At 31.4% G+C, this 72,089-nt stretch overlaps 4 protein-coding genes, 1 long non-coding RNA gene and 1 pseudogene across 6 annotated transcripts; 4 read left to right on the top strand and 2 right to left on the bottom strand.

Moving 5' to 3' along the window:
* Window positions 1-12,698: 12,698 nt before the first annotated feature.
* On the top strand, window positions 12,699-19,708 carry LOC132284114 (mediator of RNA polymerase II transcription subunit 6). Its single transcript, XM_059786183.1, has 5 exons — window positions 12,699-13,134; window positions 14,126-14,300; window positions 16,545-16,614; window positions 18,128-18,234; window positions 19,232-19,708. Exons 1-5 carry the CDS (start codon window positions 12,875-12,877, stop codon window positions 19,394-19,396), a joined length of 777 nt encoding a protein of 258 aa, XP_059642166.1. The 5' UTR covers window positions 12,699-12,874; the 3' UTR covers window positions 19,397-19,708.
* Window positions 19,709-19,884: 176 nt separating this feature from the next.
* LOC132286747 (inositol oxygenase 1-like) lies at window positions 19,885-23,749 on the top strand. The gene is made up of 11 exons (XM_059789133.1): window positions 19,885-20,093; window positions 20,816-20,921; window positions 21,226-21,307; window positions 21,394-21,598; window positions 21,683-21,742; window positions 21,840-21,892; window positions 22,035-22,157; window positions 22,664-22,733; window positions 22,843-22,921; window positions 23,072-23,153; window positions 23,471-23,749. Exons 1-11 carry the CDS (start codon window positions 19,931-19,933, stop codon window positions 23,498-23,500), a joined length of 1,053 nt encoding a protein of 350 aa, XP_059645116.1. The 5' UTR covers window positions 19,885-19,930; the 3' UTR covers window positions 23,501-23,749.
* A 2,547-nt stretch (window positions 23,750-26,296) lies between these two features.
* LOC132286312 (inositol oxygenase 1-like) lies at window positions 26,297-30,000 on the top strand. The gene is made up of 11 exons (XM_059788631.1): window positions 26,297-26,565; window positions 26,955-27,057; window positions 27,843-27,924; window positions 28,082-28,286; window positions 28,399-28,458; window positions 28,576-28,628; window positions 28,737-28,859; window positions 28,965-29,034; window positions 29,161-29,239; window positions 29,365-29,446; window positions 29,782-30,000. The coding sequence occupies exons 1-11, from the start codon at window positions 26,535-26,537 to the stop codon at window positions 29,806-29,808; spliced, it is 915 nt and encodes a 304-aa protein (XP_059644614.1). The 5' UTR covers window positions 26,297-26,534; the 3' UTR covers window positions 29,809-30,000.
* A 52-nt stretch (window positions 30,001-30,052) lies between these two features.
* LOC132286311 (beta-fructofuranosidase, insoluble isoenzyme CWINV1-like) lies at window positions 30,053-34,196 on the bottom strand. Of its 2 annotated transcripts, XM_059788630.1 has the most exons (7): window positions 34,016-34,196; window positions 33,828-33,836; window positions 32,745-33,607; window positions 32,474-32,632; window positions 32,000-32,238; window positions 31,785-31,875; window positions 30,053-30,751 (listed from the first exon to the last, which is right to left on the bottom strand). In XM_059788630.1, the coding sequence occupies exons 1-7, from the start codon at window positions 34,194-34,196 to the stop codon at window positions 30,572-30,574; spliced, it is 1,722 nt and encodes a 573-aa protein (XP_059644613.1). In that variant the 3' UTR covers window positions 30,053-30,571. The 2 variants fall into 2 exon arrangements, with proteins under 2 accessions (XP_059644613.1, XP_059644612.1); XM_059788629.1 differs by lacking the exon at window positions 33,828-33,836.
* A 17,085-nt stretch (window positions 34,197-51,281) lies between these two features.
* On the bottom strand, window positions 51,282-59,894 carry LOC132281656 (beta-fructofuranosidase, insoluble isoenzyme CWINV1-like; annotated as a pseudogene).
* Window positions 59,895-66,480: 6,586 nt separating this feature from the next.
* Window positions 66,481-67,189, top strand: LOC132286438 (uncharacterized). The gene is made up of 2 exons (XR_009472785.1): window positions 66,481-66,622; window positions 66,763-67,189. It is a non-coding gene; the product is annotated as an uncharacterized LOC132286438 (long non-coding RNA).
* The last annotated feature ends 4,900 nt before the right edge of the window (window positions 67,190-72,089 follow it).

The raw sequence follows: 72,089 nt of genomic DNA, 5'->3' as shown, positions 1-72,089 counted from the left end.
AAAGTGATCAAAAAGGATAAGAGGAAGAAGAAAGTGTTGGTTGAAGGCGAAGGAAACTGCTTCCATTGCAGTCAACCGGGTCACTGGAAACCTAACTGTCCAACACTTCGCACGCAAGGCAAAGGAAAAAGTATATTCATTGTTGAGGCAAGTAATGTGGTTGAATCTATAGATTTCTGGTGCATAGATTCTGGAGCCACTAATCATGTTTGCAATTCATTGTAGAGATTCCAGGAGTCCAAAAACCTCAATGAAGGAGAGATATACTTGAATATGGGATCTAATGCCAAGGTGGAAGCTAAAGCAGTGGGAGTGGTTCATATGCAGTTTGATAGTGGGAGGAGTCTTAATTTAGAAGATTGTCATTATGCGCCAAATGTTTGGCGCAATTTAATTTCAGTTTCTTCGTTGGTTTGCAAAAACTATATTTTTACTTTTGAAAAAAATGTTTTAATTAAATTAAATGGTTGTGTTATAACTTTTGGTGCATTGAAAGATAGTTTATATATTTTAACTCCTAGCTCATATCAAATGCAAAATTATGAATTAAATGTAACTTCATCTAGATTAAATGTTAAAAAAAAAAAAACAGTTTTTCCAAACTCATTGTATCATTGGCATTTCCGATTGGGTCACATCAATCAAAATAGGATTCAAAGGTTGGTTAAAGAAGTTTTATTACCTTGTGAGGCAAAGAAGCCTGTGTCAACTTGTGAATCCTGTATTGAAGGAAAGATGACTCGAAGGGCTTACTCAGCCAAAGGATATAGAGCCAAAGAACAATTAGAGTTGGTGCACACAGACGTGTGTGGTCCTAAGAACACCCAAGCGAGAGGAGGGTTTGAGTACTTCATCACTTTCATTGAAAATTATTCACGTTTTGAATATATTTACCTAATGTGGCACAATTCAGAAGCTTATGAAAAATTCCGTGAGTTTCAGGCGGAAGTGGAGCGTAGATTAGGTAAACTTATCAAAACACTTCGATCTGATCGAGGAGTTGAATACCTCTTCGGGGATTCAAGGATCTTATGGTCAATGAGGGTATTATGCACCAGTTATCCGCACCTGACTGCCTTCAACAGAATGGAGTAGCAAAAAGGAGAAATAGAACTTTGCTTAACATGGTTAGATCTATGATGAGTTTTGCTACATTACCTCTATCATTTTGGGGGTTAGCCTTAGAATCAGCGATGTGCATCTTGAACTGTGTTCCATCCAAGTCTGTTTCTGGAACATCATATGAGCTGTGGTTTGGACAGAAACCTAGTTTAAATCATATGCACATATGGGGGTGTCTAGCACATGTGCGTAAGAAACAGGCAGACAAGTTAGAAACAAGATCAGATGCATGCTTATTTGTTGGCTATCCAAAGGGCACTAGAGGTGGATTATTTTATGATCCCAGGGACAATAAGGTTATTGTCAACACTCATTGTGATACACCCTAATTTCGAAACACGGGTTGATCAAGTCCGCGCACAAAATTAAGGGATATCAAAACAATTAAAGTATTAAATCACGTACAGAATACAAAGTGAAATAAAAGAATAAATAATACACTGAAGAAAAACTAATAAATAATAATTTTCATTAATTAATAACTCTCCAACAATTACAACTCGGGAATCCCATAACCCAAGGACCCCTTAAAACATTATCTATAATCCAATACTACTTAAAAGTACACAAGATAAATAGATGAATAACAGTCTCCCAACTGCGGATTCTCAACCTCGAGATTGGAACTTCTAATAACCTGAAAAATAAATCGTGGGTTAAACCCTACGAGCAAGTTCTCTCTACCAGACCTCTGAAAACTAATAAGTAGATCATCTCTGATCAAAATCCAACCTAATAAAGAATTTAACTTTAATATAGCATGATATACATATATATAAATAATTATATATACTACATTAATCACATCCACTAATAGATTTATTAAATTTTCAAACCTATTAAATAATGATTAAAATAATAATCATACCTAGACCAATCCACCATTTCTTTTTTAAAAAAAATAAACTCCTTTAACCTGAATTCCATCCTAATCAGTTGTTTAATCACTTAAACAATAAATTATAATAAAAGAAATACTCTATTTAATCCCAACCCGATAATGATTTTAATTGTTTAAATCACATATCCAAAATCCAAGCTTTGACAAATCATCTATATCTTCCCTAATATTATTTTATTAATATTAAATAATACACTAACCAGTAAGTACTAAACTATTCTCATTTAAGAATATCTAACCCTAATCCAATCCATACATACAACAACCATAGATGATATTTTAATCATCTAACACATAATAACGTAATTATGCTTTGGCAAATCAACCACGCCATTATAAATATTTTTATTTATATATTGGCAATTCAACCATGCCTCCATAAGTATATTTATTTATACATTGGCAATTCAACCATGCCTCCGTGTATGTATATATTTATACATTGGCAATTCAACCATGCCTCCACAGGTATATTTATTCATACATTTAATTAGCAATTCATCCATGCTTTCCATATATGTATTCTGTTCATACAAATATTTAGGTAATATATTTAATTATTTGACAATTCATCCATGCCCACACTTTAACCATGAATTAACTTTAAAATTAACAATACGCTAAATCATACATAGCCATCACATGCATATTATACGCATATCATTAATTTAACAACCAGCCTATCAAGATATGCCAAATAAGAATGATAATATTAATTATCTTAAATGATTTATATATATATATATATATATACCTACACATATATTATTTAATATATATATGTGTTTAACACATTCCTTAATAATCCTTCATTATTTTAAATCAATATACATACATATATATATATATATATATATATATATATATATATATATATTCATCCTTCCATACAACTCATAGACAAATTAAACTATATATACACACATATAAATAATTATATATATATATATATATATATATACACTTCCTTCCATAACAAATTATTAATTTATTATATTTACACAAATTAGTGCAACTAAATATGTCAGAAATAGTTTCCTCTAAATACTCCATATTGGTTTAAATAGTTTTCCGACATTGTCTCACTGAAACATAAATATCTCCTAGTAGGATGGGAATCTGATAATGAAATTGGTACCATTGGAAAGAAGACGAAAAATCCTTGAATTTGAGCTCAAAAATGACCCAATTTCAATTTAAAATGACTAAGTTATGACCGTTTTAATTTATAGTGTCGAATTAGGCCAACATAGTTTCCCACGCGCGCCCACGCGTTTACCATGCACTTGCATGCGCTGGATCCAAGCCTTTGTGTGTGCTGGTATTGGCTGAGCTCATGCGCTACGGTGAGCTCGCCCACACTGAATCAATCCACTGATCTGATCCCCCATTAATGGTGGAGATCCACGCGTATAATAACTCTGGTAGACCGTTCTGTACCGGATTAATCTACCTTTGATCATGGCACATCTATGTCTCACATCCACGGCAAACTATACTTCCATGTACCGCGCCGTACTGAATCGCCAGCCCTTTTTTCACACGCTGATGAACAGAATCCTTCCCCCATTTTAATAATTTATTTAATTACCCAAAAATTATTAAATTAATTCTAAAAATATTTCAGAAATTATAAAACAATTCCAGAAAAATCCCAGAAAATACAGAAAAATCCTATAAATTCTATAAACCCTTAAATAACCCTCTTGGGTCAAAAATCAAGCACAACAATTGATTTAACAATAAATACAACATATACATCTATCAATTTAAAAAAAAAATTTCAACTTACCCAAATTGTTCTTAGGTTTTAAAAATCTTTTCAAATCAATGAAGTAAATGTTTAAATTTTTGTTAGGTTAGTTTTGTAATTTTCAAAGGGACAGTGCATTGAATGCATGTTCCCTTAAACAGAGGAAGTAATTTGTTTTTATTGGCAAGGATGGATGCACCCAACATATGTGTCCTGTTGCCTCAATTGAAACCTGAACCCTCAGCCTCCGATTTGTGTAAAATATTCTGTTGACAGGTAATGTTGAATTTTTTTTTTTTCATTTTCTTTTTTTACTGGTCAAAAAGTTCTTTGGTAGACAGGAGTTTCTTCCAAGGTGATAATCCGTCTGTGGATGGTGGCTCATGGGTAGATCTTTGCTACAAATAATCTGATTACAAGTGGAAAAGTTATCCCCGATTGTTGTTTCATGTCTAAAGAAGCAGGTGTGTCAACGAATCATATATTTATCTGCTGCGATTGACTTGGGAGGTTCTGTCTTTGGTGATAGCCATTTTGTAATATCTTTTCCCTAGTTTAGTGCTTCTGATGGTTCATAGTTGGAGGAGGAAGGGGGTTGTGGGTGGAGTGAATATGAGAGAGAAGAATACTTTTGGTGCAGCTCCTTGTGCATTTGGCACATCGAATCATGAAGATTTTGATGGATTTGAAGAACCAACTCACAAGTTAAAGAGTATTGTTATGGGCCTTTGTTTAGTTGGCGGATGGGTAGGGTGTATCCGTCCCTTGAGATAGAGTTTGTATGAAACTCAATAACTAAATTCCTATAAAATAGGAAGTTTAGTTTGATGAAAGAAGGAAAGCTTTGAAGACATGTATAGAAGGTTGGCAGCATGAAGTGAACAAATCTAATTGTGACAAGTGACCTTGACATGGCGCTAAAAGATGGGCCACTTGGGATAGAACACGGCTGCCAAGTTTATAAAAGGAAGTTGCTAGAACTTAGCAACTTTTCAGCAACATTCTAGCAACTTACATTTGACTAGATCAAAGAGAGTTTCCAGCAAGGATTTTCTAATTGAAACAAGGAGCAAGACGAGATAAGAAGCAAAAGAATACTGGGTTTTGACCTAGTTTGAATAACAAAGTGAAGAAAATCAAGGGAATGAGAGATTTTCTAGCAAGAAGTTAGGAAAATAAGTTGAGAAAGAATTCTATAAATAGGAAAGATGTAATCCTATTCCAATGGTCCAGTACCACCACAAAACATGCATTTCAACTAAAAATGTTTTCAATTGACTCTACGTCATTTTCCTATCAATTTCTTTATTTCAATTTAATGGCAATTGATTAGATCCTCGTCAACTATTTCGATTCAGCCATTTACTTTCTTTCAATTTCAATTATGCCAATTTTAATTACGCAATTTTAGTTAGGCTTTCAATTCAATGGCAATTGATTAAATTCTTGCCATTGAATCGTAGTGACAATTGATTAAATTCTTGTCATTACTTGGCTGATGGCAATTGATTAAATTCTTGCTATTACGTCTCAGTGGCGATCGATTAAATTCTTGCCATTGTGTTTGGCTGGTGGCGATCGATTAAATTCTTGCCATTGTGTTTGGCTGATGGCGATTGATTAAGTTCTCGCCATCACGTTCGGCCGGTGATCGATTAAGTTCTTGCCGCCTGTCTTTACTCGGCCATTTCATTCATTCAAACATTCATCAGCCGTTGCATTTCTTTAGACACTCTAAAAAGTCCTTGCTACAAATAAGGCATAAAAGTATCTTACTGGGAGTTCTTACTAGTCTCTCTCCCACACAATCGCCTGAGAGTCAACCATCGGAAAAAGGGATAGGCTAGTGTTCAATTACATATTTTGGGTATTTTGTACAAATACTCTGGCACGCCCACGAAGAGTCCATCGACCGGCGTAAGGAACAAAAACCGCGTGAACAATATGTTTTGCATGTGTTGGCTTGCAGGTATTGCACATAAAATAGGTTAAATGAAAAAAGTGATATATATATAGCTTTGGAATTGTTCTCATGGAGATTATTACAAGTCAGCCACCAATATTAGAAGGCTATGAGAATATTCACATAATTGATTGGGTTAAATCTAATCTTGCAAATGGTGATATTAAAAGTATTGTTGATCCTAGATTACTGGGAGACTTCGATGTCAATTGCGTTTGGAAAGCAGTAGAATTAGCAATGAATTGTGTAGTATCTGGCAATTCTACTCAAAGACCAAACATGAATTTTGTGGTGACGGAATTAAGAGATTGTTTGGCAACAGAGATAGCTCATCATGGAGCACAATCGATAGATTCAATTGGAGTACCTTTGTACCCGGAGAGTAAAATGAGTGATGCAACAACTCCTTAAATTAAATATATTTTGTGTTTGTTGTTGAACGTTTTCTACTTTAATCCGCGCCCAGCTCGATGCGTCAGAGGAGTCCTCTTTTTCCTTTATTAAATTTGTATATAATGATTGTACTTCTCTTTTTCAAAGTAGTAAATGGATTGCGGTGTTGTTGTGTTCGACCCCTCTCTCTATATTATATAATATAATATAATATATATATATATATATATATATATATATATATATATATATGTTTTTTTTCTTAATATAATAATAGGTTAATTACAATGACACCCCTTGAGATTTGTCATAATGTCAATCATATACAAGTTAAGCATTTTTTGAACAATGAGACCCCCGGTCAGAATTTTAATCCAAACAGCCCTTAAAATGTTTAAAAAGTGAAAAATCAAAACCCATGAAAAGTCGTTTTTGCCCTTCAGTGAACCTTACCCTATAGGATATTCATTCTTTCTTTTCCAAACACGGCGTACGCATCCTTTCTTCTCTTTCTCTAAGTTCTGCAAAAATGAAACGCTAATTCTACCCCTGCATCTCTTTTTCTCACCACCACCATGGTTGATCTGTGCTATGGGTGGTATGAGAAGGAAGTGGATCGCGACGATGGAAGTTGTATTGGACTAGGGTTTGTAGAATTTTGTGAAGGAATTAGATTGATTTATGGCTTCGTGGACTGCGGTAGAGGTGGCGACGAGAGGGTTGCTTCTCTGTTTGTTCTCTTTGCTCCTCTGTTTCTTCAAACTTGGGTCGACGATGCTTTCCTGGTGTTTCAAGATTCTTAATTGATTATTATCAGCCCTTCATTGTGTATGTATATTTGTGTATGCATTATTTATGTATGTGTGTTAGCAATCGGTGTTGTAGAGAAAGAAAAAAGGAATTTATTTAGGAGAAAAAGAATTTATTTAGAAAAGGAAAGTTTAAAAAGGAATTTATTTAGAAAAAAATTTATGTGAGAGATTTTATATTATCTGTATATATAGAAAATAATATAAAATCATGATTATCTCTCTCTCTATATGTACACATCAATACATATATTACACACACACAATTATTCAACTTTCATTTTCTAAATCAATCCTTCAACACCCCAATTACAATCACAACCCGATTTTTCAACTTTCCTTGTCTAAATCAATCCTTTAACACCAGATTGTAATTAGTTCACCTTTACTTTTCTAAACCACCTCTATTGGAATCATAAACCGATGCATACTATCAAAATAATATATACATAAACACGCGCACCCAATTCCCTAATTCAATTACATGATTTTTATTGTTTTAGAATATATATATATATATATATATATATATATATATATATATATATATCCGTGTGTTCATTCCCTCTTAATATGAGCTGTGGAGTGGTGGGTGGTGGTGGCCTGGAATGGTGGGTGTGAAGGTTAAAACTATAATTATATTATTTAAATAGGGTAACTAATAAGTCAAAGGGTAATAAAGTCATTTCACTATGTGTCAGATCTTGCAGCTGACTATTGGGGTGTTTGGGTTAATTTTATCAAATGTGAGGGAGTGTCATTGTTCAAAATAGGCTCAACTTGTATATGATTGTCATTATGACAAACTTCAGGTGGGTGTTATTGTAATTAACCCTATAATATATATATTAATATATATGAGAAAATGAAATTTACAAATATCATCTTGCAATGGCAGTGCAAAACCTAATATAAATGTATATATTAATGTAAACCATCTTGAAAGATGAAGGGATAATTACAGATAAGAAAGTAAAACACTTCGAACGGTAATTCCAGGTTTAAATACCCATAATGATTGAGTTGGTGTGTTAATTTTTTGTCCAAAAAAAAAAAAATGTAAAATATTTAATATTTAATTATAATTCATATACATCTAAAGCAAATCTAAAAATTTCTGCACTCGACTAATCCAAATATTTCCGAAACAATTAGTAAGAGACATTTCAACCATTTTTGGGTCGAAAAATGATACTTTATGCAACTAAATGGACCAAAAAAATTATGTTAAATGACAGGCCCCTTTATGGCCGATATTAGTGTGTAGACCTAATTCACATAGGGCGGGAGTGATTTTTGAGAGCAGGGACGTATTGAGAGCGTTTATATATTAGGTTTAAATAAAATTATATAAGGTCATGACATATATATTTTATATATTTTTATTTATTTAAATTCATAAGCAAATATATTCATGATTATTTATTCCATTATTGATATATGTAATAAATAAGTTAACTTTTAAAATCCATCTATAATCTTTCCTTTTAACACAAAACCACTCTCACCATAAAAGGTAATCACCAAAATAAAAATAGAAACCTTTTTTTTAAAAAAAATAATACTTGTATATTTTACTAAAAAATTGTCTTATTTAGATGTTTTTTGAAAAAAATATGTTTGCGACTCACTTCACCTCTATTTTACACATTTATGTCAAACAAAGAAGAATTACAAGAGAATTGATAGGGATCAAGCTAAGTAAGGTACTATACAATTTTTATGTTTCTTCTTCCTTATTTATTTTGTTTTGAAAAACTAAATTTGTTTTCCCTTTAAATCTTTAAGTTCTGTGTGGCTCCTTATTCTAATTACTATTGTCCAGCCTCCTTTGCCCAATTCTATAAATCACTAATTCAATACATAAAGTCAAAATCTTAGTGCATTAATGTTAATTGAGAGCAAGCCTTTATTTTTCTTTGTTTTGCTTGTACACCTCTTGCATACAAACTCATAAGCAATTCTAGACCCTTTACAAAAATGAAGTTAGTCACCTTAATACTTTTTATCGATAGGCTTGCTTGCTGATTTTTAGGAAAAAATATATATATATATTAGAGGGACCTTTGACAATGATAATTGACATGGTGTACATATTTCGAACATCGGATTGTGTTTGAACTCACAAAGTCACAGATTCAATAATCAAACTCACAAATTCACAGATTCAATAATGAATTTTACCAAATGCCCAACTTAAAATTGAAATAGAAAGAACTTTCATTTAAATTTTAAATGAAATTTTCTTCAATTCCAATTAATTAATTCGATATTTCAAAACGCAACATTACAGTATATTTGTTTGTAAATTTACTTATACTAAAGAAATATATTTGCTTATACTGAGAACAACAAGATATTTCTTAGGAAAAAGTTATAATATCATAATGATGTTGTAAAATTATAATATCATACTATTGTTGCAAAATTGAAAGATACGGGTATTATTTTTCTTCCAAAGAAATATCTAAATAAAAACAAATTTTTAGTAATATATATTGATATTATTATTTTTTTTTCTCAAAAGTTTCTATTTATTTTGATAATTACCTTTTATTGTTACGGTAATGGTAAAATTAAATATAGAAACTAAAAATAGGATGAGAGTAGTTTTGTCTTAAATAGAAAGGTTATAGCTAAATTTGAAAAATGACCGTTAGATTTAATTTAATTGTCTATATAAAAAGTGTGGATTAATTTTCTTGCTTCATGGGAAGCAAGAGATCAATACTCTATATATATATATATATATATATGGTAGTATAGCAACACCATACAGCTGAGGCACACTGAAATTTAAGTAATTAATGTATATATTGAGTAATAATGTAGAAAATAAATGCATATATAGTAATATAGATGTTACATATCACCAAAATGCCTATGAAAAATGAGTTGCTGAACGGCAGAACGGAGTTGCGGACCCTAAAATAGAAGATTTTGAAGTTGGTAAAGACCCGCTCCTTGTTTCAGTAATAATGAGTTCCCCAAAAACGAGAAGTGGCCAAGAGAGAACACACAAGCCTATTCCGACTTCTCAAAATCTATCAATAATTTATTTGAAAATGGCGGAAAATGAGTGGTTTTCCCTGTCGTATGAAAATCGCGAATTAGAAAAACATATTCGCGAATTTTGTACGAATTCGCACCCAAATCGGTAAATAAAAATTTATTGAGGGTCAGGGCAGAAAGAAAGCCCAAGGAAATCAAATAAGGACAAAGCGTTAAAAGCCCATAAAAATTACTAAACAAAAACAAGAGCCCAAAAAACCAAAGAATTTAAATACTCCGTAGCTGTTAGAAAATACGAGTAGGAAACAAATAACTAGCCGTTGGACAAGATCATACTACAATGTCTGGTGTAACGTTACTTTCTTTTTTCTTTTAAGCAATTGAATTTCTTCGCTTCCATAATATATAGTTTCTAATGTCACACGCTGTTTCTCTTTCAGAATTAGTTTCCAAATTTTAAATTTTATTTAATAATGAAAGGAGCCTTGTATTAATTAATTGGGGATGGCAAAATGTCTCTATTATCTTAGTACAGTTCTCTTAATAAAGTTTTCTTAATACATGGGTGGGCATCAGTCCAATTGATGTTGCCAAACACTCTCTTAATTCTATCACCACATTATGCATTTATACATGGTTTGCCTTCCTGTAAAATTGCCACATAAACAAGGTATTGCTAATTCAATTGTTTGAAGAATTGATATGATTCGACTGGTATTATAGTCTTAAATATAATATAATTAAAATAAAAAAAAAATTAATGTAATCAATTTTAAGTAATTGAAAAATGGATTTGATTGTTGTTGTTGTTATTGTAATGATTTCAGAACTGATAACGAGAGAAGAAAATATAGTCATGATCAAACTAGCAGGGCCAACATAAGAAAATATACTAATGATCAAGGTAGCATCTTTGCTTAGCCAACATAATGATTTTGTACTGCCATTAATTTGTTTCGAGAGAGAGAAGCAAATAATGGAAGTGGGTTATCTCCTTGTTGCGTTTCGCCTGACAACAGCAGTGCATTTAGGAATCAAAGTGTGGGGCCATAAACTGCTTGTCTCTCTGGCTCCCGCGGGCGTAGTGCCCATAAACTTATGAAATAATACAAATAAGAAAATGTAGAGAGTGGGAGAGAATAGAGACGGGTTGAAATGTGGAAAATTGATTTTGTTCTCACTCCCTAAATGATCATGTATATATATAATAATTTAGTTATAATGTCAAATGATCAAGTAAAGATAGTAATTTTCTTTTTCTTTTTCTTTTTAGCATGTGGATCCGCTTTATAATACACCTACTATCTAAATTAGAAATTTGGTTTAAAAATAAGACTTCAAAAACTTATTTTTTGAATCTATATACTCTTAAGAATTGTAATGATAATAATTAATATGTACAATAATAATGTAGGTAATAAAATATAATTAACAATAATAAGCATGTGATTTGATGTAATCTCAAAGGATCGTTTTTATAATAGTTATGTTTTTTATTTATTTTTTATTTTTTAGTTAATTAATGATTATTATGTTATAAATTTAAATTATAATTAATTTATTAAAGTTCACAACAAAAATATTTTTTAGATTGTAGGACAATCATTTTTAATATGCAGAACTTAAAATTATACTAAAAAATTAATAAAATATTATAATTTATTTTTACTGAAATAATTTGAATAAAATTTTTCTTTTAAAAAAAAGACTAATTATTTTGAATAAAAATGAAAAAAAATTCTAATTGGTAATAAAAACAAAAAAAATAATTAGGGTAAAGTGCAGTTAACCCCCCTTAACTTTCACTGTTTTGCAATAAACTCCCTTTTACTAGTTTTTTTTTTTGTTTTTTTGGGCAAAAAACCCCCTCAACTAACCGAGGGGGTTGTTTTTTGAATTTTTACCAAAAATACCCCCACCACCAACCAAGTTAATAGGGGTTTAATACAGCTTGCCCAATTGTGTGAATTTAACTAAAATATCTATTTTTTCTCTCTTTAAAATAATAATATTTGAACTTATATTTTATGTTATATGTATCACCATAATTTTAATTAAAGAAAAATATTTAAAAAATAAAATATAATAATAAAATTCATAGTTATGAGTGCAACTACATGCTATTTCTTTAGCATATGTCTAGCATAGTTAAATCTGTAATATTCTTTTTTCCTTTTTCTCCCCTAAAAATAGAGAAAAGCTTATTATTTTATGCCATTCAATTACTTTTTGTAATTAAAATTCTTTTTTGGCGATCTAATTTTTTGATCTAATGTCCATCTCAGATACTTATTATATGTACGCATTATATAAAACATAAAATGTAATGATATAATTGCACTCAAAACTTTAAATTTTATTTTTTAAAATATTTTTATACTTTTTTTTTAATAAAAAGTACATTGACGCATATAACAAATAAATATAAGTTGAAATATTATTATTTGATAAAGGAAGAAAAAAACTTTTAGCTAAATTTGAAAACTCCCCTTAACTTGATTGATGGGGGTATTTTTTACAAAATAAAAAATAAAAAATAACAGCTGGATTAATTGAGGGGTTTATTTTATATAAAAAAAGAATATTTAGGTTCTCGCTAGTATTTTTTATTTATTTATTTTTTAATGTATATTTAAATATTCAAATTGAAAGTCAACGTACTCAAAATTTAATTTTAAGGCAGCAATTCATGTTTCCCAATACCTAGTGTATTGCTACTATTTATTTTTCCTTTACCCATTAGCTTGAGTGTAATTAAACTCGTACAAGCCTAACTTCATTACCCAAACCGAGCCTAGCCTAAACTTAAAAATTGTTATTTGGAGTCCAAGATTGGGTTTTAACTTTTTATCGATAAGGTTGAACCTTGAAGTGGGATCAATTGGAGGGGCATTTGATCGAAGCTGCAAAGAACGGAAACGATGGCGACGACGCCAATGCCCCCGCCCAACCCCGCTGCCGGAAACCCCAACTTCGACGGTAATCAGCTGGCGGCTCCCCCGCCGCCGGGGACGGACATGACCGGAATATGCTTCAGGGATCAACTTTGGCTGAACACTTATCCTCTGGACCGAAACCTAGTCTTCGATTACTTTGCTCTCTCTCCTTTCTATGACTGGACCTGCAATAACGAACAGCTCCGCATGCGCTCCGTTCACCCTCTCGACATCTCCCAGCTCTCGTAAGATCCTCTACCTATTTATGTGTGTGATCTATATGTATTGTGCGTGTTCGAGTTTTTTTGGGTTAATCTATAATGTCTACTTGGGGAGTGTTGGATGAACTACTGTTCTTCTGTTTCAAACTCTTGAAATTCCTAGCCAGATTAAAATTAAGTTTTAATAGAGTGACCAAGTATTTTAAATTTGCAAGAGTCTCGTTTGATATAAATTAATTGCAATTTGTCTCAACCATGAATTAATTCGATTATTCAATTCACACGCTGTGTAATTTTTGCGTTGGTTTTGTTGGTAAATATGAAAGACAATGGTAAAAGAATGTTAACAATTCGCCTCTGGATATGTCTTTTATGAAAACACTCAACTTGATTTATGTGATAAAAGAAAGTATTATCAGCTCAAAATTATCAAATTTTCATATTATTGGCAATTCAAGTGATTCTGGATGCTCCTTACGGCTTATTAACGTGAAACAATGAAAGGGGAAAAAACTAATGCCTTGGATTTAAAGAAAAAATGGGGTTTGGTGAAAAGGTTTAGAGATATGATCTCATGAGACGAAGAGACTGATTCAGTTTTGTCGATTCTGAATTAAATTTTAGAACCAGTGTCAGAACGGTTTAGTGACTCAGCAGCTAAAGGAAGTAAAAGAAAAGGATATTCTTGTTTTCTGATATGTAGAATGAATTTGAGTTAAATGACTGTATCCTTGTTTTATTCTTCTCTTGAAAATAGGATCATTTTGGTGATGCTAATTGCACGTATATAAGTTCTTGTGCCATCTCATATTTGAAACTTGTTTGAAAACAGTTTGATTGCTGATACACTTTTTATGATATTGGCAAGATTGAATTGCATTTTCTACTAAGAAATTGGTCAGGTCTCTTACGAGACAATGTAAATATTGTTTTTTAACTGAAGACTCTCAAATTTGATAGATTTCTGTTGCCAGCTCCCAACAATGGTCAAAGGATGATGATTATTTTGTTTTAGGAAAATGACAGGCACTGAATACATGCTGAGTGAAGTTATGGAGCCCCACCTCTTTGTCTTCCGTAAGCAAAAGAGGGATGGTCCTGAAAAAGTCACACCAATGCTAACTTATTATGTCTTGGATGGTTCAATATACCAAGCACCTCAGCTTGGCAATGTCTTTGCTTCTCGAGTTGTAAGTTCTTTCATGCCCTTCTTCCCGGTTTATTTTTCCTTGAATTGCAAGGGTTTATATCATACATGTGCATCTTGAAATAATTCTTCTCAACATTAAGATACATGGTATATTTGATTTTTTTTTTTTCATAATTCATATATTTGATTTTTGGCGATGACAATAGCACACATTTAGTTGGGTCTACAAGGTTATTGTTAGCACATATTTGATTAAATGGTGGCATTGATAGAAGTGTACTTTAGTTAGTGTAGTTTGATCAAGATTCAATGATAGAAGTTATTGTTAGCACGCATATATTTGATGTCTGTACCTATTTTCTCTCTCTATTCTGCATCTATTCATGTGGCTGCACTTCTACAGAAACTCTCAAAAAACTCCTTAGAAAGGAGGGAGCAGACTTAAGAATTCTTCTTGATAAGTGCGATATGTTTTTTTCTTTTTCCCCCAATGGTGATTAAAATTTCAATATGAACTATTTGATCTTCTTATGAGGCTTGTCTAGAAAATTGGCTCTGGAGATTTCATTCTATGTTGGGGATAAGTGTGTCCAATTGTCATCCTTGAAACCTATGGACTTTCTGATGCGTTGGATAGAGTTTTGATTTTTGATTATTTTTTTTCTTCTTTTTTTCACTCTTTCCTGTGGGATGTGTCCAGTTGTCATCCTTTGAACCTATGGACTTTCTGATGCTTTGGATGGAGTTTTGATTTAATTTTTTTCCCGCTCTTTCTCTCTCTTTCCTGTGGGAGAACTGAGATCATTGCTTGGTACAAAGGTAAATATTTGAGCTGATAAGTGTGAAAAGGTGTGTTCAAGCCTTAGAGCAGCCATCTTGTACCAAACGATTCCAAAGGTTAAGTATGTCTCCAATCTTGCATGGAAGGACATACACTGGCTAATGCATTTCGTAGGGATGACTTAAAGGACTCTTGTCCTACTTGTAGGTTGGTTTTTGTTGCAAAAGGCAGTTTGGTCTGAAGATGGTCAACTCAAGGTTTAAATTTCCTTTTTGTGGGCTAAAACTGTTTGTACAAAGGCATAAGTTGCTGCATGGTCACTCAATAGGACATAACAAAGCACCTGTGATTCTCGGTCTGGATTTAATAAAAACTTCGAGGTTCTATTTGATCTCTCAGATCTATCAACTTTGATCCACATGGAAATGGAGAAGAGGGTCATTGCTGGTAGTTTTCGGTCCAATGGGCTCTTTCATGGTTATATTTATTTTTTTATCAAGTCTGCCCTCATTTCAATGGCTCCTTTTATATTTAGTGTTTGCTATCTCACATGCCTGGAAGTGAAGCAAGTGTTGACCAAGGTTGCTTATTTTTTTTGCTCAGCATACTGCAACAAGCTTACTTCTTCCTCAGTGCTGGCTATTTTGATCTTCTAAAGAACAATACTGGCACCACACATCTTTATTTTGTATTGTGCGTATTCCTGGCATCACTAATATTTTCTTTCATAATTTTTTCCTGCTTTTTTCCCAGGGCAGATTTTGAAACAAAGCAAACCTAGGATATTCTTAGGGAATCATGTCTTGTCTTGTTTGGAGTAGGGTTAAAAAGTTAGTTGTTTGTGTAGGTTGATAAGGAGGGTTACCTGTACTTCTGGTTTGCTCTTTGGTTCGCTTCTATCAGTTTATATGCTCCTTGGTTGTATCTTTTTGTGTTTCTTTTTCTTAGTTGGGTTTTGGGTGTGCCTGGACCCTTTTCCTCCATCCTGTCTCTTCCTCTCAGTAAAACCATACATATATATTTACTAAACACACACACACGCACACGCACATATATATATAATATGTAAATACTTGTATTAGTGGTTACAATAAGCACCACCAGAATGTTCACCACAGGCCATGGTTTCCTTTCTGTTTACCCTATCATTAAAGTCCACATTAAGATTGTTTTATGAAAACGGACATTTTGTCTCTTTTTAGAGCAATTGCCTATCATTTGATCCCTATGGTGTTAACATCTTTGGGAAGTGTCTTAATGCACATTTTGCCTTGGACCAGTTCATGCCTTTGTTACACTGTATCAAAGCTTTAGTATGATTGTTATCTTTTTAGTTCATCTTAGAACAGCATTTGTAATTGTAGAAGCTGGGTGCTGCAAAAAATTGGTTACTATGTAAATTAGTTTGATAGAATTCTGAAAAAAACTGCATTTTAAGATATCAATTGTTGTTGTTCCTGAGAAATTAATCTCTATTTATCTTATTGTGTACCCATGTGGCAGGGACGGGCTTTATATCATATATCAAAGGCTTTTACCTTTGCATCCTCAAAGTTGGAGAAGATTGGATATGGTATCTGAGCTTTTTTTTTTTTCTCCTTTATTCTTGATGATAATTTTCCATTAATGGCTAAACTTCTTGGCGTGTGGAAGAATACTGATATTCTATTGCTGAGTAAATGTAATTACTTTGCAGTGAATTCAAACTATAAAAATTCTTTAATAAATAAAATTATAAAACATTGTAATCAAAGTAGCAAAGTTTATTATGTTTCTCCGAGTGCAATCAAGTTAGTTTTCAACATTAGACATTATTTATACCATATAAACTAACTACTCACAATTTCAGTAGTGGTAGAACTTTGACAAAAATTGCTAGTTTTGTAAATTTTATGTTTGGTTGGTTGGAGTACATAAATCTTCTCCTAGTTTGGATTTATAGATATGATGTTCACATATTTTCTTGGGAACATACCTACTGCAGCCTACAGGACACTGGCATAGAATTTCTGTTAATACCCATCAGATGTCTTAATGGAATTTGAATTAATTCACTGTGTTTCAATTGCACTGGAAATAAGTCTTATGTTTCCAGTAGCAATGGAATGAGTTTAGTTGCTTCTCTCTACAGATTTGAAAAGGGGCTACCTTGTGTTTAATCCTCTCTGGCACGCATGAGAGCATATGGTGGTGATTCTTCTTTACTTGGAATTTCTCCATCAATTACTTAGATTAGGGCCCTGCCTGTGGTGGTTCTCTTTTAGGCATAAGTGATAGGAAAATGATACTTGCACCTATTTGTTGCAGTGAATTGCCAGACCACCTTTTAATTTGTCATTTATGCAACAAATAAGGGAGTGGAGCCCTCCACTTACTTGTCTGGTGCATAAATAACCAATCAGAAACATTTGGTTAGGTAATTCACTCCAACAAGTATCACTACTCTGAATGATATATATAATTATATTTTTTTTCTATTTCTTTTTACTGGTGCTTGTTTATTTTCTTATATAATAGCTCAAATACGCTCAGATATGTAGTATGAGTCATATTTTTGACACTCTGGGGATTATTTTAATCGCCATTCCTAATATCTCTTGAGAGTTCAAAATTCTTATATGTTGATATGAGATAGTCCATTCATGCATACTTCATATTAATCTTGTTGAACAACTTTCTTGGTTAAGTACAACTTTCACACTTGCTCATAGCAGCAGCAGCAATAACAATAACAACAACAACAACAACAAAAAAATAAAATAAAATAAAACAGAATTGCAACTTAACAATTCTGGTCCTTGTTAGGAGTACATCAGATTGAAATTCTATATCCAAATTATTTATGCTTGTGTAGTTGGCACCTCAACAAGTATCAGTTGCCTTTGCAATTACAAATTTACAATAATAACCACACAATTTTCATCCCATACTATTTCTTGTGTGCGATAGTTTTATTTGCTGCATTGTTAACCTTAAATATTTTAATTGAACTGACATGATTGCCTTGCATTTAGTTAAGGACAAGTAGTTGACAGAAAGGCTTGTTCAGTTGATTTTTGTCAAACCCTATTTTATTTGTGATGCAGATGCTGAAAACGAGAGTGCAGCTTTTGAATCAAAGGTTGTTAAAGAGACGATTAACTTTAAGGACGTTAAGCGAATAGATCACATCCTTGCATCATTACAACGCAAGGTAACTTTAAAATGTCTTGGCAAAATTTTTATCATTTGCTGGATTTTGATGCCTGCAGATAAATTGCAACAATAGCCATCATGATGGAGTTAGTCGTGCGACATTACAGCTATTGATCCTTAGAATTGAGCAGCAAGATAATAATAATCTCAATATTAGAGGAAATTTTGTTTTCCTTGAGTGCACATTTTTCTTTAATACTTGAACTTTAGCCACTATTGTCGCATTCTGAAATTTGTATAATGCCACCATCATATGCGCATGTAATGTTTTGCTGAGGCTCTGCAATGATCTTGATGGTACCTCTGCCTGTAAACTCACTGTAAGAGTATGTTCTGTTCTTCTTGAATACATTAAATCCTTTATGAAACTTTTTCTTCTCAAGTAACTTGAATTTTTAGAAGCTACAGTTGCATTTGGAATTAGAAATAATGCCACATCGCTTGCACATGACATGTTATGCAAAGGCCCTGCAATTGTCTGGAATTACTTTAAACTGTAAATACTAAATATAAAGAAATTTTGTTCATCTTGAATACATTGAGTCATTGATTTTTCTTTGTGAAACCTTTTTCTTCGTGGTTAATTTTTTAGCAAAGTGTAATCATATTTGGAAGTATAGACAATGCCACTATATGCACATGTACGGCTAATCAAGGCTCTGTGCTCATCGTGAATATAGTCCTGATTGTAAACTCAATATTCAAGGCTCTGTGCTTAGTGAGAATTTTTCTCGTTATTTTACTAGAACTAAAGTAATGCCACATCATATGTGCATGGTAGTGTTAGTGTTACACCAAGGCTCTGTAGCAGTCTTTATGTACTTTTGTAATGTAAACAGGTATAGCTCTAGTTTCAGATTTCAGGCGTTGAATTTTGCTAATACTATATAGATCATAATTTTTTGGTTGTAGAACTAAGAAAAAAATGGATGAAATTTGCTTTTATTATTTTCTGAGGAACTATAAGCTTATTACTTGTACTTCTATTTTTGCAGCTACCACCAGCGCCTCCCCCACCGCCTTTTCCCGAAGGCTATGCTCCCCCTTCAGCTGCAGAAGGAGAGAAAGGTCCGGAAGCCCCGCAAGGAGGAGCAGATTCCCAACCTCCTCCAGTTGATCCAATCATTGACCAAGGGCCATCCAAGAGAATGAAAATCTGAGTCCATCTGTTTCTCCTTCCAAGAATTCAAGACAATGTAGAAAGCCATAACTTCTCCCAAGATAGAGATTCATTCACAGAAGAAAGAAGCCCTTGTGGAAAATTTGAACTAATCTCTCACCTTTTCAGAGTCTTGTCGTTTGTCTTTGTAATCTCAGTTGTGATAGAATGTAATCTATTTACTTAGTTTAACTGGTATGACTACTGTTTGAGAATGAAAAAGCTACTTTGATCGTGTTGACACATTTACTTGAGCTTAATCAAGGGCAAATACGTCAACCTAATATCTTGCAACATGAGCATGATTATATCACCTTTTATTTTTTTGTTTATAAATGATGCATATATGTAAAGGTCTCATATGAATGGTACGATCTGTATGCGATATGGACCACATTGGATGCTGGCAACTACCTCAACTACAATGCCCGCACAGTTTTAAAGCATAGCCCAGTAGAGAGAGGTGGAACAAACGCCAAAACTCAACAAGTTCGACGTAACATAAAACTGATTTAGAGAGAGAGAGAGAGAGAGAATGGCATGGAGCGCCCCTGTCGCCTCGAAGTCCTTCCATGTACCGGCGGTGAACACAGAAGCACCGTGCTCTGTGCCGGTGGCCAGCCTGAGTTCATGGAGGGGCTCGACTTCCTCGCAGCGATTGAAGCTGGTTGCTTGCTTAAGCACTTCAACTTACGGGAGTGAGTTTTTCCTTAATTCCTTTAGGTTTGGAAGTAATCTACATATAGTTAGAAAGTAATCACTAGGAAATACACCAAAATTATTAAATAAAACCTATATAATGGAACATTTTATCTTACCCATGAGTTCATATGTATTCACGAGCAGACAAGTTGAACATTATATCGAATTCTTCGTTTTGAAAGGTTTAAGATTGGATAAGAAGGTGCTACACAAGCACTATTTAGAATGTCACCCATTTTTTTGGTTCGGTAACCCATATTTATTATTCAAGCATACATAATTCTCTCAGTTTTAATTAACATTTTATCGATTAAACAAACGGGCCCTTTAACAACGTCAAATCAAACTCAATTCGTTCTATATATATATATATATATATTTAAATACATATCAAATTTAACTCAACTTGATTCATTTACAGTATCAAATTGAAGAAAATAGAAACAAAAGAATAAAGAAATGTAACATGGAAGTACTTTATTTTTTATTGCTAATTGGATCCAAATAAGACGTATTATTATCTTGTCATATTCTCTAATTCATTTTTTTCATTTAAATAAAATTTTATGCGTTTTTTTTGGTAATTAAATTTTACGATTTTGTTTACAACTTAATAATAACAAAAGTTGTAAATAAGAAAACAAAACTAAAAGCGGTGGATAAATTCTGATTGGCTAACTGTTATAGAAAAATAATTTAATGTCTTCTTTATTTACAGGAATAGAGACTGAGGATCAGAAATTCCCCAACAGGATCGAAAATGAATTGGTGTTCCACGGTGGATTTATGATGCCTCAGACCAATTCATTTGGCCACAACTTTAGGTTCTGCCCTTTGTTCCATCACAAATAAACATATATATATATATATATATATATATATATATATATATGGCAAGGCCCAAGCTATTGGTTAGTTTAAGCTGATCCAATCCAGAAGAGGAGCTGACTAAGCCCAGATTAACATGTGGACCACCCTCATCCAATAAAAGTTATAAAACCCAGCAGCTCCTTAGAACTTGGGTAGACTTGCCTCGTACCATTTCATGCTTCCCAAACTCGTGGTACATGTGAATTAATTTGTAGTGGAGCTATAATTAATTGATTTAACCTTGTAAATTCAAAACAGGGATTATGATGCAGAAAGTGAGAGGCAACAGGGTGTAGAGAATTTTTATGGCATCAATCACATTCACCAAACTTATGACTTTGTAAGCAAGCTGCCATCAAATTTTATTTTGACATTTTCAAATTCATTCATGATTTTTAATTAATAGTAATAATAATTTGTATATAGGTGAAGAAGATGAGAGAAGAGTATGGAAAATTGGACAAGGTGGAGATGAGCATATGGGAATGCAGTGAACTTCTAAACGACGTCGTGGACGAGAGTGATCCCGACTTGGATGACCCTCAGACTGAGCACTTGTTGCAGACAGCGGAAGCCATCAGAAGAGACTATCCCAATCAGGACTGGCTGCACTTGACTGCCCTTATCCACGGTTAATTATCTCATTCTCTTATATATATATATATATATAAAGGACTAAATGGAGTGATTTTAAGTCTGGTTTTATGGGTTATAGATCTTGGGAAGGTTCTTCTTCATCCTAGCTTTGGAGAGCTTCCTCAATGGGCTGTTGTAGGTAAGTTATCATCTAATTTCATGTATATATATATAATAGCTACTCAATTTTCTTCATTTTTCTCATACAAAATTAATGACAAGGATCGATATTGCAGGTGACACATTCCCTGTTGGTTGTGCTTTCCATGAATCAATTGTTCATCACAAGGTCTTTAATTTGTTCTTACGAATATCACACTTACAACCATCAAAACACATGATAAAAGAATAATGAACTTATTATATTGATGTGTGGACATATATATATATATATTGAAAATTTCTTAATCACTTTGGGGTTGTTGCTACAGTATTTTAAGGAAAATCCAGACTACAACAATCCTGCTTACAACACTAAATATGGAGTTTACTCCAAAGGCTGTGGACTCAGCAATGTGATGATGTCCTGGGGGCATGATGACTACTTGTATATGGTACTGTACTTATTTCCAACCTCTTATATTTATTTTCACACTACAAAATAAAATAAAATAGAAGAATCGTTGTTGTAAATAAAGATATATGAGATTGTGTATTTGAGAAGATAGGAAAAGTAAGACTCGGGTGAATAGATGTGTATTGTAATCAGAAATAAGGTAAAAGAATAATTAAGCGACGGTGAAAAACTGTCTATAAATATGCATGTATTGTGATGACAAGAACGTACCAAGAAGAAGAGAATTATTTCTACCCTCATTTTCATATTCATATCTCGTGTTCTATTTTTCTTCTATATTCGTAACAATCTTCAGTTCTTTCTTCATCATTTTCTTCCAATAAAATTATACAAAAGCAGAGAAACGTTTATTCTTTTCCTTAGAATTCCTGTTCCATTCGTTCTACATTGCTTTGGTACTATACAGAGCATAATTAAAATAAAATGATATTATTGTAGAAAAAAAGTAACGATTAGTTCTAATTATTGTGATTCATTTTTGAGGTGGCCAAGGAGAACAAAACAAGTCTACCATCAGCAGCACTTTTCATAATTCGGTACCATTCCTTTTATGGTATGTCAAATTATGAAAAAGAGAGAGATTCAATAAAGTTGTCAAATTACAGACTATGAAGCTATTTATTTAATAAGTTTGATTTTGATGGAATTAATTCATCTTGCAGCTTTACATAAAACAGGAGCTTATAAGCACTTAATGAATGAGGAAGATTTTGAGAATCTGAAATGGCTCCAAATATTTAAGTATGATTATTCATTCATTTGATTTATTCTATGAAAAATAATGCTTAATATATATAGATACCATTATTGTATTTTACTTACTACTACACATTTTACACTATTTTTCTCCCTATTTTTTTTGTTCTTTTCTTTTTATCCTTTCATGTGCAGCAAATATGACCTATACAGCAAGAGCAGGGTTCGAATTGATGTGGGAAAAGTGAAGCCATACTATCTCTCTCTCATAGAAAAGGTGAGGATTCAATTCTTCAATTATTACAATGGATGATGTGAGTTATGTGACACCTTCATTATATTCGGTAAATCAATTATTGTACCCCTATTTGGTCTCTTGGTTATATTTTTGGGTGAGACTAATTTTCGTAAACGCCCTTCATTCAAAAAAAAAAAAAAAATCAATCAACGGGGACTCATCCAAAAGGACAGTCTCATGCCAATTACCTTTTCAATATTTTCATGATTATATATGGTTATGGTCCTTTATTGTACACCTCATTTTTATGGTATATGGTCTTCAATCACTGAGAGAATGAATATTTGTTGTTGCAGTACTTCCTCCCTGCAAAGCTAAGGTGGTGAAGAAGGACATGGTGAATTAATTGGTGATGATTGGTTACGTTAGACCAAATTAATTAGTAGATTATATGATCCTCCGAGACTTAAGATTTAGTTGCATTTCCTTTTATGAAGTAATATCATAGTTATGGTTTATATGTAAAATATTTCCTTCGTTGTATTCAGCATAATTAAGTTCCTCCAGTTTGTTAGTGAGCAACAAAAGAATAAAGTTTATTACATATACGTCTTTCAAGTGAGAGGGATAAACTAACTAAAAATTAAAAAATAAAAAATCCATGTTCATTGAACTATAAAAAAATAATTATCTAAAAATAAACTTTATTTTAACTGAAAAAAAAAATAATTAAAAAAAAAGCATCTCTTATAAACTGTCAAAGTATGTTTTTGTACAATTTTCTAATGTTTAGTTCTCAAAAACAAAAAAAATAAAAATAAAAAATTCAACTAAACATATCCTTGGTCACTTTTTAGCAAAATATCACAAACCCTCAACTCAACCCAAAAAATAAAAAAAATAAAAAAGTTAGTTTGATGTACCATTACAAAAGTGGGAAGCTGAACCAGTGTACTTGGGCTTGGGATTATATGAGTAGCCTTCGCAACCTTTCCAAGCCCATGACCCATTCCTATTAGCTGTGGAGAATTGACCCATGGGAGACCCATTGCTTTTACACGGTCTGTAATTCAACGTACAATTATTACACAATTTACACTTATTACCCATTAATTAACCATTCTCACAATTCTAGTATTTTCGAAAGAATAGTGCTTGCCTTAGATCGCATTAAAAAAAATTTCTTCTGCTGAGGTAGTCCAATAAAATTTCAACATTTGTTAAAATTTTTTTTTTTAAAAAAAAAAAAAAAAAGAATGATTGCAGTCTGCAGATAATAAAAATTCATCCCTTTATTCTCTCACACCAACTCTCATTACGTTAATAGAAGAAGAAAAGAAGTGTCCCTCTCCCACTATAAATATATATCTACACATATCCATATATGTGTTTGTATATTTTGTCTCTGTGTTGAAACTTTTCTTAAATTAAGATCATTGCTTAAAATCGTGAGATCAAATTTAAAATTAAATAAAGTTATATTCTCTCTCTATTTTTCTCTCTCTAAATTTCAATATGGTCGATTGAAATAGTTAACCATTCTACTACGAAAAGCATTTGATTCCGTACACCTCCACTTGCATTAATTTCGGCAATGTCCATAAAGCCTAATCGAAATCGGACCGATTCCATGAAATAGGAGTTCGTACGCTGGCGGCCTTTTCATCGTCATTGGACTTAATTAGAGAGCCTGTTAATACTTTGAAATGGAAGATAGCTTGTACAGTTTTTTATTAAATATAATAAAACAAAAATTGTTCAATAGAAAATACGCGTTGTTACTGTTGAATCATATGACCATATAGGGGTGCAAAATCATTAGACACCTAGTTTGTATGGGCTAACTCCACTTACATATAAGAGGTCTTGTGCTTGACTCTCTCTAAAGCAACAAATTCATATTAAAATTATAGTTTTGGGTGATTAAGAGTGATCCACGCCATTAAAAAAATATCAATGTTATTTGTTTTTGTTACTCTTTATTTTTTTGTGGCGTGATTAAGAATGGTCCACGTCATTAAAAAAATGATCAATGTTATTTGTTTTTGTTACTCTTCATTTAAAAAAAAAAAAAAAAAAAGTAACTCATTACAAAAGTAATCATATGAGCTTGCTTTCCAAATTCCCATAATTCCTATTCAATACAATACTTCCCATCTTTCTACTTTTTTATAAATCCTAATTTTCAATTTCATTTCAAGATTTTTTAGAACATATCTTGTCGTCTTGTTAAAATACTCTTTTTGTATAAATAATATGTAATTTTTTTTTTATCTCCAACAATCTTGTTAAAACACTCTTTAATTTGTGTAAATGATGTGTAATTTTTTTTATCTCCAATAATCTGTTAAGATAAATTAACATATTTATAAAATTTTGTATATTTTATACAATTTTTTTATTCCGTCACATTATTATATTTAATGAATCAACCTATATTAAATAAATTTGTAAAAATTATGTGAGGCCAAATATGATACTGATTATTTGTTATTGAAAAATTTATTTTTATACAAAAAATAAAAAATTGAAATTAAAAATAAATAACCCAACAACAACGGAGATGCTCTTGATCGACTCCAAGGCCTTTTAACTTATGAAAACATCACATATCTAGAAGAGCTTATAATCTTGGCACGTGTCAACTATAATTGCTATAAACTAAATGTACTACGTACAAACTTACGTTTTGACTATTTCTATATATATATTTTTTCAAGAACTGTTACTATTTTTCAATGTCATCAAAACTCTGTATTATAAACATAAAACATACTGTATTTGATCAGTACCTTAAACTTGAATTTTGACACGTTAGGTGCCCCTATCTGTGAAATGACCAAGTGTTGGCAATTTAACCAAACGATTGTGAAAAGATTGACTGCCTAATTCTACAAATCACCCACGTCATACACTATGTTGACTGGATGCCACGTCAGTGCGACCCACCGGATATGCATACCAACCCATAGCTGAGTCATCCATGATAAGTTCAGTGGGACCTATATTGATAAATATCCGTGTTATGACCAACTTATCACTTTAAATCTTTGATTTAATCTTTGATTTGTTGCCAACAACTTGCGTCACTTACTCAGCCTTCTGTTTCCAACTGGCCACCATTATTACTATATATATATATATATTCCATGCACACACGAATTATGGTTTAATTTATACGTGTATGTGACTGTGTATCTAAGTTCCAAGATAAATTTTAGAAGCCAGGGTCTGAAACTTATTTTCATGGAAGGACTTTAATGCTTCCGAATTCTCAGGGAAGGACTCTTTGGCCAAATATAAATAACACTCTTTTATCAAACCTACAATGCCACCGCTCAACAACTCATCCTCATCTAACATTTTCTTATTATCTTTTCCTTTTTCTGTTGAGATTCTGAGCTTCAATTTTGATTCAGGATGACTATTCTTGTTGATCAACCTGAGTGTGGTAATTCTTTTTTTCTTTTTTCTTTTTCTTTTTTATTTGGGTTTCTATTTTTGATCATCATTGTTAGCACTAAAATGGGAATTTATCCACACACACAAAAAGAGTTATCCACATAATCATTCAAATAGATCTTAAAAAAAAATTATTTTCAGATTGAATTTTATTATACATATATATATATAAACACACACCCTGCACACACAGAGATCAGAGATGCACATTAGTTGAGCTTTAATATTCACCATTTTTGATTCGAAGACAGATGATAATTATATATGCCCACGTCTTTCAGAATTTTGGGAGATTTTTAAATTTTGATTTATTGAAATTAGTTAGTTAATATAATAAGCAATTAATTTTTTTTTTTTTTCTTACTTTATAAACTGCAGGAATTGAGACCGTGGAGAAGAAGATCACCCTCAATGAAAATGAATTGGCGTTGGATGGTGGATTTATGATGCCCCAATCCAATTCATTTGGCCACAACTTTAGGTTTAATTTGCTGCTTGCTTTTATATATATTATACACAATTTATTTTATCATGATCGATATGGGAAATTCTAAAATAAAAAAATTTCACGAAAATTCTAGATCAGATGGATCTCAATGATATTCATGTAACTTTGTTTGTTTAATACTATAATATTACTTACCAAAAAATAAATAATGAGTACCATAGTACTACTAAAAGAGAGGATATATTTAATTATATATTTGTTTTTGGAATGAGATATGATATACATGGTTTGAAGTATTTATTTATACGTGATCTTTTTTTAAATTTGAAATGCAATTCGTATCGGTTCGTGTAAATTGATTTTAACTGAGTATGTATTACAGTGCGATTGTGACCAATACTATAAACCATGATAGTATATGCTGTTAATTATTGATTCCCAAAACAAACAAATATTGCTTGAAAATGTTATGTGTGACAGCACTTAAATGTAACATATCAAACCCATGACAATCCTACTGTTCAAAGATAATGACTTTTTTTGGTTGAGCCCATTTCCATATTAAAGGGAAGGCTGAAACTAGCCAGAGCTCAGTTTCCATTTGTTAGGTTAACTTCATCGCATCCACAAAGCCTGCTGGGCTCTGACCCATTTTAGGATTTGGGCCTGGGCCACATCATGTTTCAAAAACACAGCAACAACAATATATATATATATATATATATATATATATATATATATATATATATGTTGTCCTTTTTAACTTCTTATTTTGTATCCTTTGAAGTAAATCTAATTAAATTTGTGAATGCAAACAGGGATTATGATGCTGAAAGTGAAAGGCAACAAGGCGTGGAGAATTTCTACAGAACCAATCACATTAACCAAACTTACGACTTTGTAAGCAGTTAGATATTATAAAATTAATCCATGATTTATTTAGTTCTTTGGCCACCTTTTTGTGTGTGTGTGTGTGTGTGTATTAATTATGAAAAAATGTTTAGAGTTTGACAGTCTGAGCACAACTCTTACGAAAGATAATACTAATTAATTGCAGGTGAAAAGGATGAGAGAAGAGTATGGGAAATTGGACAAGGTGGAGATGAGCATATGGGAATGCTGTGAGCTTTTAAACAACGTCGTGGACGAGAGTGATCCAGACTTGGATGAGCCACAAATTGAGCACTTGTTGCAGACAGCTGAAGCCATCAGAAGAGACTATCCCAATGAAGATTGGCTCCACTTGACTGGCCTTATCCATGGTTAATTATTTCCTCTTCTTACTCTTGGACATGCATGTGTTTCATGTTGGTTATATTATTTATGAAATTAAAATGATTTAATTAGTTAACTTTATTTATTTATGGAATTTAGATCTTGGGAAGGTTCTTCTTCTTCCTAGCTTCGGGGAGCTTCCTCAATGGGCTGTTGTAGGCAAGTATCAAGTTTCATTATAATACTTTAATTAAAACAATTAATGCTCATTAATCCATTTGTTTGAATTATTTGTCATAACAAGTTAATGATCAAGCTCCATATATATTAATTCAGGTGACACATTCCCTCTTGGCTGTGCCTTTGACGAATCAATTGTTCATCACAAGGTCATTTTTTCTTATAACTCTCACTGTTCAAACCGATACATATATATACATATATACATATATAGAGAGAGAGTTTCTGATGGAAACAAATTGTTGATGTTGTGACAGTATTTTAAGGAAAATCCAGACTATAAAAATGGTGCATACAACACTAAATATGGAATTTATTCAGAAGGCTGTGGACTAAACAACGTCCTGATGTCATGGGGGCACGATGACTACATGTATTTGGTAATTGTTTCCACTTATATATATATCAATTTAAAGGAATTAAGTCATGTTATTGTTGGAAGAATGCAATAGTAATTAGTTCTAATTTTCTTGGATCATTTTCAGGTGGCCAAGGAGAACAAAACTGCTCTTCCATCAGCTGCTCTTTTCATCATCAGATACCATTCTTTTTATGGTAATTAAATATACACACACACACACACACACACACACACACACACACACACACACACAGAGTTATGTAAAGGGAGAAATAGTTATATTCATTTTGATTTAAAATGATGAATTGATCAACTTGCAGGTTTACATAGGGCAGGAGCATATAAGCACTTGATGAATGAGGAAGATGTTGAGAATCTTAAGTGGCTCCAAATATTTAAGTGGGACTGCTCATCTCTCTTTTTAATTTATTCTAAAAATTCCTAACAATATAATTTATTACTTAATATGTTTGCTTATTATAAAAAAAAATTCTCTCTTTTCTCTTTAATGCATGTACATGCAGCAAGTATGACCTATACAGCAAGAGCAAAGTTCGAATTGATGTCGAAGAAGTCAAGCCATACTATCTCTCTCTCATTCAAAAGGTTAGCACCCATTGTGACCAAATTCTTGAATTATTTCCCCAACCTTTTGGTAAATACTTCTATTTCATTATTTTTATAGCAAATAGTATCCAAAAAAAGTTGTCACTTACAATGTCACATAAACTATTTATTACTTTGTGTTAGTTATCCCATTAATCAGGGTGAAAAAATATTTAGCATTATTGTCAAAAATGGATTATCCTCGTATATAAATACAGATTCTCATGCTTGACCACCCAAATTTTTTTTATTTTTTTTATTTTTATCATGTTCATATATTCACGATTATGGTAATTGTGCTTTCATATCCCTCTCTCTATTCATTGTTGTTGCAGTACTTCCCTGCAAAGCTGAGGTGGTGAAAAGTTGAAGCTCCGAAGTGGTATGAGTGTAGAAATTGACGATGATAGTGAAATATATGTGATGACTGTCTGTTGCAGGTTGAAGAGATTTTAGATGCTTTCCTTTGTGATGTCAGTATGTTATTTTATACACATATAAGAAGTAATGTTGTAGTGTTATGGTTTCTATGGAATAAATATTATTTCTCTTCTCGTCGTCTTCGATCCGTAAGTGTTTCTCTTAATTCCCCCAATATATAACCAATATTAACTTTGCAAGCATACATTAAAAAGTGGTTATTATGCAGTTTCAAAACGTTTGCTCGAGTTGCAATCACCCCCAAATCACATATATTAAGTGTTTTTGTCGCCACGTGAAAATGGAACCAAAAATTTCCGAGTCTGTGAAGGAGATCACTCGTGCTAATTATCTCTCTTTGATCATTCCTGCTACCTTTCTCTTCATTATTTCATCCTTTTGCATTGGGCGGAAGGAAAAAAAAAAAAAAATTAGGGTTTAAATTATTTAGTCATTGTTTCTATTTCTGTATCACACAAAGTCTCTCAACAAGAAGTAATTTACTCCAATCATAATATGCTACACTTAAATGGATGACATGTTATTTCATAACAATAGCGTATTATGGCACGTACTTAGTGACTTACTGTTTATTTATATCATAATAAGGTCATCATAATAACTAGTAAGATGATAGATGGTAAAAATTCTCTCAATCCCAACCCCATAAAATAGGTCACTTCCTCTTTTCTTTTTTAATTTTTTTCAGCTGATTTGAGCTTTCTTCATGCTCCAAGCACTCAATTTTGAGATTGTTACACCCTCAGTTCCATTATTGAAGGCATATAAGTGGGCCCCATCTTCAATAGCCAATGTGGGATAAACCCTAGAAGTGATGCACACCTTTCCATCCCCACCAAAGCTCTCCACTATAGAGTGATCTATCTGCATAAAGACATGGATATCAAGTGTTTTAGAACACATAAGTTAATGTATTTATTTATTTTATCCACTGACTTTCACTTCTACACAAATTTAAATCTTCGATTTTTTATTTTAAAATATGAGAAAATATCAATCGGTTACAATGCTAGATGGTTCCAACCAATATTAAAATTGATTGTGCCAAGATTGTGATGGTTAAAAGCATTTATTTTTAGCAAAAGGTTTGTGTATTAGATGAATACTTATTTGAAGCCATTTAAGGGGAAGAAAACCTAGGTCTTAGATTTCAATCACCATCTATATTGGCTATATATTACCTTTAGGTGATATCTATTACTATTTCGCCATTAGTTTCCACGAACAAATTCGCATGTTAGGATGACTAAACTCCATATAAAGTCAACGTCATTAAGCAACAAAATCAAAATGATCAAAAATTTTAGAGCAATTTAGGCCTGTTTACTTTAGTTTCTTTACTTAAAACAATTCTCAAAGAACAGAAAATTAAAAAGAACCATAAAAGAATGATGTCTGAAAATAGATTTTATTTATTATTATTATTTGTTTTGGTACTAGATTTTCAGAAAATGTCAACAATAAATTTTTTTGAGCTACTTAGTGCAGTTCTCTAAAAATAATTTTAACTCAGGAAAAAAAAAAAAAAATTTACTTTCAAATAATTATAAAAGACAATTTTCTGAATTCTGACTTTTTAAACTTGAGTTTTCGTATACTTCGTAACAGTTTTTAAAAATTGTCTACTAAACAGATTTTTTAATTTTTTACTTTATAATATTTTGTTTTTTAGTTCTCAAAAAAATAAAAAACTATTCTCAAAGACAATACTGCCGTTCTTTAGAGTTGTTGTCACTAATTAACAATATTTTTTTTTTCTCTTTTGGGGATAAAACTCACACATCCACAAATGTCTGCTCTAGGACTCGGACCCTCACCTCTTTCAATGACTAAATATGGGTAAATGTTAATTATGTTATAACAGCTGTAACTGATGAGCACATTAAAGAAAACTTACCAAGCTTCTTAGTGATAATTGCTCTTGACTAGGATCTACATCCAGAAATGCTCCATAAGTGGTCTTGTCAGGGTTCTGATTGAGTGAGGACCTGTAAATGAAGAAGGTTAAAAGTTGGTAAAGACATGAGAGAGAGAGACGGAGACAGAGACAGAGACACAGACACAGAGAATTCTGAAAGTAGGTAAAGACATGAGAGAGAGAGAGAGAGAGACCTGCTTTGGTCACTACACATGAGCACCACATATTTATTTTGGCCTTGGAAGATTCTAAAAAACACTGCTGTATATTCTTCCAAGTAATTTGAAGCCAAAACAAGCAACCCAAATGGTCCAAGCCCACCTTTAGCTGATGCACCCTTTTGGCTACATAGGAGTTGTGGGTTAGTCCAACTTGGGTCCAGCGCATCTGCATGCTTAAACTCTGATACTCCAAATGATATTTCTACATCTGCCTGCCAATGTACATAGCATAAAAATATTAGGACTCTTGTAATTGAGAAATTAATAGATGCTCCAGGACTATTGGTCGGATCAATTACTATGTGACATTCATTAAAGCTTGATCAATCGCCATATGACACATTTATTGATGTGTCATATGGTGATTGACTCAGAACCAATGATTTCAGGACATTTAATAATTTTTTCTTATTATTAAACTACTCAATCATATCCAAATAAACTCACATGTGCAGCTGTGACATCTGAAATTTCAAGTACTGATCCTCCCTTAAGCTCAGTGCTTGGCGAGTCAACTCGGTTTGTGCGCAACGTTTCAATCTCTACAATTGGCCATTGCACCAATTGCTTTCCTGATTTATCCAGCCAAAGAGTCCTTGGAATTGCCTGCAAAACCAAATCTATTATGAGCACTTCTCATTCAAATGATTGAGTTGAGTTAATTCCTGATTGAGCTTGTCAATTATTCTTAGGATACGTTATCCACAATAAGAATTACCTGAACTCCTGACCATCCTTGTTTGACAAAATCGACTTCAGACAACGATTCGTTAATCCAACCCCACAAGATTCTCCTACTTTTGACACTGTCGTAAAATGTTTTCGAAGCATAGAACTTTCCATAATCATATCTTAAGCCTGAATCACCATCCACGGATCCACTATCCGGGATATATCTATCCATGGCAAGGTTATATGTTCCAACTGTGTAATAGTCATGTTTGGTATCATCCAAGCTCAGTTTAAGCACATGTTTGATGCCCAAACCAAGCATAGATGTGTCCAGACCACTTTGACTGGTAGTAGAAACTGGAAAAAAATCAGGGCACTCCCACATTCCAGTGCCATTAGCCGAATGAAGCGGGTCATTAGCTTTAATCCAATAAATAAAATCCTTGCTCCTATATAGAATTGCTAGTCCCTGCCGATCTATTTTGCTACCAATGATCACTCTCCACCACCCATCAGGGCCTAGCCAAGCAGTGGTTGGGTCTCTGAATGAGCTTGCATTGATTTTGTTCATGCTAGTTGGTGCCATTAGTGGATTCTTAGGTGACTTGACCCATTCCCTAAGGAAAGGGTCAGACAGGTTTTTGGGCACGGCTATGTTTTGGACTTGTTGGCTCCCGGGGTCTATTCCGGTATAGAGAAATGCAGGTTTTTCCCCGGGAAGGATAGTGGCGGAGCCGGACCAGCAACCGTTGATATCGGCTTGCTGGGACGGGTAGATGGCAGGATCATGGGGAGTCCAATTGACAAGATCCTCAGATGTTGAATGTGCCCATACTATGTTACCCCAAGCTGCACCATTTGGATTGTATTGGTAAAAAAAATGGTAAAGGCCCTTATAAATCATGGGTCCTGCAACATATATTTAAAAAATAATAATAAATAAAGTGTTATATTAAATCACTGAATAATATATTTGTACTTAAAATATGCCGTTCCTTGTCTTGGAAATTAAATATATTAATTTGTGTCCAAATTAATAATTCCACTATTTAAACCATGCATATTCATGCATTTAGAGTTGCTAATCTGAATTGAGATTAAAATTGACAAGCTAAATGAAGGAGCTCACCATTAGGATCTGCGAGTTTAAAGACAGCCATTAATCCATTGTGCGACGAGAACAAGTCAAAATACAGAAACAAGAAAAAGATACATTATGTTAGCTAGAGAAGTACAAGAATGGCATTATATATATATATATATATGGTAATGGATTTTGTATTTGAATTTAAAGAGAAGTTAACAGGAAAAAAGTACCATTCATCCAGTTCTTGGGAGGTTGGAAATGATAAGAAGTTCTGTAAGTTTGATTTGGTGAAGCTGGTTGAAGAGTCTCAACGTTTGTGTAAACAATGTGGGAGGCTTCAAGTTGATCAAGAACACCATGGCCAAGAAAGAGAGAGAGGAAACAAATTAGCCAAACACAAGAGATGGCCATGGTTGACTGTAGGAATGATCAGCAGGCAAGGGTATGGTGGCCTATTTATAGAGATCTTTGAGTGATGGGAAAATTGATAAATACTCAAATAGTAATTTTTGAAAAGAATGTAATGCACGTACACTTAGCATTTCTTTATCAAAACGAGGTTCGACCGATCCAGAAACTCAAGTGAGAGGAGATAATGTTGAATTTTTTAAATAATTTTAGAGGGCAAAGGTAATATTTTGTAAATATATATATGTATTAGAATGACAAAATAGTAGGGTAAAAAAAAAAAATTCAAAGAGGGCAATTGACCCCACTGAAGTGTACATGACTCCGTTCTTGAGGTTTGCTCGCGCAACTAGAATAATTTAGTTTCATTCTTAGGATCGCACAAGAATGGAACTAAAGCAGGCTTAGCTCTCAATTTTTTTATAATTTCCTTTTATACACATGCATGCAACTTTAAAATTCTAAAAACGCCCCCTCAATTTTTATATTTAAATTTTTTGTGTTTATATTAAACTGTCCAATTTTAAAACTACCACAATTTCTAACCTTGAGCCTATAATTTATTCTCTTTCTTTATCTATTTGATTACTGGACATACAATATCTCCAACTTTAATCCTCTTTTCCTATGCCATGTGGCTCTCTTTCAGCAATATTTTTTTTAAAAAAAAAAAAAAAAGAAAAAAAGAAAAAGTGGAATGACCACAATCTCTAAGAAGGTACGAAAAAGCTAAATAAAATATCATTCTTGTTTATTTTTTATTGTATATGATACATGAAATTCATGAAAATATACTACTTATTAGTTTTCATTTTTTTAAGTGCTTTTATCGATTTAGGTGGTGTTTGAAAATTCAGTGCTTATTTAATTAAGTATGTTTAATAATACAATTTGAATATAATTGAAAACGTTAATCACCACTTAAAATGAAATAAATTTTTTTTAAAAAAATTAAAAAATATTTATTTATTTTTTTACCACTTAAATATTTCAGTACTTAAAATTCTGCTCTTAAAATTTTCAATACTTAATATTCAGATTTATCAAAAAGCACTTCATCTTTCTGAAATTATTAATGTATCATTTCTTTTATTTTAAATTAATGTATAAAATAAAATAAAAGTTCTGAAATGAAAAAAAATCTTTAGTTAAATAATGTCTTTTTAGTATTTGTTTCTTTTTCAATTAGATTTGACATTCGCCAAAGAGAAATCAAACCGTCCTCGAGTCAGCAAGGAAAAAAAATTGGTTTTGTTACTGAAAACTGGTAACTTGATAGTTGATAGCAGTTTCAAAAAGAATTGAAATTTAAATAATATCTATTATATTAATTATTTAATTGCACATGGTACATGCTTACTTACTGTTATGGATTTAATAAAAAAAAAATGGAGTAAATATCCGTTTTGGGGATACAAAATCATGGAGATGCAACGGAAAGTTGAAGTTGTGCAAGACATTTCTCATTCAAACATAAAGTTATGGACATATTTCTCGTTGTGGAAAAATGGTTCCCAAAAGATGGGCTCATACCGATTATTTAATTTCGTAGTTCACATTATTTGAGAAATAAGTGAGATCAATGGATGGCGTGATATATAAATTTGTATGTTGCAAATTTTGAAGTCAAACCGAAGTGTATTTTTATTTATTTTTAGTCTCATTCTTTCGAAATTAAAGTGCAAACGTGTCGTCATGTTGAGTCTAATAAAAATATCATTTAGAATAAGTATTGTGTGAGTAAGGACACATTGTATTTATATGTTTTGAATTGGTGGTAAAAACATTGAATTTTTAGGAGTCAAAACATGTCAATTTTTAGCCTCTGTAAAAGTTCATCCGGTTGCATTTTTAAACTGAATCAGTTGCATATTATGTATGTCAAATTGTAACTCTCAACCAAAACAAAACAGCTTGTAATTCAAAACACAGCCTATTACACTCTCTGTTATTGAAATATCTCCCAGTAAAAACAGAATCAGTTAAATTCTACACAGAACCCATTTTTCTGAATGTATTAAATTTCAACTTTTAGTAACTTTTTAATTTTAGATTTTTATCAATTTAGTTAATACTATAAAAATATCAACTTTCTCCTTTTTATTCCAAGTAACATGCATAATAAACATCATTAGTCGGCAACCATAAAATATCATAAAATCTCGTCAAACGTGTTTCATTGTTTAGGGGCCTAAGATTCCGATGAATAAAAGAGGAATAAATGGCATAACAAACTGACAAATAACTTTAGAAAACAAAAACACCGACGAGGACCACTTGGAAAGACATTTTCATAAAATTATTATTTATACTTGTATATCTATTTATTCGTACATATAAGCCCCTTGTTTTCATGCAAGAAGAGAGAAGCCCACATAGATCTACATCAAAGTCGTGTTGGATCCATATAGTCGTCGGTGATGTGTTATAAAGTTTTATAATATATTTAGTCCATTCATATATTTTAATCCATTTTGGTACGAGTATGAAAATGGAATAGGAATGGGTTAGCCCAACAAAGAGTTAAGCGGCCCAAACAAAGCTTAAGCCCAAAACGAATTGAGATATAAATTTGTATGTTGCAAATTTTGAAGTCAAAACGAATTGTATTTTTATTTATCTTTAGTCTTTGTCTTTCAAAATTAAAGCGCAAATGTCTTGTCCAGTTAAATCTGGTGAAAATATCATTTAGAATAAGTATTGTATGAGTGATTACACATTGTATTATATGTTTCGAATTGGTTACAAAAGTATTGAGTTTTTAGGAGTCAATACATGTCAATTTTTAGCCCCCGTAAAAATTTAACCGGTTGCACTTTCAAACAAATTGAATCAATTGCACATTATGCATGTCAAATTGTAACTCTAGGCCAAAACAGAATAGTTTGCACTTCAAAACACAACCGATTACATTCTCTGTTATTGAATTAACTCTTAATAAAAGTAGAATTAGTTGCATTCTAAACAAAACCAGTAGTGTTTTCCTGAATATACGGAATTTCAACTTTTAGTAACTTTTTAGTTTTCTGTTTTTATCAAAACTCTTTGGGATCTCCTTGTAGGATTTTAAAACCCCTTTTTACTCATTATGAGGAGACTCTAACATTATTTGAACTTTTGGCATAGAGGATTTTCGAGAGGCTAATGTGATTCTAAAGTTTAGAATTTTGAAATCTTAACACGATCTAGTACTTTCGCAGCCAAGCTATATTGAGAAGATTCTAAGAATGTTTACTAACTTTTCATATGTTGTAGTCTCCGTTCTTATTTTTCTGAGATTGAAGAGCAATAAATCAAATTGAATTCCTGAATTATTAGTGGTCTTTATGACACGATAGGCAGACATAATTTTCATAGTTGATACTTTAATCAACTGCACAAGTATATATTCCGGAAATATATCATTAGATTTCTCTTGTGAGAATATTAAGGTACTTGTGGGGTATTATGAATTAGAGATAATATTTTGGCAAATATCCAATACTACTTGGAATATTAAAAAATGATGATTCCTTATTTGTGACGGCCTGAATCTTCACGGAGCTGCATCTCATGGAATCCTGTAATACCCCTAATTTTAAAAGGATAGTCTCGGTATTTATTTATTTATTTTTATTGTATTTTTTTAATTGTTTAATTGATTATTTGACTAATTGCTTATGTATTTAATTGAATTAGGTATTACTTGATTATTTGATTATGTGTCTATGTATTATTTGTATTTGTCTATGTGTTAATTGTTTAATTAGATTATGTGCTTAAATAGTGTTTTGATTAATTGTAAATTAAATGTTTTTTTTTTCTTTTATTATTTTATTTTATTTTTCTTTTATAGTTATGGTTAGTAGTAATGGGCCAACCAATTGGGTCCTATGGACTACTTGGATAGGAGGTTGGATGTGTATGGATTATTACCCATGGATAATGTATATATATATATATAGATATATATTATATACATATATAAAAAGGAAAGTAATTTATTAATTAATTTTATAGTAACTTGGGTAGTAATATTTAATCTGATGTATATGTTTTATATTTAAATAATAAAAATATATATAGATTTGATACGTGTTATATTTTAAGTTACTTTATAATATTATGGTAACTTAAGTATTATTGGATAATCCATTAATAAATAATGGAATGTGTATAATTTATTTATTTAATAAATATATACATAAATTATATACGTAACATATTTTACTTACCTTTTTAATATATATATATAAGATAAAGTAATTTATTAATTACTTTTATGGTAATTTGGGTAGTAATATTTAATCTGATGTATATGTTTATTTAAATAATAAAAATATACATAGATTTGATACGTGTTATGTTTTAAGTTACTTTATAATATTATGGTAACTTAAATATTATTGGATAATCCATTAATAAATAATGGAATGTGTATAATTTATTTATTTAATAAATATATACATAAATTATATACGTAACATATTTTACTTACCTTTTTAATATTTTTATTTTCATTTTTTTTAGTTGACTTGGATTGGGAAAAGGGTTAGGGTTATTTTATTTAGCCTATAAATATATAGCTATAGGTTGTAAAAGGGGGTTAGAAATATTCACGTGATATATATTAGAGAGATAGTGTTAGAGAGGGAAGGAGGAAAAGGAAGGAATGAGGAGAAAAACCCTGTAGAGAGAAGATCAAGGAAGAAGAAGTTTAACTTTCGATCCGAAAGTTTAAGGCAAGTTTTTCTTCTATCTCTTTCCCTTTGATTCGTGTTTCTGTACATGCCTAGGAAATTCCAGAATTTATTAAACACATAAAATTAAATAATTATGCATATTTAATTGGGTTAGAACATAGGTTTTATGAAATTGGTTCATATCTTTTCTTGTGTTATGAATTGATAAAATGAATGATTTTGATTTGATTTCTTATGTGAATTTTTACATGTTTAAATTATGTATTTTTCATATCTGTAGAATGATGGAACGTAGAAACATGCCTAGGATTCCTGAACATTAAATAGAGACTAGGTTTGGGTTTTAATAAATTTAAATAGACTCAATCATAATGATGCTTACTATTTGAATGTTTTAAACAAACGAATGGATTTAATCTTTTAAAATATCTTAGCAATTGAGATTAAATGTGTAGGATGAATTGGATATAGAGAATCCTTATTTAACGGTATAATAAAATATCATCATGTATAAGATTCAGTTTGTGTAGGACATATGATATAGGAAATTTAAAGAAATAATAAGTCATTCCTATTATGTAATAACTTGATATCATATTTATCATAGTTATTTATGGAATGTTTGATGTATTTCCTTAATTGTTACATCAATTGTTGGATTGTGTGATTTAATGCACCCGTATGGGACGGTGGCATTTTAGGGATGGATTAACTTATCAGTTAAGTCCTACCTATTTTATATAAGGGAATGGATTAACTAAAATGTTAAGTCCTACTTATATTTAAGTCAGGTCAGCTGAACAAGTTGAATGACTTATAGAAGATTAATTTATTATATAAGTGAATGGATTAATTAAAATGTTAAGTCCTACTTATATTCAAGTCAGGTCAGCTGAATAAGTTGAATGACTTATGGAGGATTAATTTATACTGGATAGGATGGTTACTAGATTTTATATATATAAGTATGGTACCATGATATGAGCTTGAGTCTCAGGATCAATGGTAGGGCGCGTATATCGCCAGGGATGTGTAGCTAGATATAGTGTAGTTGTGTACCTTGGTAGGTCTAGGTACTCATGCCCACTATATGTGCGTTTTGCATGTTGCCTACTATTCAGGTTGAGACAACCCTATAGTCTAGTGAGGTTCCTTTAGTGTGTATATATATATATACGGACTACTAGTTACTGTTGGATTGACTAGGATTTATACGTGTATCGGATCTCTGCTTGGACTGTAGTAGAGTAGAACTTGTTTGTGGGCCTGACCTACCATTATTTTTCAGGTGTTCGTCACGAGTAGAGGTTGTTCGTGCTGAGCGGGGATCAGTCTACTTCATTCTTCCGATGCTACATATGAGTTCCTTTATGATTCAGTTTCCTGTTTTAGATTACTGTCATTTGTTTAGTTTGGATTTTCTAGGGGTCCACACAGTATGGATTCCCGAGTTGTATTTTGGAGGATCAGTTGTATCAGAAGAGTTTATTAATTAATGGAAATATATTATGAGGTTTATTATTAGATTATCATTTTAGTTTCTTGTCAGCATTTTATTTATTCTTTTTTATTCTTTTGTACTCTGTGTTCGTTTATTATCAATTTGTTTTGATATCCTCGGGTATTCGGGCGTGGGCCTGGCCAACCCGCATTCGGAAATCCGGGGGGTATCACAAATCCCATGGCGCATTTGTCTAACTTATTCCATGATTGAAATCTGACTTTTATTACATTTTCTCTGTTGGATAGTAAGTTGTGTGATTATAAAATTCGATACGAAATAAGCCAACACCGCCCTTAATAATTTTTTGTGACAACAAGGTTGCGATTCTTCAATCTCATAGTGAATGTTACAACAAAATCCTCACGTGTGCAATTGAAGCACAATCATATTAGAGAATGGTACATACTTTCCAATACCAAGTGAATAAAAATAGAAAATTGGAACCAAAGAAAAGATCAAGTTCTTCTTCATATGGCAGTGTTGTTTGGAGCGACTTCCAGTTTTGGAGAACCTCCAGTCCAAAGAGATTGTATCCGATGCGATTTGTCATGTCTGTGGGATGGAAGAAGAGACAATTTCTCATATGCTTTGCAAATGCCCCATTGCCCAGGTGGTATGGAAAAGTAATCCTCTCAGGTTGACATTCCCAGACTCTAGTTCTTGTTTATGGCAACACAACTGGTTATATCTTCTGAACTTATGGCATGATCATCACGCCTTGGAAAATTGCCTAAGTTTATCATGTGGCAGTTATGGAAAGGGGGAAATGATTGGCACTTCAATAGCAAGAAATGGTCTTCCCACGACATCATTGATCGAGCGTTATTCAACTTCCATGAGTTCTGGGCAGTTCACCATCAAGACATTTCCATTCATAGTCCCCAATCTTTCTTGTATCCCAAACCATCTTCTTGGCAAGCCCCTATATTGGGTAGATTGAATCTAAACATTGATGTCGCTTTCATTTCCATCTCCCATCTCGCGGGGGGTGGCGTCATTCTCAGGGATGACAAAAGGAGATCGGTTCGCTGTGCCTTTTTTTTTTTTTTTGAGAACGTGGGATCGCCAATAGCGGCTGAAGCTCTCACTTTAAGGGAAAGTCTTAAACTTCTATCTTCGTGGGGCCACGCAAATGTTGATATTGAAGGCGATAACCAGAGCATTATGCAACTCCATTCGGTTGATGGATTTTCCTCTGTTATTGTAGAGCATTATGCAACTCCATTTGGACTCCTAGAATTTGCAACAGAGTTGCTCACTTCCTTGGCAAATGGGCTCTCAGGTTTATGTGTAGTGATCTTCAGTGGGATGTTTGGCCTTCTGGGCTAATCCAAGCCATTGAGGCTGATCTCTAGTTTCTGGTCTGTGTTTTTTCTTTGTAGCCTGGAAAAAAGAAATAGAAAAAAAAATAGAAAATAATGATCATTTCTTATTATAATTTAAAGTTGGTGAAAAGATGACTAGAGTGACTGATCATTTCGTACCACATGTAAATTAATTATTTTGTGTTAGACTTTAATCACAAATAATCATAAATCCCTAGATCTTAGAACTTCAATTAATTTCACATCCTTATAACGCATAAATATATATAGTTAGATATACATACGTCGATTCATGATATCAAACCTTATTGAGATTAAATCCAACGTCTAGATCCTTTATCCACGAACTAATCTGCAACTCTGATCAACAGGCAAAGGTGAAAACTGGTTTCCTCTCTTGGCCTTTTGCACACATAAAACTTTTACGTGTTGTATCATTAATCGTCTATAATTGATGGAATATATGCACTTTTATAAAGGCAGAGAGATGATCAGTTTTCCTTATTAGTAACATAGTTCCACTTTCCATCGAAGTAAGGAACAAGAAAGGAAAACACTTCTCCAATAAGTAATTACCTAAAAGGTAATTATAAGTTGACTAAGAATAAATAATATTAATTGATATCTATTTACTTAGCCACCAAGTAATATGTCACATGTCCAAATCATGTAGGCCACAATTAAATATATAATCTTACATTCTCTCACTTGGCACATATAATAACTTCTGTAGTGGTTTAGTAAAATAGTCATTAGTGTGCACCATAAATCAAATTAAGGTATTAAGTTGGCCATCATAAATACCATGGTAAACAAACTACTAATGTGAGTTATGGCGGTTGTATGTCACTAAATGACACAGTCCCTTTCATGTACCACAATACTAGTAACCCATTTAACATAGTCTATAAGTGAGAAGCATCAATAAAGGTCTAGCAATAATGTCTATTCTAAGACTATTCATATTTTCATCATTTAAAGTAATACATGCGTGTACATACATAAATTAACAGGAAATATTAGAAACACATTTTAATGAGCTCAAAATGTCAAATATATATAAGCATTGTTAAGCAATTCACAACAAAAAATAATAATTAACTTTAATTACATTCAAGACCCATTCTTTCAACATGCCCTATGAATGTCTTGGGTGGTAATCCTTTTGTTAATGGATTTGTAACTATAAGTTGTGTGCTTATATTTTCAAAAGACACTCGTTGTTTCTGAACTTCTTCTTTAACGGTAAGATATTTTAGCTCCATCTGCTTAACGTCATTGGAATACTTATCGTTTTTAGTAAAGAAGACAATTGCGGTGTTATCACAATAAATTTTTAGCGGTCTGGAAATTGAATCCATAACACCAAATCCCGAAATAAAGTTCCGCAACCACAAACCATGATTTGTAGCCTCAAAGGATGCTACAAACTCAGCCTCCATAGTAGATGAAATAATAATAGACTGATTTGCGCTTTTCCATGATATTACCCCTTCAACTAAAAGGAACAAATAACCAAAAGTGGATCTTCTACTATCCACACATCCAGCAAAATCAGAGCCTATAGTTTTGGAACTCATTATTTTCCCATTATACTTGCATAAATAATATGTGTAAGTTTAAATTTAAATTAAATAATTAAATGATTTTAATTTATTATATTCGTTTCACTGCTTTGATTGAGACCTGTCTGCCATGATCAAAAAAATTTCAATTTCATGTACAATACCATTTTTCCTTATTTGGTTTGAAGAAACTATATGTATGTGGTACTGTTATGATTTGTTTTCGTTGAATTTTTTTTTTTTTTTTTTTTTTTTTTTTTAAAAAAAAAAGGGGTACTTCGATTTCCGTGCTTACATAATGGTTAAAAGTTATATATTATAAGACAATTTTAGCTTGCTGTGATTTTCGTACATAATGGATGAGTGTACAGAAACTTGTATATATATATATATTATACATATATATCTCATTATTATATGTAGTAGTTGAAAGTTAGAACACTGTGTATAAATAATGAACTTTTGTTTATGATTCCGTTGCGCAAAACGAGGTTCTCAAATTGTAATCATGTCATTTTGTTTTGTACATGATTAAATATATGTTTATTAATATACACTACAGTACATGTATCTATGAAATTTTTGGATACCCACTAGCAGTTTAATTAATTGACTTTGTAAATTATGTGTGCATAATGTGGTGGGTAACTTAATGTTAAATTTATCACTAGGTAATAAAATATTCATATTATAGAAAGGTTGGTAGCTACCAAAATGGCCTAACCATAATGATTAATGGATATTAATTTTAGTGGTAGACATAATTGTAATATTTCGTGAATAATGATGCTTATAATTTTTGTAATATTCATGAATATTGGGTTTATTCAATTATTAGAAATAATTCCTCAAAGGGAAATAATTCCTTAAATGAACATTAAGGGGTTGTATGTAATTTTTAATTGGATAGATATAGGATATTCAAAGGTAACTTGTCTATTTAATTAATTAGTGCATCACCAATGAAGCTATATATATAAAGAAATACATCTAAGCATCATTTTTTATATTTTGTGGTTACCACCCAAAGGGGTACCATAGTTGTACAATATATTTATTTATTTTTATATGTGTTATTTTCTTAAAGTATTAATGTTATGAGCATTTACCTTATTATGATTATTTTATTGCAGTATCTCTTCCTGTTTCAGTGAATTCGCATGCTTCATCTGTTCCAATTCTCAATGGGATTAACTTCTTAGAATGGAATGAGCAAGTTTAGTTCAACTTAGGTGTGCTACATCTTGATTTAGCATTTCAAATTGAGAAACCTACTGCTAGTACTGGTGAAAGCTGTGAGGAAGAAAAGACTCTTCATAAAGCTTGGGAGAAATCGAACAGATTGAGTATTATATTTATGCGAATGACTATTGCAAACAATATCAAAATAACTCTTCCCCAAACTAATAGTGCTAAGGAATATTTAAAAAATATTGAAGAACGTTCGTACTGCAAATAAGTCTCTTGCAGGAAAAACAATGGATGACCTCACTACTATGCGTTTTGATGGTACTCGTAGTATGCATGAACATGTTCTTGACATAACTAATCTTGTTGCGAAATTGAAAACTTTAGGGATGAATGTGGATGAGACTTTTCTCGTTCAATTTATTCTCAATTCCTTACCTACTCAGTATAGGCCATTTCAAATTCACTATAACACCATTAAGGACAAGTGGAATGTGAATGAATTGGCCAGTATATTAGTTCAAGAGGAAAGAAGGCTTAAGCAACAAGATAATCATAATGTTCATCTCATGACTTAAGAAGCTAGAAAGAAATTGGCACAATGTGTTTACATACAAAGTAACATGGGAGGCCTGTAGGTTGTCTAAACTTGAGGTGTTCTGGTTGTCTTTAATATGGACTGGTGGTCGGCCGAGGTGGGCTGTCTTAGGTGTTCTTATTTTACAAAACTCAGTTCTAACTGCTTCAAATGTTCAAAGAAGGGGTATCTCACTTGCTTCTAGATGTTGTTTATGCTATAATCATGAAGAATCTGTGGATCATTTGTTTGTGGAATGTGAGTATGTTTGGCAGATTTGGTGTGATGTTGCTGATATGTTTAAGTGGAGTGTTCGAAGGGAGCATACTGTTCGTGGTTTTCCTTTGGATTTGGCACAGCAATTTGCAGTCAATTCATGGAGGAATAAATTAAATAGGATGATTTTTTCTGCAACTTTGTATTTCATATGGAGTGAAAAGAATGGTAGGACACATAATGATTTTATTTGACATACTCGAGTACTTTTTAAAAGCATTGTTTGGGAGGTTTTGGATGTCTTAGGGGTCTATCTTCAAGATGTCTTAGCCTTGTTTTAGTTTTTCTTTTTGAATAGGGTTTTCCCTATTCTTGAGGTGTTATCCTTTTTTAAGGATTATGTTTAGTGAGGGTATGCCCTAACTGTTTGATTTGTACTTTATGTTCATTTTATAAAATTTTCTCTTCAATTAGGAAAAAAAAAAAAAAGGCTAGAAAGAAATTTGGGAAAAGGCCTGGAAAAGGTATTAAGCAAGAAACACCCCAAATAAAGGATTCTGATCAAGTTACTCAAAAAAAGGAACGCAAGAATGATAAGTGTCATTTTTGTAACAAATCTGGATACTTTCAGAAAGATTGCATGAAACGTAAAGAATGGTTCGAAAAGAAGGGTAAGCCTTTGGCTTTTGTATGTTTTGAATCAAACTTAATTGAAGTTCCTTCTAATACTTCGTGGGTTGATTCAGACTCTAATGTTCATATTTCCAATACGATGCAGGGATTCCTTTCAACCTAAACCGCAAATCCAAATGATAATTTCTTGTTCATAGGGAATAGGGAGAAAATTCCAGTTGAAGCCATTGGGACATTTCGTTTAGTTTTAAATAGTGGATTTCATTTAGATTTGTTTATAACTCTTTATGTTTCTTCAATTTTCTGTAATTTGATTTCTATGTCCAAACTTGATGTTGATGTTTTTTCATTTAAATTTGGTAATGGATATTTCAGTTTGTTCAAAAAATCCCAATTTGTTGGTTCTGGTATTCTTGTTAATGGTTTATACAAGATAAAGCTTGATGATTTATTTTCTGAAACACTTTTGACTTTACATCATAATGTTGGAACCAAACGTGCTCAATTAATGAAAATTCATCTTTCTTGTGGCATAAAAGATTGGGTCATATATCCAATGAAAGGTTAAAAAGATTAATAAAAGATGAAATTCTTTGAAATCTAGATTTTACTGATTTATTGTGTATGTAGGTTATATTAAAGGTAAACAAATCAAATACACAAAGATAGGAGCCACAAGAAGTATAGAGCTTCTTGAAATTATTCATACAGACATTTGTAGACCTTTTGATGTTCCATCTTTTGGTGGAGAAAAATATTTTATCACCTTTATAGATGATTTTTCACGTTATGAATATATCTATTTGTTGCATAAAAAATCTCAAGCAATGAATACTCTTGAAGTATACATAAATGAGGTTGAAAGGCACCAAGATAAAAAAAAAGTGAAAATAGTAAGGCCAGATAGAGGTGGTGAATATTATGGAGAGTTAATCTTGGGCTTCAGATTATGGGAGACACTTTTGGATGTGTGATGGACATGTCCTCCAATGCTATGATTTTCGTTGACTAAGCCCTACCCATTGGTGGGCTATAAACCTTCCTTTCTTGGCCCCCATTCGCCGGCCTTCTACAGTTTACAACACATTAATAATTTTAAATCTTATAAATTATATTTAAAAAAATAAAAAATAAAATTGTCTTGAAAAGATAATTTAAATAAGTAGGCTCACGAATGTGTTAAGGTTGATGTGCTTTAAATCAAGTTGTATTAGTTATTAATCTTTTCAACTACGTAGTATTTAATAAAAAGATGGTATTTGAGTTTGACCAAAGTGTAATTTAATAAATTGATTGTACTTGAGAATTTTTTTCCTGACAAATTAGGGAGGACTTGAATACGGGTACACCCGTTCGGAGAGTTGAACGTTCTACCAATTAAGCGACTAAATAATGTCTAATGGTGTTTAAGTTTGATTAAAATGTAATATCAAATATGTTTTATAATATACGATTAATTTGACATCTAATCCGAATAATATATTGATGATATCAATGACATATTATCATATACCATATAAGAATATCATTGCACCAAAATATTTGAAAGTTAAAATGAAATTGAAAAAATTAAGAGGAAGTGAGAGAAGGGAAGATATTTGTCAACAAAAACTTTTCGTATATATCACCAACCATGTTCGACCGATTAGAAAGCTTTCTGAATCGAATTCTATTTATTAATGACTTGGTATTGGTAGGCTTGTTTGCAACCAATTCCCTGTTAAGCGGGGCATGTGGAGGAATTGGTGTGGTGTAAATTAGAGGACTTAACAGTGTACATTTGGAGGCATCGTTGACAGTCATTTAAAACTAATTAAGACCGTATTTGTTCATTCTTTTAAATAGCCTATTTTCCCAAAGTAAATCAAAGTGATGAAAACTGAGAATAACAATGTGCGATTATATATATGTGTGTGTGTGTGCGTGTGTGTGTGTGTGTTTTGATTCACTAGATATATTGGTTCTTTTTCAAATTAGATTTATATATAATTACATATTGGTTTGGATGCACAGTCTTATCAAGGTATATGCGTCTATAAATATGGTGGTTGGTGGAAAGGGGAATGGTGGTAGGAGGTTGAGAGGGGAGGGGTGATGGCCATCATCAAGGATGGAGGTATAGAAGGTGGAAATGGCTATGGTCACAAGGTATGTGGAAGTGTAAGAGGTAGAGAAAATAAAGTGATAGGCATATAGAAGGAGAGAGTGGAGAAAGAGAATAAATATAATAATGGTAAATTTTTTATTTTTTAAAAAGTTATAATGAAAGTGAGTTGTTGTGTTTCAAAATGCTGTTGTTTTGAGGCACCTAACAAGACCACAGAACCTCCTCAACAGGAGGGGCTCCAAGTCGCCAAAAAAAAAAATTTAAATGGAAGGGAGAGAAGAAAGGATGATTGAGACAACCCTAGGAAAGATATTAAGTGTTTCCCTCTTTTTGTTCGGTTGGATGGAAGAGAATGGAAAAAACTGACAAATTAATTTGATCGGTAGGATAAAAAGAAAGATGAATTTTAAGTTATTTTTATCATTAAACCCATCATTTACTTTATTTATGGGATTTATTAAATATTTAGGAATGGTGATGTAATAATTTAAAACTTTAATAATAGGCTCACTTATTTTTATCGGATGAAAATTTACAAACCTATTATCATTTCTTTCCTTATATCATCTCTACCAAACAAATCTTTCTTTTTATTTTCCTTCCACCCATCTTCTTTCCTTCCTAGCAAAAATAGCTGAGCAATGTCAAAACTCAAAAGAGAAAAGATGAGCATTAAAATACTTTATTTATTTATTTTATTTTATGGAAATGGCCAGCAACTACCACGATCTAGGCATTATACTTCAGTTTCTAAAATATAGTTTACATTTAATTTCATCCAACTTAACTTGGAATAATACCTCGAAGTCTTCATCTTGAAAGTCAAAAATAAGGGGAATCCATATAATACCACAAAGTCTTCATCTTGGAAGTCAAAATTAGGGGAATCCATCGTTTGATTTTGCTTTGCATGGTAAATCCAATCCAACTGCAAATGTTAAAAAATGGATTAATTTTTTTTTTTTTTTTTGTTGTCGTTGAAATATTCAACAATTCAATTCAACGAACGTGGCATATGCGTCTTCCTCAATGGTGACCCAAAGACCCTTACATGCTATATATACACTTGATACATGTAGTTAATATGACCATCTCCAATTCTCATACATCTTAGGAAATCATTAAGTTTGTGTTTGGAGAAGCAATTAAGCAATGGCAATTAACACCCAAAGCTTTCTGGTGACATTAATGATCTTCATGGTCATTCTATCTCCAGCTTTACCATCCGACGCAGCCCAGATTACTCCTCGAGGTATATTTTCCATCACAACCATATGATTTGCTGACCTTAATTACTTACTGATCCAGATGATCAAATTTTTTATTTTGTTTTTATTTTTTTTATTTTGATTAAATATTTTTGGTTTCTTTCTTTGATCTCATGCAGAACTCAGGCAGAAGCCCTCTTGTCCTCCTTGTATGTGTTGCCAAAACACACCACCACCACCATGTTGCTACTGTGCCTGTTTTGTTACCACTGGAAACGGTTCGCCATAGAACCAGTTTTATTGCCCCTTTACACTGCCGGTCCAAGACTGATATACTGTTTTTTCAAACTATTTAGTGGAATGAAGTGTATATGTGGTGGTGGTGGTGTTTTTTGTTTTTTTTTGGCAAAACAAATTAATTTGCATACTGTAACCGTGTTTGTTCAATAAGGTATGCACCAGAATATAAAGTGTTCTAAGTTTATTAATTAGGAATGTGAAATTTCACCCTATGTTTTGTATAATGTACAACAATTTATCTATATACAAAATTTCCTTCAACTCGGCCATATGTTGAATGGGAATTGCTAACTACATTGCTTGCTCAATCTTTTGCATTTTTTTTTTTGGTTACAATTGTATTGCAGTTCAATTGATTTTCACAACTCAAGTAGAAAATAAAACAAAAAATTGGAGCTGACAAGAAGGGAGATAAATCCATGCCAGAAAATTAACGAAAAGATTAAAATAACATTGAATGCTAGAACTACTCGACTCTTTTATCCAAGAGGACCGCTTAATTTTAGTAGCATGTTTACTTGACAACTTACCAGGTCGACTTAAAATAATTTGAGGCAGTATTGGATGACTTAATATAATGAGATAATTTCACTGACAGCTCCAATAATTTGGCCAAATATCAATGTAAAATATTTTTTGAAAATAACTATCACTTAGGTCCATTTTTATTTTTCTGTTAGCCTCCGTTAAAAACATAAGTCCCTAATTTTTTTAATCACATTTATTCAAAAACATTAGATAATGGAAATGACTTCTATACCCCTACACACAGTATTTCTCTCTCATCCATCTCTGTATGAAAGGACGGCTCTTCCCTAAAATTATGTTTCCCTTTCAGAATTATTTATGCATACTTTATTAAAAGTATTGGGAAGATTATTTTGTCCGAGCTGCCAACTAAATTTTGTTCAACACTGCCAATAACTTGTTTGATCTATCTTACCAGCTACTGGAGTTAAGCGAAATCTAATGCCAATGCAAAATTATGAAAGCTATCTTTGTGGATAATTATCGATTTTTGACCATTCTTCAATACAGTGAGCTGAAGTTAATTTTCTTACAAGTATCTGTTTCAGTGGATACATCCCTCTTTCATCTAAAAAATTCCGTAGCATACACACAATGACTATGAGGTCTGGATCTGGATCTAGATCCCAATTATATGTCGGATCTTCATAAGTATCCTGAGCAATTGTAGTATAAAAATCTTCATCTAATTCATCATTGTCTGTCAAATTGTCCGACGAACATAGCGAAGGGGAAGGCGGAGGAAACAACGCCGACGGAATGGGATTATCAGAAGATGAAGTAGTGCCGAAGCCGTAATTGGCCGTTCGACTTCGATCAACGTCAGCGACTTTGACGATTCTGGGCAAATTGCGGCGAAGAAGATTTTTGGGGCGAAAGCGAAATTGAGATTGAGGTATGTAGATATCTGATGAGCTAAGGATACGATGGTGTTGGGTAGGAATTGATTTGTGTCGTTAAGGACGTCTAGAGCAAGCAATTTGATGGAATCATCAGATAAGAGCCTTATGCGCTCGAAGGTAACAACCTTCTCTGAATTTTCAGTGATTTCTTCTTGTTGGTGGTTAATGGTTATGAATTTGTTACTGATACGGAACATGAAAAGCGCTTTACCCTCCATAACTCCATTCTTACGGAGCTTCTCATTCCATCTGAATACACGCACTTTTCTGCAATGAGCTTCTTCACTCAGACTCACCATTTCTTGCACTCCGTTTTGATCCGATCCACTAACGAAAACTCCATTGCCAATTCATTATTCCTCTTCGATTTGCTGGAGATCAAGAACAGAGACATCATTGTTCCTCTGTACACGATCAAAGAGAGTGTCAAACACTCTATATGGTTTATTGTGTATATGAATTTTTGTATTATTATTATATATTTTTTTTTTGGTAATTAATCAATTTTGGGGAAACCAAACCCATTAATTGTTTCTTTCAATTTATTAATCAGGGTATTTACAGATTGATTTGGGAATTCTAGTATTGGAGTTTATGGTTTATGGCACCAATTAGTTATGTATAGAAAGTGTATATGTTGTGGTGTATGATAGAGAGAAAGAGACGAAGATGAATTAGACAGACGAAGAAAAAAAATTAATATAAATATAAAATGACATAAATAGATTTCAATTCATATGCTAAACAATAAAAAGCAGGGGCTTTTGTTGTCCAAAAAACATGAGGACAAGCCAATATATATATATATATATATATATATATATATTTGAAACGATGGAATATATGAATGGGTGATTGATCATAGAACCGGACACTTATAATTTTTTATTTTATTTTTGTTTCTCTTTTTAAATTTCATTAATTTCCTTAAAAAAATAAAATTTTCTTTCTTAAAATTTCATTAATTTCCTTAAAAAAAATATATGAATGGGTGATTTTTCTTATTTTAGTTTTTAAAATTTTTCTTATTTTTCTCTTTCTCTTTCTAAATTTCATTAATTTCCTTACAAAAATAAAATTTTCATACTTAAAATTTCATTAATTTCTTAAAAAAATATATGAATGGGTGATTTTTCTTATTTTATTTTTCTATTTTAGTTTTTAAAATTTTTCTTATTTTTCTCTTTCTCTTTTTAAATTTCATTAATTTCCTTAAAAAAATAAAATTTTCTTACTTAAAATTTCATTAATTTCCTTAAAAAAATATATAATCGAATACTTGTATGGCTTATAATAGCCCTCAATACCAAACTGTATGATATTGATTACCTACTTTATTTATTCTTGTATATAAAAAAGAAATGGTAAATATGTCATTTGAATAGTCAACCTAAAGTCAAATGAGGGTAAACATGTAATTTTAATCATTAAAAAAATAATTTATTGGGTCAAACCAAAGTCAAAGGGTAAGAATGTCTTTTTACATGTAAAAAGTGGTCTGACACACCTGTCAACTAACTTTTAGGGTCTGAGTGAAAAACGGAACAAACGTTTGTAATGTGAGTGATAGTTATTTTCGAAAGATGTTTTAGACTGATAGTTGGCCAAACTACTGGGGGTGTCAGTGAAATTATCCCTAATATAATTTGAGGCAGTAGGCATTCAGTACTACATCTTCATACTGTGAACATAATAGCATGCAAAGAATAAGGCAAAGTGAGAAAAATACCCTTAATGTTTTAATTTTGAGCAAATAATATCTATATCCGTTATTTTGGATATATAACTCCATTAAGTTTCAAAAAAATAAACAAAGAATGACTTATATTGTGTATATAAGTTCGTTAATTTTGAAAAATGAGCAAAAAATGGCTTGAAATCGCTATTAAGATATAAAATTCAGAAAACGCTTTTATCTCTTTCAATAATATCCCTATAGGTGCAGAGTGAGAAAAACACCCTTAATGTTTACATTTTGGACAAATAACACAATTATCCTTTATTTTGAGTACATAAGTCTGTTAAGTTTGAAAAAATGTGGCAAAGAATGGTTTGAGGTCATTACTTCTTAAAAATTTAGTCAAGTGCATTGGACGTGAAATTTTCAAGATATAAATTTTCAAAAATACACACTTAACACATTTAATTAGTTTTTTTACCTTTTTTTATTTAATTATAGATGGATATTTTAGTCTTTTCAGCATTCAGGTCCTTATTTATACCAAAATTGAATGATAAGGAGGTTTTAGAATGTATAGGGGTTATATAGTCTATATGCGTACTATAAGGATATTTTTTGTCCGCAACCCTATATTATATATTTATAAAAGGGACGGTTTAGTTATTTCAAATTTAATTAGTTTTTTTATTTTTTATTTATTCAAGATACTTTAGTCTTTTCAACATTTTGGTCTTTGTTTGTCCCAAAATTAAATGTTAGAGACTTTTCCAAATGTACAGAGAGTTCTACACTCTATCTATATGCATATCAGTGTTTTTTTGTTCGTGACCATTAATTGAATTGAAATTAAAGAAGAAAGAATTGAAAAAGTAAACCGGACAGTCAATGCATATTTCATAAATTTAGTATTATGAATTACAAGTATGACTAAAATTATTTCAAATTGTTTTAATAAAAGTTAGCTAGGAGAATTAAGAGTTTTGAGATAGATTGCCTCCAAAACCATATCTACAATTGGCCATTGCACCAATTGTTTTCCTGATTTATCCAGCCAAAGAGTCCTTGGAATTGCCTGCAAAACCAAATCTATTATGAGCACTTCTCATTCATATGATTAAGTTGAGTTAATTCCTGATTGAGCTTGTCAATTATTCTTAGGATACGTTATCCACAACAAGAATTACCTGAACTCCCGACCATCCTTGTTTGACAGAATCGGTTTCAGACAACGATTCGTTAATCCAACCCCATAAGATCCTCCTACTTTTGACACCATCGTAGAATGTTTTCAAAGTATAGAACTTCCCATAATCATATCTTAAGGCTGAATCACCATCCACGGATCCACTATCCGAAATATATCTATCCATGACAAAGTTATATGTTCCAACCGTGTAATAGTCATGTCTGGTATCATCCAAGCTCAGTTTAAGCACATGTTTGATGCCCAAACCAAGCATGGATGTGTCCAGACCACTTTGACTGGTAGTAGAAACTAAAAAAAAATCAGGGCACTCCCACATTCCAGTGCCATTAGCCGAATGAAACAGGTCATTAGCTTTAATCCAATAAATAAAATCATTGCTCCTATATAGAATTGCTAGTCCCCGGCGATCTATTTTGCTACCAATGATCACTCTCCACTAGGGGTGGCAATATTTGACACGACACGCTAACTCGACACGAGATAAGCGGGTTAAGGTTTGGGTTAATCGTGTTCGTGTCATAATCGTGTCGACACGGATTGACCCGCTAACTAAACGTGTCGTGTTCGTGTTTGACCCTGTAAACACGATTAACCTGATTAACTAAACGTGTCAGATAAACGTGTCGTGTTCGTGTCAAAAATGACCCATTTAGCCAAATATGTCGTATTCGTGTCGAAAATGACTTAAATGTGTCTTTCCGTGTCGTGTCAAATCTTGACCCATTTATTAAACAGGTTATGCGTGTCGTGTCGTGTTACACGTATAATAATTGTATCGTGTTCGTGTCAAGGGTCTTAAATATGATTAATAATCGTGTCGTGTTCGTGTCAACCCTAGTCGTAATCGTGTCGACACGAACACGACACGCCAACACGAATTGCCACCCCTACTCTCCACCACCCATCAGGGCCTAGCCAAGCAGTGGTTAGGTCTCTGAATGAGCTTGCATTGATTTTGTTCATGCTAGTTGGTGCCATTAGTGGATTCTTAGGTGACTTGACCCATTCCCTAAGGAATGGGTCAGACAGGTTTTTGGGCACGACTATGTTTTGGACTTGTTGGCTCCCGGGGTCTATTCCGGTATAGAGAAATGCCGATTTTTCCCCGGGAAGGATGGTGGCAGAGCCGGACCAGCAACCGTTGATATCGGCTTGTTGGGATGGGTGGAAGGCAGGATCATGGGGAGTCCAATTGACAAGATCCTCAGATGTTGAATGTGCCCATACTATGTTACCCCAAGCTGCACCATTTGGGTTGTATTGGTAAAAAAAAAATGGTAAAGGCCCTTATAAATCATGGGTCCTGCAACAAATATTTAAAACATAATAATAAATAAAGTGTTATATTAAATCACTGAATAATACATTTGTACTTAAAATATGCGGTTCCTTGTACATCTTGGAAATTAAATATATTAATTTGTGTCCAAATTAATAATTCCATCATTTAAACCATGCATTTAGAGTTGTTAATCTGAATTGAGATTAAAATTGACAAGTTAAATGAAGGAGCTCACCATTAGGATCTGTGAGTTTAAAGACAGCCATTAATCCATTGCGCGATGTGATACCCCCTAATTTCAGAACACGGGTTGATCAAATCCGTGCACAAAACCAAGGGATATCAAAACAATTAAAGTATTTCAAACAAGTACAAAGTACAAAATGAAATAAAAGAATAAATAATACGCTGAAGAAAAACTAATATATAAAAAATTTCATTAATAACTCTCCAATAGTTACAACTCGAGAATCCCGTAACTTAAGAATCCCTTAACCAAAATTCACTATCTATAAATCTATTAATAATTACTGAAGTAATAATATCCTACTTTGAAATAAAATAGAAAGAATAGATAAGTCCTCCACCTGTGGATTCTCAACCTCGAGACTTGAACTTCTAATAACTTGAAAAATAGATCGTGAGTTAAACCCTACGAGCAAGCTCTCTCTACCAGGCATCTGAAAACCAATAAGCAGATCATCTCTAATCAAAACCAAACCTAATAAAGTTTTAAGTTTAATAAAGATATTCATATGTATAAATAATTATATACAATATAACTTTTACATCCATTAATAGGTTCATTAAATTTCAAAACCATTAAACCAAGTTAAAACATAATCCTACGTAAACAATCCACAATCTCCTTCTCTTTTAAAGAGAAATCTTTTAACCTTAATTCTATTTTAAATAATTATTTAATCATTTAAATAATAAACCATAATCTAAGGAATAATTCCTTTAATCCAAAACCCTATAACCACTAATAAATGAATTTATTTATTTAAATCATAAAACAAGATTCATATGTATAAATAATTATATACAATATAACCTTCACATCCGTTAATAGGTTCATTAAATTTCAAAACCATTAAATCAAGATTAAAACATAATCCTATCTAAACAATCCACAATCTCCTTCTCTTTTAAAAAGAAACCTTTTAACCTTAATTCTATTTTAAATAATTATTTAATCATTTAAATAATAAATCATAATCTAAGGAATAATTCCTTTAATCCAAAACCCTATAACCACTAATAAATGAATTTATTTATTTAAATCATAAAACAAAGATTCATGCCTTGGCAATTCATCCATTCCTTCTACAATATTATTTTATTAATATATATAAAATAATACACTAACTTATAAATACTCGATTATTCTAATTTAAGAATAACAAATCCTAATCCAACCTATACATACAATAACCATAGATGAAATTTTATCATCTAACACATAGTAATTTAATTTCACTTTGGTAAATCAACCATGCCATTACAAATATATTTATTTATATATTGGCAACTCAACTATGCCGCCTTTTTAAGTATTTTTATTTATACATTAGTAATTCAACTATGCCTCCATAAGTATATTTATTTATACATTGGCAAATCAACCATGTCTCCTATGTATATATTTTATTTATACAAATAAGACTATTTTTTTTAAGCCTTTGGCAACTCACCCATGCCTACAATTCATCCATATACCAATATTAGACTCAACGATAGCTAATTCATACATAGACATCTCATACAAATTATAAGCATATCACTAATTTAATAATCAGTCCAGATATATCAAGTAAGAATGATAATACTAATAATCTTAATTAACATACATATATATACAAATATATTATATAATATATATGTGTATAATCATTCTTTAATAATCCTTAATTATTTAAAATCACATATACATATATATCAACAATTATATATATATATATATATATATATATATATATATATATATATATATATATATATACACATCTATCCATACAACTCATAAATTAAATAAACCATATATAAATAAATAAATATATATCATCCTTCCATAACCAATTATTAATTTATTATATTAATAGCAAATTAAATGCTACTAAATATCGTCAAAAACGGTTTCCCATAAATATTGCATCTCGGTTTAAATAATTTTCCGTCACCGTCTTACTAAAACATAAATATCTCCTACTAGGATAGAAATCTGATAATGAAATTAGTACCATTGGAAAGAGGACGAAAAATCCTTAAATTTGAGCTCAAGAATGACCTAATTTCGATTTAAGATGACGACCATTTTAATTTTATGTCACAAATTGGCAAAATAATTGGCTAAGCTCAAACACTACTGTGAGCGCACCCACACTGGATTATATCGTTGAGCTCACACAAATGCACCCACACCAGATTAGCTCACTTGAGCTCACATGTATGCACCCACACCAAATTATTTTATCTGAGCTCACATGTATACACCCACACCAGATCAATCTTCTGTTGACCAAACCTAATCCATGGTCCAGATTCACATGCGCACTCTTTTGTGTACACCGTAATGCACTGAATCATTCCACTTATATTTAAACTATTCCAATGGCCTAGATCAGTGGTGTAACCTCTTACCATGCATACTACCACACTAGATCATTTTCTGGTTATCAAGATCATCCTATGGCCCTGATGTAAGGCGCACCGAAGTGCTATGTACCTCGAAACACTGAATCAATCTCCAAGTTTATGCACCGATTTACACAGTGCTGTATAGAATTAATTTAAAATTTATTAAAAATAATTCTAAAATACATTCCAGAATATAAAAAATTACAAAACAAATTCTAAAAATATTCTGAAAAATACAGAAAAATTCCAAAAAATATAAAAACCCTAATTAATCCTCTTGGGTCATAATTCCACCTATACATTAATTTTAAAATATATATACAACACCAATATATACAAATAAAATCCAATAATCCAAACTAAAATTTTATAATAATTCATACTTTTAAATAATCTTATCTATACATGATTTAATTAAATAAATTAACTTAATGTTTTTAATTAATCCGTTCTAACTATGATTTAAATTAATAATTTAATTAAAGTCTTGATACTCAAGGGAAATTTTTATGGATTCTAAGAGGAAAGATAGAAAAGAATTCCCCCGAAGGTTTCGAAACAAAACAGATGCTTTAAGCTTTGATTGTATCTTTCAATCCGAACGTCCTCCTTCTCATATCCGACCGTAACTTAAGGAGAGTTATTAATGGAAATTTTTTATTTATTAGTTTTTCTTTAGCGTATTATTTATTCTTTTATTTCATTTTGTACTCTATACTTGTTTGAAATACTTTAATTATTTTGATATCCCTTGATTTTGTGCGCGAATCTGATTAACCTGTGTTCCGAAATTAAGGAGTATCACACGCGACGAGAACAAGTCGAAATACATAAACAAGAAAAAGATACATTATGTTAGCTAAAGAAGAACAAGAATGGCATTATATATATATATATATATATATATATATATATATATATAGCAATGGATTTTGTATTTGAATTTAAAGAGAAGTTGACAGGAAAAAGGGTACCATTCATCCAGTTGTTGGGAGGTTGGAAGGGGGCGGCAACCCTTAGGCGAGTTAGGCGGTCGCCTAAGGCCTTCATCCAATAAAAAGGCCCCAAAATATTATAGTTGTCTTGTATATATAATTTATTGTAATTGTTTCCTAATTGAACAATAATTCTAAAGAATTTATCTCCTAAAATAACGCTTCTTTTTTATTTTCTCTCTCCTTATCAATTTAGAGAGAAATTATTTATCTCCTAAAATATCTCATTTTTTTTTTTTCACAATTTCTCTCTCCCCCTCATTCACGGTTGTTTAGTAAACCAAACCCTAACCATTACACACACTCAATATGAGCCCAAATATTTATATTCTTAAATAATATATTTTTTCTTTGTCATATACTTTTTTTTATACACACTATTTTTTACACCAACACTATATATATATTTTTGGTAAGTTGCACAATAATAATTATTTAGCCGTCGTATGGGGAAGTGAAGAAACTTTCTATATTCTCTTTTTTTTTTAGATTTTATTTTTTTTATTTTTTTTATTTTTTCTTATTCCTAATCCTCACGTTCATTCTCTCCTCTCTCTCAGCAAACTCAACAAATTACAAATCATCTCCCTTCTCAGTTCTCTCTTATTACAACTTTACAATTTTCTTTCTTCTCGACTCAATATTCAATAGTTTCAAATCTCAATTTGAACACACTTTTTTTTATTGAAGAATTTGCAATAACATTGAATTGGGACTTTCTAAATCAGGTTATATTATTCTTTTTCTTTAATTATTTTTTAGTTTTACTAACTTTTGTTATTATAAATTTGTATATATCTATATTTTTATATATATTTGTATATTTATTTGTGAGTTGTGAGTCTTGTGACTATTTTTATCCATAATTTTTAAAACGAATGAATTATTTTTAATTAATTATTATTTAATAATTAATATATTACATATTATGATATGAAAAGGTCTTTTTTTTTTTTTTTTTGAGCCTAAGGCCCCTAGTTACATCGAGTCACCGCTGGGTTGGAAGTGATAAGAAGTTCTGTAAGTTTGATTTGGTGAAGCTGGTTGAAGAGTCTCAACGTTTGTGTAAACAATGTGGGAGGCTTCAAGTTGATCAACAACACCATGGGCAAGAGAAAGAGAGAAGAAACAAACGAGCAGCCAAACACAAGAGATGGCCATGGTTGACTGTGGGAATGATCAGAAGGCAAGGGTATGGTGGCCTATTTATAGATCGAGATCTTTGAGTGATGGGAAAATAGAGAACTCCGCAAATAGCTAATAATATTTGAAAAGTATGTAATGCACATTTACCATCCCATTCTTTATGAAAATGAGGTTTGTCAAGGCACGGATTCAGAAATTTAAGTGAGAGGGACAATATTAAACTTTTTAAATAATTTCATGAGGCAAAGATAATATTTTGTAAGTATATATATATCAGAAGAACAAAATAGTAGGGTAAAAAAATGAAAAAAAAAAATAAAAATTGAAGAGGGCAATTGACCCTCCTGAAGTGTACATGACTCCATTCATGAGATTCGCTAACTACAGTCACGCTACTACAATTATTTAGTTTCATTATTAGGATGGCACAAGAATGGAACTAAAGTAGTCCTAGCCCTCAATTTTTTTATAATTTCCTTTTATACACATGCAACTTCAAAATTCTAAAAATGCCCCCTCAAAATATTTATATTTTTATATTAAACTATTAAATTTTAAAACTACCACATTTTCTAACCTTGACCCTATATAATTTATTCTCTTTCTTTATCAATTTGATTACTGGACATACAATATATCTCCAACTTTAATCCTCTCTTTTCCTATGCCATGTGGCTCTCTTTCAGCAACAATTAAAAAAAAAAAAAAAAAAATGGTGGAATGACCACAATCTCCCAGAAGTCACGAAAAAACTAAATAAAATATCGTTCTTGTTTATTTTTTATTGTATCTGACACATGAAATTCATGAAAATATACTATTTATTAGTTTTTTTTTTTTTTTTTTAAGTGCTTTTATCGATCTAGGTGGCGTTTAAAAATTCAGTACTTATTTAATTAAGTATATTTAATAATATAATTTGAATATCATTAAAAACGATAATCACCACTTAAAATATAATAAAATTTTAAATAATAGAGACATTACTTTTTATTGAATGTTGAACACTGAAAATTTAAAAAATATTTATTTATTTTATTACCACTTAAATATTTCAATACTTAAAATTCAGCACTTACAATTTTCAGTTTTATCAAACAGTACTTCATCTTTCTGAAATTATTAATGTATCCTTCTTTTGTTTTAAATTAATGGATAAAAGAAAATTTTTAAACAAAAGTCTTTAGTTAAATAATGTCTTTTTAGTATTTGTTTATTTTTCAATTAGATTTGACATTCGCCAAAGAGAAATCAAACTGTCCTCGAGTCAGCAAGAAAAAAAAAAAACTGGGTTTGTTACGGAAAACTGATAACTTGATAGCAGTTTCAAAAATAATTGAAATTTAAATAATATCTATTATATTAATTATTTAATTGCACATGGTACATGCTTACTTACTGTTATGGATTTAAATTAAAAACAAAAATTGGAGAAAATATCCGTTTTGGGGATACAAAATCATGGAGAAGCAACGGAAAGTTGAAGTTGTGCTAGATATTTCTCACTCAAACATAAAGTTATGGACATATTTCTCGTTGTGGAAAAATGGTTCCCAAAAGATGGGTTCATTTACATTCTACCCATTATTTAATTTCGTAGTTCGCCTTATTTGAGAAATAAGTGAGATCAATGGATGGCCTGTGAGATATAAATTTGTATGTCAGCAAATTTTGAAGTCAAAACTAATTGTATTTTTATTTATCTTTAGCCTCTATCTTTCGAAATTAAAGCAAAAATGCCTCATCATGTTGAATTCAGTAAAAATATCATTTAGAATAATTATTGTGTGAGTGAGGACGCATTGTATTTATATATTTTGAATTGGTTGCAAAAGTATTGAGTTTTTAGGAGTTAAAATATGTCAATTTTTAGTCTCTGTAAAAGTTTAACCGGTTGCATTTTCAAACAGAATCAGTTACACATTATGCATGTCAAATTATAACTCTCGATCGAAATAGAACCATTTGTACTTCAAAACACAACCGATTACACTCTTTGTTATTGAAATAGCTCTCAATAAAAACACAATCAATTAAATTCTAAACAAAACTAATAGTGTTTTTAAATATACCAAATTTCAACTTTTGATAACTTTTTAGTTTTCTGTTTTTATCAATTTAGTTAATACTATAAAAATATCAACTCTCTCTTTTTTATTCCAAGTAACATGCATCATAAACACCAATAGTCGGCAACCACAAAATATCATAAAATCTCGTCAAACGTGTTTCATTGTTTAGGGGCCTAGGATTCCGATGAATAAATGGCGTAACAAACTGACAAATGACTTTTAAAAACAAAAACACCGACGAGGACCACTTGGAAAGACATTTTCATAAAATTATTATTTATACTTGTATATCTATTTATTCGTACATATAAGCCCCTGGTTTTCATGCAACAAGAGAGAGAAGTGTCTCTATAATACTCGGTTGGATTGGGCCGATCTATGGCTTTGTTTGGGCTTAGCCTGTTTTGCTTTGTTGGTTTCTTTAATCTTTGATGGTTTAGGCAGTCCATTATTCGTGGGCTTCCCTTTCAAGGCGATGCCTTGTATATTTGTATTCCTCTTTTATTAATGAAAGTTGCTTACTTTCCGAAATAAAAAAAAAACAAAGAGAGAAGCCCACTCGGATCTACTTCAAAGTCATGTTGGATCCATATAGTCGTCGGTGATGTGTTATAAAGTTTTATACTATATTTAGTCCATTCAAATACTTTAATCCATTTTGGTACGAGTATGAAAATGGAATAGGAATGGGTTTTAGCCCAATAAAGAGTTAAGCGGCCCAAACAAAGCTTAAGCCCAAAACGATTGAGATATAAATTTGTGTATGTTGCAAATTTTGAAGTCAAAATGTATTGTATTTTTATTTATCTTTAGTCTCTGTCTTTCGAAATTAAAGCTAAATGTCTCGTCCTGTTGAATCCAGTAAAAATATCTTTTAGAATAAGTATCGTGTGAGTGGACACCAATTGTATTTTTATTTATCTTTAGTCTCTGTCTTTCGAAATTAAAGCGTAAATGTCTCGTCCTGTTGAATCCACTAAAAATATCATTTAGAATAAGTATTGTGTGAGTGGACACGTGGCATTTATATGTTTCGACTTGGTTACAAAAGCATTGAACTTTTAGGAGTCAAAACATGTCAACTTTTTGCCTCGGTAAAAGTTCAACCGGTTGCACTTTCAAACAGATCGAATCAATTGCGTATTATGCATGTCAAATTGTAGCTCTCAGCCAAAACAGAACCCCTTGCACTTCAAAACACAACCGATTACACTCTCTGTTATTGAAATAGCTCTCAGTAAAAATAGAATCAGTTACATTTTAAACAGAATCAGTAGTGCTTTCCTGAATATACGAGATTTTAACTTTTGGTAACTTTTTAGTTTTCTGTTTTTATCAAAACTCCTAGGGATATCCTTGATGGATTTTAAAACCCCCTTTTACTCATTATGAGGACTCTCTAACATAATTTGAACTTTTGTCATAGAGGATTTTTGAGAGGCTAATGTGATTATAAAGTTTAGAATTTTGAAATCTTAACATGATCTAGCACTTTCGCAGCCAAGCTATATTAAGAAGATTCTAAGAATGTTTACTAACTTTTCATATATTGTAGTCTCTGTTCTTATTTTTCCCAGATTGAAGAGCAATAAATCAATTTGAATTCCTGAATTATTAGTGGTCTTTATGACACGACGGGCAAACATAATTTTCATAGTTGATACTTTAATCAACTGAACAAGTATATATTCCGAAAAGATATCATTGGATTTCTCTTGTGAGAATATTGAGGTACTTGTGGGGTATTATGAATTAGAGATAATATTTTGGCAAATATCCAATACTACTTGGAATATTAAAATATGATGATTCCTTATTTGTGACGGCCTAAATCTTCATGGAGCTGCAATCTCATGGAAATAAAAATGGCACATTTGTCTAACTTATTCCATGATTGAAATCTGACTGTTATTGCATTTTCTCTGTTGAATAGTAAGTTGTGTGATTATAAAATTCGATACGAAATAAGTCAACACTGCCCTTTATAGTTTTTTTGTGACAGTAAGGTTGCAATTATTCAATCTCATAGTGAATGTTAGAACAAAATCCTCACGTGTGCAATTGAAGCGCAATCATATAAGAGAATGGTACATACTTTCCAATACCAAGTGAATAAAATAGAAAATAATGATCATTTCTTATTGTAATTTAAAGTTCGTGAAAGGATGAGTAGCGTGACTGATCATTTCATACCTTCCCTTACAAAGAGAGTTAATCTTGGGCTTCAGATTATGGGGGATTCTTTTGGATGTGTGATGGACATGTCCTCCAATGCTATGATTTTCGTTGACTAAGCCCTGCCCATTGGTGGGCTATAAACCTTCCTTTCTTGGGCTCCCTTTTCGCCGGCCTTCAACAGTTTACAACACATTAATAATTTTAAATTTTATGTTCTTATAAATTATATTAAGAAATTTGGTAATATTAAAAAAAAAAAAAAAAATTGTCTTGAGAAGATGATTTAAGTAGGCTCACGTTTGTGTTAAGGTTGATGTGCTTTAAATCAATTTGTATTAGTTATTAATCTTTTCAACTATTTAATAAATAGATGGTATTTGAGTTTGACCAAAGTGTAATTTAATAAATCGATGGTGCTTGAGTTTTTTTTTTTTTTTTCCTAGCAAATTAAGGAGGACTTGAATACGGGTACACTCACTCGGAGAGTTGGATGCTATACCAATGAAATCATTGAATAATGCCCAATGGTATTTGAATTTGATTGAAGTGCAATATATTTTATAATATATGTTTAATTTGACATCTAATCCAAATAATATAAAAATGATATCATTGATATGGTATCATATACCATATAAGAATATTTTTCCTAATTGGAATTTACACACACATGCTTCTATTGTGACTTAAACCCCTAATCTCTCTTTGAGAAGTAGGGACTTAGTACTGTTAGGTCACTAACATGTTAGTACCATATAAGAATATGATTGCACCAAAATATTTGAAAGTTAAAATGAAATTGAAAAAATTAAGAGGAAGTGAGAGAAGGGCAGATATTGGTCAAGATATACTTTTCTTATATGTCACCAACCATGTTCAACCTATTAAGCAGGGCATGTGGAGGAATTGATGTAGTGGAAATTACTGGACTTAAAAGTGTATGTTTGGAGGCATAGTTGATAGCGACTTAAAACTAATTAAGACGGTATTTGTTCATTTCTTTACGTAATTTGTTTTGTTTTTGGAATATTAATCAGCCCTCAAAATAAATCAATGTGGTAAAAACTAAGAAGAACAATGTGTGATTATATATATATATATATGTGCGTGTGTGTGTTTTGATTCACTAGATATATTGGTTCTTGTTCAAATTAGAATTATAAATAATTACATATTGATTTAGGTGCACAACCCTATCAAAGTATACGTGTCTATAAATATGGTGGTTGATAAATAGGGGAGTGGTGGTAGGAGGTTGTGAGGGGAGGGGTAGTGGCCATCGTCGGAGGGTGGAGGTATAAGAGGTGGAGATAGCTATGGTTACAAGGTGGGGTGTAAGAGGTGGAGAAAATAAAGTAATAGACGTATGGAAGGAGAAAGAAAATAAATATAATAATGATAAATTTTTTATTTTTTAAAAAGTTATAATAAGAGTGAATTGTTGTGCCTCAAAATGCTATAATTTTGAAGCATATGACAAGACCGCAGAACCTCCTCAGCAAGAGGGTTCCAAGTCCGAACTTTAAAATTAAAAAAAAATAAATAAATACCATCACTCAAACTATAGCATTAAGGAATGTCAAAACTCAAAAGAGAAAAGATGAGCATTAAAATACTTTATTTATTTATTTATTTTATAGAAATGGCCGGTAATTACCACGATCTAGGCATTATACATCAGTTTCTAAAATATAATTTACCTTTAATTTCATCTAACTTAACTTGGAATAATACCACAAAGTCTTCATCTTGGAAGTCAAAATAAGGGGAATCCATCATTTGATTTTGCTTTGCATGGTAATTCCATCGAACTGCTATTAATGCTACGAATGGTCTAGATGACTTGACCATACATTAATTCATGTATTGATGGAATCCAATAAAATAAAAAAATGATAGATAAAGAATCAAGCATAATAAGCATTAATTAGGCAAACTTGAAGAGTAAAAAAAAAAAAAAAAAAGGAAAATGGATAGCATTGATAATTAAATAATCTTGTTTTTCTAAATTTCCCATTTTTTTGGTTTACTTTCAGGTGAATGATACTATAGTTAACGAGATTGAGATGTACAAGTATACTTTTGAAATGGGAAAACTATAACTAAAATCCAAAACTACATATTATATATGTAACCTTCCAGTTAATTTCCAGTCTAAAACTGGAATATTCAATTTTTTATTTTTTTTTATTTTTTTATTTTTGTTGTTGTTGTTGTTGTTGTTGTTGAAATATTCAACAACTCAATTCAACGAACGTGTCATATGCGTCTTCCTCGTTGGTGACCCAAAGACCCTTATCTGCTATATATACACTTGACACATGTAGCTAATATGACCATCTCCAATTCTCCATACATCTTGGGATATCATCAAATTTGTATTTTGAGAAGCAATGGCAAGTAACACCCAAAGCTTTCTGGTGACATTAATGATCTTCATGGTCATTCTATCTCCAGCTTTACCATCCGATGCAGCCCAGATTACTCCTCGAGGTATATTTTCCATCACAACCATATGATTTGCTGACCTTAATTACTTACTGATCCAGATGATCAAATTTTTTATTTTGTTTTTGTTTTTTTATTTTGATTTTGATTAAATATTTTTGGTTTCTTTCTTTGAACTCATGCAGAACTCAGGCAGAAACCATCTTGCCCTCCTTGTATGTGTTGCCAAAACACACCACCACCACCATGTTGCTACTGTGCCTGTTTTGTTACTACTGGACACGGTTCGCCATAGAACCAGTTTTATTGCCCCTTTACACTAGCCGGTCCAAGATTGATATACTGTTTTTTCATACTATTTATAGTGGAATGAAATGTATATGTGTTTTTTCTTTTCTTTTTTGGCAATACAAATTAATTTGCATACTGTAACCGTGTTTGTTTTTTTTCCTAAATGAAACCGTGTTTGTTTTTTTTCCTAAATGAAACCGTGTTTGTTCAATAATGCAGCAGAATATGAAGTGTTTTAGTTTTATTAATTAGGAATGTGAAATTTCACCCTATATTTTGTATAATTTACAACAATTTATCTATAAACAAAATTTCCATCAATTCGGCCATATGTTGAATGGGAATTGCTAGTTACACTTGCGTGCTGAATCTTTTGCATTTTTTTTTTTTTTGTGGTTACAATTGTGTTGCAGTTCAATTGATTTGCAGTGCTCAAGTAAAAAATAAAACAGAAAAAATTGGAGCTGACAGGAAGGGAGATAAATCTTTGCCAGAAAATTAACGAAAACATTAAAATAACATTAAATGCTTGAACCACTTGACTCCTCTACCTAAGAAAACCGCTTAATTTTAGTAGCCAGTTTACTTGAGAACTTATAAGAGTTGACTTAACATAATTTGAGGCAGTATATAATAATTTTTTGTAATTAGAATATCTCAATCAAATTATATGGACAAAACATCAAGTGCATCAGGCACTTGGTACTACATCTTCATATTGTGAATATAATAGCATGCTGAAGAACAAGACAAAGTGAGAAAAACACTATTAATGTTTTAATTTTGAATAAATAATATCTATATCCTTTATTTACCAAAAATATATATATATATATATATATATATCCTTTATTTTGGGTATATAACTCCATTAAGTTCAAAAAAATAAGCAAAGCAGAGTTTATGTTATATATATAAGCCCGTGAAATTTGAAAAATAACTTGAAATCACTAGTAAGATATAAAATTCTAAAAACAATTTTTCTCTTCCAATAATGCCCTTATATGGGCAAAGTGAGAAAAACACTCTTAATATTTACATTTTGGGCAACTAGCACCCATATCCTTTATTTTGAGTATATAAGTCCGTTAAGTTTGAAAAAATGTGACAAAGAAGGACTTGAGGTTATTATTTCGTTAAAAATTTATGCACATGACATTTTTAAGATATAAAATTTAAAAAATGCCCTTCTCTCTTCCGATAATGCCCTTACATATATACACACTTGTCACATTTAATTAGTTTTTTTACCCATTTTTTATTCAATTATAGAGGGATACTTTAGTCTTTTCAGCATTCAAGTCTTTGTTTGTACCAAAATTGAATTTTAAGGAAGTTTTAGAATGTATAGAGGTTATATACTCTATATGCATACCACAGGGTGTTTTTTGTCCGCAACCCTATATTATGTATTTATAAATAAAGACAGTTTAGTTATTTCACATTTAATTAATTTTTTTACTTATTTTTTATTCAAGACACTTTAGTCTTTTCAACATTCAGATCTTTATTTGCTCCAAAAATTAAATGTTAGGGACTTTTTAAAATGTACATAGAGTTATACACTCTATATGCATACCATATACGTGTTTTTTCCACTTGCGACCCTTGATTGAATTGGAATTAAAGAAGATAATTAAAAACGTAAACCAGACACTCAATGCATATTTCATAAATTTAGTATTACAAATGAGAAGTATGACTAAAATTATTTCAAATTATTTTAATAAAAGTTAGAAAGGAGAACTAAAGTTTTTGAGATAGATTGCCTTATTTTTGAATTTCAATGTTGTCCACCCCTTTTCTTCAACTATTTTGACCGACAATGGCCGCCATCCCCCAAGTTGTCAAAGAAATTTCGCTCGCCAAAGGAAAAATGCTTTACTTCTTGAGCAGGCTGTTAGAATTTTCACTTTCAGATTTGCGTGTGTGAGAGGTTTCTCGCCTATCCTCTTTTAAGTTGTGATTTGTGAGAGATGTTTTCGTGTATCTAGAATGCCATGGCAGTAAATACTGGACTAGTAAATTAAATTGGAATGGCTTTACATCATTTGGAACGAGATATATTTTTGTCATTTTTTTTTATGATTCTTTTTGTTATTATTATTACTATTAATTAAAGTTATTCCACCTTTGAGGGGTAAATTAATCCCTTCCATAGTCACAATGACAATCAAATCTCAATGTCGGATAAATTCAAAAAAAAAAAAAAACTGTTAGTGGGTTAGTATCTTTCGTGAATTTTGAAATACTCTATTCTTTACTAATCTAACTTCTAATCCTTCTTCCTTTGTGAAAAATATAAAATAAAATAAATTTGACTCAAAAATAAAAGCCAACTATTCCATGTGGTCAACTAATAATTAAGTAGACAGCTTAGTCCATTTGATCAACTTGTAGGTTCCTGACTTGCTTGCTACGTCTGACAAGTTTTCTAGCGTGATACATTGAATGGAAATAAGTCTGAAGTTGAATAAGATGGTCTTTAATTAATCAGGAAATAAGAATTTTATTTGTATGCAAAGTTAAAAATAATAATACTCTTACGATAATTCATAAGTAAAAAGAGTTATGAAGTCATTATATTTAATCATTATATTGAGATATTTTTTTAAAATTAATAAAAAAAATTAAATAGATCATTTAATAAAAAAATTAATTTATTAAACTGAAGTTTTTTAATTAAAAACAGTACTCGGTTAACAAAGTCAGCTTGCACAACTTGAAAAAGCACATTGACTCAAGGACCTTACCCCAAAATAAATAAATACATTGACTCTACAAGACAAGTCAACAAGCAAACTGACGAAATCCCAATAAAAAAAATTGGTGAAATGGAATATCTATACTAATCATGAATCAGTACTGCAACTCAAGCATTCAATTTACAACATGACTTTCAGTTTATAGAGAAATTTAATTTTACTGGTAATTTTAAAGTTGAAACTTTATTTTGTGTTGATTATTGCGAAGCCGTGGTCTGAATTTTATTTTAATCCATTGTAATTCAGTTTTGATCAAATATGAGGGGAATTTTTTTTTTGACCCATTTTCTCTTATTGGTCATGGATTCGGTTATAAAAAAGCCCATGTAAGGAATTTCAAGAATGGCTGTGTGTCAGAGTGTGAAGAGAGTATATTAACATCTGAGGTATTTACAAATAGTATTTCTTATAAACTGTCATTGAAACTCTTATTTTGTCTCGACTCTTTATATACGACAAATGAATATATAATTTTCAAGAAAAAACATGTAGTGAGGGACACCACATAATAAATACTCCAAATATTATAAATATTTTTGAGTTAGAAACGGGAGTGATTTGAAAGTTAAAACATATAATTTTTTATTTGTTAAATGTGTTAGGAAACGTGCTAGTTTTAAAAACTTTTCGAGGGATTTAAATTCATAAATCTTGATTCATTACATAGAGACAAGTTTTATGCAAAAATAAAATATGATGTATCATTCAATTAAAAGATTGAATACTTACATCAAGATTTGATTAAACCTTAAATCTCTCATCTAAAGTGAATGTTCTCACTTATTGTAGATCCCTTAGCAAGATGCATTCTCCTTGGATCTCCATTTTCTTGGTAATTATTTTGCCTTTAGGAATAACTCATATGCCTCCATGAATGACCTTGGAAAATTAGGCTTGTGGGAGCCTCCATTAGATGAAAACATAAACCCTAATTTTCTAGAGAGAAAATTTATTCCTTTTTTCCTTCTCATTAAAATCACACCCTAAAAAATACATAAACCATGTATATTTATAAGCAACATAAAAATAAAGAAAAGGAAACAACAAATCCTTCTCCATCTCTAATTCATATGTCTCAAATCTAATATGATTCCAATATCAAGTTGGGCTATGAGTGAGAATCCATTGGGCCTATTATTTTATTGGCTACAATGAATTAATAATTGGCCCGGTCCATGGACCCAATTCAATTAATTCATAAATTAATTTCTACTCCACTAAAAGAAATTAATTGAACTCCAATTAAATAATAAATAACCTCTAAATCAATATTGCACTTTGACCCTCTATGCATAATTAGTTATCGGATAAATATAGTCATCAATCCGACTACTTAATTAATATATTTATTTTGGTACCTTTGATTATTTCTGACTCGATCATAATAAAACATTTGTTTGACAAAAATAATAATTTAAATAAATAAATATATAATAAATTATTTTGTCTAAAAACACACGAAGGCCTTCGAATTTACTTTGTGATCAACCATAATCAATACAAAATAAATACAAGTAGCAATGATGCAAATATTGAAAATATAACCCTCTAATTATTAATTACATAACTACCCAAAGTGTCGGTCTAAGGATTCCGAAGAATCCGCCGAACAAATCAAAGTAATTATTAATTAATAAAAGAGTTTATAATTTTCTCATGCTTAAGAGTCAAATGCCATGACGGTGATAGGGAGCAATTGCATACGACGGCTCTCGCAATATATCTTAACGCGGATCCAGTTCAAATCTTAATTAATTATGAGTCCATCCATAATTACCGACTATGACCCATTTATGATTACTATTTATATATCATGCATTGATTGCCATCACATACATCTATATAAATATCTCTTGTAATCAAATGGACACTATCAATTCTATAATGAATCGAAATATAATACATTAAATTCACCAATTGTATAAAACATAAATATTTTAGAAACGTCAGGAATATATGTCACTTTAATCCAAACAGGAATTTGTTATGCCATGGCATATAAATCCCAACAAAATGTTCATTATGTACATAAAATTTATGCCAGAGTATGTTGTGTTTTTTTTTTTTTTTTTCCGATTCTTAATTGTTGGTACACGGTATTTGTCGAAACAATTTTGTGTTCCCAACAATTATGTGCTGATGTATTCTCTTTGTTGAATTGGGTTGGAGTTGCCCAACGTTTCTAATGAATGAATTCCAATTCAACAATGGAACTGTTGGTAGCATGACATGACACAAATTGAGAATTTATTTATTTATTTTTATTTAAAAATAACTGTACGTACGCAGTGGAGAAGTAAGAACTTTCCTTCCCTCATACCATTTACCTTCTATGCATTGTCTACAGAAATGAAAAATAATTAAGCAGATAATTTTGTTCTTAAATAAACTTGGCCTTGTATCAGTATAACAAATTTACTAATCAAAACTTAAATTTTCCTATTTTGCTCATCACC

Source organism: Cornus florida, unplaced genomic scaffold (genome assembly GCF_030987335.1).
Source record: "Cornus florida cultivar Cherokee Brave unplaced genomic scaffold, ASM3098733v1 CherokeeBrave_3.0.0_Hap2_Chr11, whole genome shotgun sequence".
Taxonomy (NCBI): domain Eukaryota; kingdom Viridiplantae; phylum Streptophyta; class Magnoliopsida; order Cornales; family Cornaceae; genus Cornus; species Cornus florida.
Note: the sequence above shows the minus strand (reverse complement) of the source record. Positions and strands in the feature narration are given on the sequence as shown.

Bases quoted from the DNA above. Each gene is read 5' to 3' on its own strand.
- LOC132284114 (XM_059786183.1), top strand. From the start codon at position 12,875: ATGGCGACGACGCCAATGCCCCCGCCCAACCCCGCTGCCGGAAACCCC. The intron at 13,135-14,125 runs GTAAGATCCTCT...ATTTTGTTTTAG, and splicing joins CTCGACATCTCCCAGCTCTC to GAAAATGACAGGCACTGAAT. The intron at 14,301-16,544 runs GTAAGTTCTTTC...CCCATGTGGCAG, and splicing joins ATGTCTTTGCTTCTCGAGTT to GGACGGGCTTTATATCATAT.
- LOC132286747 (XM_059789133.1), top strand. From the start codon at position 19,931: ATGGCATGGAGCGCCCCTGTCGCCTCGAAGTCCTTCCATGTACCGGCG. The intron at 20,922-21,225 runs GTTCTGCCCTTT...AATTCAAAACAG, and splicing joins TCATTTGGCCACAACTTTAG to GGATTATGATGCAGAAAGTG. The intron at 22,734-22,842 runs GTATGTCAAATT...TTCATCTTGCAG, and splicing joins TCGGTACCATTCCTTTTATG to CTTTACATAAAACAGGAGCT.
- LOC132286312 (XM_059788631.1), top strand. From the start codon at position 26,535: ATGACTATTCTTGTTGATCAACCTGAGTGTG. The intron at 27,058-27,842 runs GTTTAATTTGCT...GAATGCAAACAG, and splicing joins TCATTTGGCCACAACTTTAG to GGATTATGATGCTGAAAGTG. The intron at 28,629-28,736 runs GTCATTTTTTCT...ATGTTGTGACAG, and splicing joins AATCAATTGTTCATCACAAG to TATTTTAAGGAAAATCCAGA.
- LOC132286311 (XM_059788630.1), bottom strand. From the start codon at position 34,196: ATGGCCATCTCTTGTGTTTGGCTAATTTGTTTCCTCTCTCTCTTTCTT. The intron at 32,633-32,744 runs GTAATTCTTATT...TTGGTTTTGCAG, and splicing joins AAGGATGGTCAGGAGTTCAG to GCAATTCCAAGGACTCTTTG. The intron at 31,876-31,999 runs GTCTCTCTCTCT...CTTCATTTACAG, and splicing joins ATGTGTAGTGACCAAAGCAG to GTCCTCACTCAATCAGAACC.